Source organism: Prunus mume, linkage group LG1, assembly GCF_029339155.1.
Source record: "Prunus mume cultivar Tortuosa linkage group LG1, ASM2933915v1, whole genome shotgun sequence".
NCBI lineage: Eukaryota > Viridiplantae > Streptophyta > Magnoliopsida > Rosales > Rosaceae > Prunus > Prunus mume.
The window spans coordinates 5,797,565-5,850,180 of NC_142698.1; the positions used below are offsets into that span (position 1 = coordinate 5,797,565).

General features: G+C 37.8%; 2 protein-coding genes across 2 annotated transcripts; one reads left to right on the forward strand and one right to left on the reverse strand.

The window, feature by feature from the left end:
- Positions 1-18,344: 18,344 nt before the first annotated feature.
- Positions 18,345-41,926, forward strand: LOC103331730 (spatacsin carboxy-terminus protein). Its single transcript, XM_089045032.1, is given in 33 exon segments — positions 18,345-18,523; positions 19,389-19,572; positions 19,652-19,741; positions 19,744-20,052; positions 20,055-21,830; positions 24,060-24,135; positions 25,220-25,342; positions 25,628-25,874; positions 27,752-27,973; positions 27,975-28,238; positions 28,312-28,497; positions 28,652-28,948; positions 29,030-29,290; positions 29,292-29,675; positions 31,524-31,553; positions 31,555-31,924; positions 32,047-32,165; positions 32,384-32,554; positions 33,152-33,340; positions 33,541-34,101; positions 34,210-34,269; positions 34,370-34,698; positions 34,903-35,335; positions 35,985-36,452; positions 37,097-37,213; positions 37,291-37,412; positions 37,493-37,722; positions 37,725-38,227; positions 38,508-38,762; positions 39,544-39,726; positions 40,154-40,495; positions 40,688-41,218; positions 41,220-41,926. Coding segments are annotated over 33 exon segments (9,750 nt in total). The 5' UTR covers positions 18,345-18,424; the 3' UTR covers positions 41,439-41,926.
- A 1,479-nt stretch (positions 41,927-43,405) lies between these two features.
- SAMC1 (S-adenosylmethionine carrier 1) lies at positions 43,406-48,923 on the reverse strand. The gene is made up of 13 exons (XM_008234143.3): positions 48,812-48,923; positions 48,556-48,623; positions 47,796-47,903; positions 47,255-47,337; positions 46,821-46,897; positions 46,070-46,160; positions 45,786-45,839; positions 45,614-45,709; positions 45,133-45,222; positions 44,415-44,466; positions 44,025-44,086; positions 43,732-43,812; positions 43,406-43,648 (listed from the first exon to the last, which is right to left on the reverse strand). The coding sequence occupies exons 2-13, from the start codon at positions 48,608-48,610 to the stop codon at positions 43,523-43,525; spliced, it is 975 nt and encodes a 324-aa protein (XP_008232365.1). The 5' UTR covers positions 48,611-48,623; positions 48,812-48,923; the 3' UTR covers positions 43,406-43,522.
- Between the last annotated feature and the right edge of the window lie 3,693 nt (positions 48,924-52,616).

Sequence of the window (52,616 nt, forward strand, 5' to 3'; positions counted from 1 at the left end):
AGAAATCTCCACAACCATTTAGCTTTGAGGGCTTCATTTCTTTCTCTTAAAGAGCCAATTCCAAGACCACCTTCCTCTTTCGCTTTAGACATCCTTTCCCACTTGACCAAGTGACATTTCATCTCTTCATCTAGTCCTTCCCATAAAAAATTCCGCATAAGCTGTTCTACTTTGGCGGCCACTCCGATAGGCATCTTAAACAATGACATATAGTAAGAAGGAATGCTACTCAGCACTGCTTGGATTAGCGTTAGCCTTCCACCTTTCGATAACCAAGCCCTCTTCCATTTTTGAAGTCTTTTCTCCACCTTATCCATTACTGGATTCCAGAAATTAAGAGCTCTTGGGTTTCCCCCGAGAGGAAGACCCAAGTATACCATAGGCCAGCTACCTACCTCACATCCCCAACTTCCCGCCATGTTATTCAGTGCTTCGATACTAGAATTGATCCCAAGAATGCAACTTTTAGCCTTATTAATCTTCATTCCAGAAACATCACAAAACAACTTCAGCAGCTGCAATAGATTTAACCAATACTCTTCCTTGCCATCCAAAAGGAAAATGGTATCATCTGCAAATTGGAGATGAGAAACTTCCACTTGATCATGACCTAAAACAATTCCATGTACTAGGTTAACCTCTTGAGCCCGTTCTATTATTCTGCTTAATACATCGCTAACCAAGGTAAATAGGAATGGTGATAACGGGTCCCCTTGTCTTAATCCCCTAGAAGCCCTGAACTTTCCTCTTGTTTTTCCATTTATCAAAATGGAAAACTTGACAGATTCCAAACAACCTTTAATCCAGCTTCTCCATTTGACACCAAAGCCTTTCCTTTCCAACACATCATCTACAAAATTCCACTCCACATGGTCATATGCTTTCTCGAAGTCTATTTTGAAAACCAACCTTTTTTTTTTTTTTTTTTTTTTTTTTCTGTTTTCTCACTTCCTCTACCACTTCATTTGCCACTAACACAGATCTAGAATCATGTCTCTTTTTGACAAAGGCTCCCTGAGATTGGGAGATAGTATTTCCAAGAACCTCCCTCAATCTTGAAGCCAAAACCTTGGAAATCACTTTATAAAGGCTCGAAACAAGACTAATCGATATGTAATCAGTAACCTTCACGGAATTCGCTTTTTTAGGAATGAGACAAATGAAAGTTTCATTTGTAACCCATTTACAATTCCACTCTGAAAAAAGTCTTGCATTACCTTCATGAGATCTCCCTTGACAACCTCCTAGCAAGATTGGAAAAAACTCATAGAGAAACCATCTGGTCCCGGGGATTTATCATTGCCACAATCAAAAACTGCTTTCTGAACTTCATCCAATTCAAAAGGTCGTTCGAGCCAATCAGCCTCCACTTGGGTAATGGGACACCAATTTAGGCCATCAACACCCCATCCTACATTTTTATTGCTGCGATATACCTTTTAAAGAAGCTGGTCACATCCCTTTCAATGTTTGTGTCTCCTTCTATAACACCCACAACTTCCACTTCTAATTTTTCTATGTAATTTCTTTTCCTAGCTCAATTTGCCACTTTGTGAAAGAACTTGGTATTCCCATCACCTTCTCTTGCCCACTTTACCTTTCCTCTTTGGCGCCATTTGACTTCCTCATTTTGGGCCAAATCTCCGATCTTTTGAAGAAGATTTCCTCTCTCGGACCTCAAAAGGTGGTCCAAACCTTCAGTGCTTTCACGTTGGTCCAAAATCAGCAATCTAGCTTCGGCCTCCCGTAAATCTCACTCTACTTCCCCGAATTCCTCCTCGCTCCAAACTTTCAATTTCGATTTTAGCATCTTTAGCCTCATCATGAATTTGTATCCCTCCCATCCCGATATCTGGTCCTCACCCCACCACAGCTTAATATTCCTCTTAAAGTCCGGGTGATTCAGCAACATGTTTTCAAGCCGGAAGAAGCGAAGGACCCCACTTTACCTAGAGGTGTCCAGCTCTATCATCAATGATCGGATGTGATTCGCGGCAAAGCTTCGTGGCGATAATAAGGGAAATAATCTTCCTAATCTGCTCGACACTAGAAATCTGTCCAATCTTCTACAAACTGCATTTTCTCTTGAATAAAATCACTAAAATCCTAGCATGCTTTTAGTAACTCTTCCTTCGTTCGACTTTTCAGCTGTAAAGCGAACCACATTAAAGTCACCTCCAAGACACCACTTATCGCCACAATACCCGTCAGATCGCCAATTCTTCCCAAAAACTATTTCTTTCCCTTTGTCTGCATGGGCCATAAATCCCAGACAGCCACCAATCTATCCCTATATTCTCAATAATTCTAATAGATACAAAAAATTCACCAACCACAGAATCAATTGCTGAAACAGTTGGGAATTCCACAACACTGCTATGCCTCCAGGACTTCTGTTTGGACCAAAATTAAACGCGCCCAGCCCAACACGGAGAAAGCCCAGAATAAAAGCTACAGGACTCAAGCAGTTTGGGCTTTTGCAAAACGGAAGGCAAAGCCCAAAGTCCAGAGAGGCCCAGCTCAAGACTCATCAAAATGTGGCAAGCAAACTTGGGCCCCAAAAGAAAAGCAGTTACCTTTGGGCTCCAGACAAATCAGAATGGGCCCAGCATGATTAAAAGAAAAAGGAAGAGACTTGTTTTCAGAACCCACGTGACTACCAAAATGGAAAAGTCAACAAACTCAACTGAGTTGATTGAGAATTAATTAAAGCAGGTCAGTGGCAAAATGACTTCTCTAAATTTCTGCCACCAGAAGATCAAAATCCTTCTTATATATTCAAAAATATTGATTTCACTCCAAGAAGGCACCATCCTTTCAAGAGATACGCATGCCATATTTTCAAAAAGAAGATAAGTAGGAGGACAGAGAGTTGTTCATTTGGGAAATCAAACTAACCATCACGGTTGAAAACTTACAAGGGGCAGTTAAAGTGGGAAAAGGAATTAGGCTTCTTTTAAAAAAACAGGGAAGTGATATCAAAGATTGATTGATAAAAGCCTATTGATTGATAAAAGCCTATCTGACATAATTAAAATAAATCCTTCCCTCTCTTGTATCTCTTTGCAGATCTTTGAACGGATTTGCCGCCCATTATTAAAAGAATCACCCTACTCCAGAAAAACATTTCTTATAAATACAAGAAGGAGTAAATAGGGCAGACAACAAAAAATCCTACATTCAAATCATCAACCAAACAAACAACTCAAAATCAACTAGAAACTCACTTGAATTCCAAGTGAAACCAGCTTTAGATCAGAATTCCCAAGGTTTAGACTCAGAAAATAAGTCATTTAAAATGAGATTTCTCTCGTTACAAATGTGGTTCAGCAAAAAACAAGACAGGTAGAGCTTGAGCTTTTCCCAAACATGAAAACCTCAACAAATTTCACAGTGCAATCTCTAGCCCACTAAAGTCCTCAAGAACACCACTTCGCCTCTCGATCAAGAAGCCTATTCACCACTCAAAATCCTCACAAAAGCTTAAAGTATATTAAAGCTCACCAAAATTGACCTTTGGTATCGATTTACAGTGAAGCTTAGCAGTTGAAGTTGTTAATAGTCCAAGATAGATATTTTCAAGATGCCGGATCGAGCCTCCCATCCAAACAAATGGAGTTCCAAATGTCTTTTTATCTTTCTAGCTTGGGTATTTATTTTTATAGTTTTGTAAAAGGCAATTCTGCCTAAGACAGCTTAAATTCCATCAACCATTCTAGCCAGAACAACCTCTTTTTACTGAGATAAATTGTTAAAGTCCTCACCAATCTGAGGCAAAAAAGAACTTACTTGGGAGATATTCCTCACCCAAATTCACAATCGTTTGTTTATAGAAATTAGAGACTTGAGGCGCAAGTTATCTACTCTAGAATAAGTCTACTAGGATCTTCATTGCTAGCAGTGGCACGCTCATACACCAAAGAAAGCTGACGTGTTGACCAGTCAATGGTTTTCAAGGCAAGTGGAGAACTTTGCCCTTCCATCTCAGGAGAAATCACAAAATGGGGTGAACAATTTGGCACGCCCAATGAGACTTCTCAAGATACATACTACAATTCTTTTCAAGTTTATGAATATTAGAAGCTCTAGCGAACCCGCACCATGCTATGGAGATAAACCGGTAGCTCTTAGGGAAGGTCCGAGTCGAAGAAAGTGATGCCAGCAAATCACCAAGATCAGAAGTAGACGCGTTCCAGACCTGCTCAAGAAGGATGAATTAAACACAGGAATACAGTGCCCGATAGGAGGTTACAACATAGAGAAGCCAAGATACTCAACAACATGACACCATGATGCAATGGCAGTTAATAGGCGCTCAGAAGGACCGAGAGGTCGCCATGGCCAAGATCCCAAATCCGATGTTGTTGTCCAACAACTAGACCTTCCTATGGCCCTTCACCAGATTAGCATGGCCATACTAGGAAAACCCTCTCATTGCACAGATTGTGGAATACCAGTGGCATGAAGAGGTTCAGCAGAGAGGAGGAGCCCTTCCGCCCAAGAACTTGAGGCTCCGGCCGTAAGGCCTTGCACCGATTCAGATGCAAGATAACCAGTGAACCTCACCCTATTCCACAAGATCAACGCTTTGGCACTTCTCGCCTGAACCACAGCAGTTGTTGCCTTATAGACCCGGAGGATGGATCCCAATCCATTCCCTCCACTTGCAAGAGGCGTAAGAGGCAAGGGATAATAACCTTTTGCCAACAATGACAGAAGTGTCAGCAAACTAGAGGAATAATCCATCCGAAGAATGAAGAACACAGGAGGAAGTTCGCCTGTGCCATACAGAGCTGAGCCTAGGATTGATTGCGCCAAACAATCAGGCGAAATCACCACCACAATGTTCTCAATGACGTGGGGCATTACAAAGGATGATCAGAGAGATGATGGAGCCCAAGCCGTAAGAGGAGAGAGGCCCACCTATAGAAAGCCATATCCAGCTTACATTGATTAGATACCCTTATCCCAAGGTTTTAAAGTACCAAACTTCACTTTGTTCAACGGAGAAGATCCCCACGCTTCATCGATTGAGCACATAGGCAGATTTTCAGGTGCATAGCCATAGAGAATAACCCTCTGTTAAAGCTAAGGATTTTGGGAATTCTCTCTCGGACAAGCTTTCACTTGGTACACCAATCGCCAATTCTTTTCAAACTTGGGAGCAAATGGAAAGTGTTTTGCATGACTACAATTACAGATTCAGCGAAGTCACCATCGGTGACCTTGCGCCCTCAAGCAAAGTGAAGATGAACCCGCCAAGACTTTATAACTGTGTTGGAAGCTCAAAATGAAGTGCCGGATCCCTATGGAAGAAAGACACTTCATCTAGATGGCTCAAGCTGCCCTCAAAATCTCTATGAGAAAAAGATTTAATGAGAAGTCGCTTGAGATCCGCAGAATCGCGATAAAGCATCTATACGAGAGCTGCTCAGGAAGAACAAAGAGATGAGAAACTCTTCCAAAGGCACATATTACAACTCCCCTTCTTTTTCAATGGATATGATTGAGGTAGAGTCAGGGTAGATGCAGAAGGCTCGGAGGAGAGAGAGATTGCATGGCGTAAATGGCAAAATTGAAGCACCCCATAAGTTGTAAGGCTCTTACAAAGCCTCCAAGAGATCAGAAGCCGCCACAGTTCACAGGAGGGTTTGTCCTAAACAAACCAACACAGAACAAGGTGTATTACTTTGATCTAACCAAGGTGATGCTTTGTTTGATGAAATGTTGCTACAAAAAGCAATAGAGACACCCCACAAGATGCCCAAGTCAGAAGAACTCAAGGGCGACATAAGATATGCAGATGGCACAACTCTTGGAACCATTCTACCAATAGTTGTGTAGTTTTCAAAGATGTTGTACAGAAGGAATAATCATAGAAGGTTGAAACTCAAGTGAGAAATCTCCTTCACCACAACAGATCCTTTTCCCCAACCATAAGTCAACATGGTCAACTTAAATTGGCCGTAATGTAAGAGAAGCAGCCAACGATGGCTGGCCCAAAGAGGCGAATGGTTTCAAGGAAACTATTGAAAGCCCAAAGCAACTATCTCACCGGAGTAGTGCTCAGAACAAGTGCAAATGTGAAGTGAGCTAGAAGTGGTCTGGGACAGTGATCAGCCCATTTAGTGTTTTTGATTGGATTGGAACCTCATCCGAGATAGAGCCAAAGTGGAAGGAGTATCCCGGACCACCCGCCAAAGACAAAGCAGAGGATGACAGAGTAGCCCAAGAAGGAAATATCAATCAAGATGCAGGAATGAGAAACATCCGGCTACTATCATAGAAGGAAGGTGGTATGTCTTCGGAAAAGTGGCGGACCAACTATGGAATTAACTGAACCCGAAGAGGAGGGTTCAAAGGCAATCACGCATATTCTTCAAGAACAAAAGTGATGCACGTGTACCTTCGGAGACCACTTCGATGAAAAGGAAAGATTTGGAAATACTTTCCCGGCAAAATAAGTAATCCACCACGAGAAAATGTTGAAAGCTAGATCTCTAGTTAAGCCTTCTATCCATCGTGCTTCATCCTCGACAATCAATTTAAACCTTCACAGATACAAAGAGAATCTGAACCTATTCCAGAGAAGGGCAAGAAGACTAGACTGAGGAAAATGAAGAGGAGCGGCTAGATTATGAGCCATCATAGATGACGTAATGCACTCATCGAAACAGAGAATGTAAAGACTGGACAGAAGAATTCGGGAGGAATAGATGGAATATGATGGGAATTAGATGCAGAAATTGAAGCTTTTGGTGTAGAATTGGAAAACCTGATGCAGGGTGATTTGGGCATCAACATGGTGTTCATTCTGCCAGAAAAGTTCAGAGCTGTAGAAGGACAAGAAAGCACTCTAGAGGGAGATGTTTTCTCCCAAGAAAGTTTCAAATGCAGGTTAAGCGTAGTAGAGGAGGTACTGTATCAATGAGCATGCAGTCCCAAGACAAAGTGAACTACCAATAAACTAATGCAGAACAGCTTTGTTTCTCCAAACCAACCAAGAAGATGGCCAATCATCTCAGACCTTTGTTTATAACAACAAATTTTGGAGGTGTTCCTATTCCCAAAGTCATGGTAGATGGAGGTGCAACCATTAATCTTCTGCCTCACAGAATGTTGAGCAAAATGGGCAGAACAGAGAAGAACTTGATCCCAACACGCTTAATCGTCACCAACTTTGCAGGGGGCATCACCAAAACTCATGGGATCCTAGATGTGGATGTCATAGTTGGAAGCAAACAGTTGAAGATTGCATTCTTTGTGGTAGACACCACTTCCACCACCTATAATGCCTTTGCTTGGCGAGACCGGATTCATCAAAGTCTGCATGTGTTCCATCCACTCTTCATCAACGATTAGCTTTATGGAATGAAGGGGGTTACATAGAGATAGTAGAGGCCGATCCACGGCCATTTATGCCTTCTGCCATGTATTTTGAGGCAAGATACTATCATGATGACCTTGGTTCTTTCACCTTCCTTGGAGTCAACTAGAACGGCCGCCCTCATGGTGTCACGGCCCAGAGGCTCATTGAAGATGGTCTAATCGGTTCCTTAGAGGACTGGAATAGACCTTTTGTTCTAAACTTCCAGAACTCTGATGTTTAGCCCCAATCAACAGGAGAAGGATCGAGCTGCAACAATCCGATCCATTACAAAAAGATTGTTGATATACTGGGAGGAAATGAAGCTTTTCATGCAGAATCCAGCCATCAATATGGTAGAATTCACTCATGAAAGCACGGAAGACCAGGAGGAAGAAGAGTTACGGGATGAAGTATTAGATTTTGCGCCAAGAAGCTCGGATGACTCTCGCAGTGGAGGATCCTACAGAAATAAACTTAGGGACGAAGAGGATCCAAGGCCTACTTTTATTAGTGCACTGTTGAAAGAACCACTTAAGAGTGAGCTCATTGCCCTTTTGCAGGAGTTCAGAGATTGTTTTGCTTGCCATTATCATGAAATGCCAGGAGTTAGACGGGAAATTGGTGGAGCACAAGCTGCCAATCAAAGAGGGATACCTTCCAATCAAATAGGCCAGAAGAAGAATGTCCATGGACACAGAACTGAGGTCAAAGAAGAAATAGAAAGGTTGCTCAAGGCAGGATTCATCAGACCGACCATCTATGCTTTGATTGGCTAGCTAATATTGTACACATGCTCAAAAGAAAAAGCAATAATCTGTGTGGATTACGTAAATCTGAATGAAGCTTCTCCCAAAGATGAGTACCCTATGCCAATGGCATACATGCTAATAGATGGAGCTGCTCACAACCAGATGCTATCTTTTATGGATGGCAATGCAGGTTACAATCAGATCATGGTGGTAGAAGAAGACATCCACAAGACAGCCTTCATGTGTCCAGGACACATAGGTGCTTTTGAGTACACTGTAATGCCTTTTGGTTTAAGAAATGCAGGAGCTACTTATCAAAGGGCAATGAATTCTGTCTTCCATGATATGATAGGGCATTCTTTGGAAGTATATATCGATGATGTGGTGATTAAATCCCCAGAAGAGGGAAACCACATACCAAATCTAAGGAGGGTATTCCTAAGAATGAGGCAGCATAAACTAAAGATGAACCCAAAGAAATGTGTTTTGGAGTTCAAGCAGGAAATTTCTTAGGATTCTTAGTCCACCAGAGGGGCATAGAAATCGACAAGAACAAAGCAAAGTCCATCATAGAAGCTCTACCGCCTAGGAACAAGAAAGAGTTGCAGAGTCTCTTAGGAAAAATTAATTTTCTAAGGAGATTCATATCCAACTCTGCAGGGGAGATCCAGCCTTTCTCCTCTTTGTTAAAATTGAAACAGGAGCAGTAACTTCAAGTGGGAAGAACAGCACCAACAAGCTTTTGAGGAAATTAAGCATTACCTCTCAAATCCACCAGTTTTGTCCCCACCAAAGAGAGGCAGACCACTCAAGCTCTATGTATCTGCATCAGAGGTATCCATTGGGAGTCTGTTAGTTCAAGACAACAAGGAAGGAAAGAAACAGGCAGTCTACTACCTGAGTAGAACTCTGATAGAGGTGGAAAGAAAATATTCTGCAATTGAAAGACTTTGCTTAGCCTTGTACTTCACTGCTGTGAAACTCAGACACTACATGCTGACATATACCATCTACATTATTGCCAAGACAGATCTGATCAAGTACATGCTAACAAGACCAATGCTGAGAGGCATGATTGGAAAATGGACTCTGGCCTTGACAGAATTTGCCTTCAAATATGTTCCCCAGAAAGCTATCAAGGGACAAGCAGTGGCAGACTTCCTAGCAAACCATCTAGAAGAAGAAATTGAAAATATGGACTCTTTGGATATAGCAAGTGCAGATCTATTGACAAGAGCTCATACCTGCCTAAACAATCCTATCTATTCAGTTCATCTCACACCTTGGAAGCTATACTTTAACGGGTCAATGACTGACATCGCTCACAGGTGAATTGTTTTGGAAGAACCACTTGGAATCGACATTACATCTTTCCAATTGGATTTCCAGTGCACCAACAACAGAGCAGAATATGAGGCTCTAATCATAGGCCTAGAGATGCTGATAGAACTAGGAATCCAATATGTGGAAATTTTAGGAGATTCCATGCTTGTCTTGAAACAGATTGCTGGGGAATACAAGTGCCTAAGTCCTTATCTAGTCTCTACTTGATGGCGACTAGGAATCTTCTGACTCGAGAAGCTACTTGGAAGCATATCCCAAGGAAGAAAACTTTGCAGCCAATGAACTGGCTCAGCTTAGCAACATGCATACAAATGCCTGAAGATTGTGTACAAAGAATCATCAAGATAGGGAAGAAAAGTCTACCATCTATTCTGACCAGGGGGATGGAAATAGATGTCAATTCTGCTGTAATCATCAAGATGATTGGAGAAATCCTATCATGACTTACTTACGATATCCAACCCTGCTTTCTGAAAAGAGAGTCAGAATCATGACTTTGAACTACCTTATGTGGAATGAAGATTTGGTCCGAAAGAGTAAGGATGAGGTACTTTTAAGGTGCCTTGGAAAGAAAGAATACATGAAAGTCATGGAGAAAACTCATGAAGGAATCTGTGAAGCTCATCAAGGTGGAAGGAAAATGTGCTGGTTGATCAGAAGGTATGGCTACTCCTGGCCAACCATGATGAAAGATTGCATTGACTATTCCAAGGGATGTGAGTCTTGTCAAAGGCATGGCCCAACCCAGCAGGCTCCTTTAGTTCTCATGAATCCAGTGGTAAAGCCATGACCCTTTAGAGGATGGGCAATGGATCTCATTGGCAAGATCTATCCAGCCAGCAGCCAGCAACACTGTTTTATTATTGTTGCTACAGACTATTTCATCAAGTGGGTGGAAGCCAAGCCTATTAAATCCACTACATCTCAAGAGATCATCACCTTCATAGAAGAACAAATTATACAGAGGTTTGGCATTCCAGAATCAATCACAACTGATAGGGGATCTTCTTTCATATCTAGAGAGATGCTAGATATGGCAGAGGCATTCAAATTCAGACTGCTTCAATCCACTCCCTATTATGCTCAAGCTAATGGACAGGCAGAATCAAGCAACAAAGTAATCATCAGCATTATCAAAAAAATGATTGAGAAAAATCTGAAGCAATGGCATGAGAAGCTATCAGAAACTCTGTGGGCATATAGAACTTCAAAGAGAAAAGCAACTGGCATGACCCCTTATGCTCTAACTTATGGCCATGATGCAATTCTGCTTATGGAGATAGCTGTTCATCCCTCAGAATTGCTCACCAACATGATCTGGTTGGAGAAAATTACTCTCAAGCCATGCTGCTAGATCTAGAAGGATGGGATGCAAGCGACTGATACCCTCAATAAACTACTGACAGGAAAGCAAGCTATGTCAAGGGCCTACAACAAAAGAGTAAAGAACAAGAGTTTTGAGGAAGGAGAGATAGTCTGGAAATTAGTTCTGCCCTCTTGGAACACATGTGGCTGGTTATGGAAAGTGGTTACCTATATGGGAAGGCCCTTTCATAATCAACCAGATCCTTGGAATGGGGGCATACAGGTTGCAGGATAGAGATGGAGAAATTCATGCAGCCCCAATCAATGACAAATGGTTAAAGAAGTTTTATCCAACCATATGAGATTCACAGGCAGTACAAACAGATCCTGGGATAGAGAAGGGACAACACTAAAAAGCTTTTATTTCTGTTTAGAGTCATCTTTGTTCTAAGTTGTTTAAAGTTTGTTCCTTTTGTACTTCTGTTTATTTCATCAAAAGAAATTAAAACACCCGAAAATTGCAACAAGGAAAATAAACTTTATTTAAAATAAATAGCCATGAGGCCTTCCCCATGAAAAATTGTTCATCATGAAGAAAAAACTAAAAGGGTAAATAAATAACAGAATCAGAACCCTAATTTCTTGAGGGTTTCTTGCAAGTTGGTCTTCTTAATGGAGAGTTCCTTTTGAAGCAACACCCCCTAATGAATTGAAGGCTCTGCAATCTCCAAAGCTGGCCTGAAGCTGCAACCATGCTCGCACAAGGAAAGTAGCCTTGGTCTTGGAGCTCAGTCTAGCCCCGAGCCTGCTCGCACCTCCCTCGCATTTTGCCAATTGCTTTGCAGCTCCTCAATCTGCTTTTCCAGCTTGTCCTAGTGGACTTAGCCTCCTTGTATCCTCGCCACCATCCGTCCACTCGCCTTCTGCAAAATTAGCTAAGTTGGCTTCGTGAGTAGCCTTGCAGTGAAGTCTTGAAGTAGGGCTTGAGATCCTCATAACGATCATGGAGGTTGAGCACATCTCTTGCCGGCCAAGAGTCATCTCAAGTATGGGTTTGGGGGCCACATTCTGTCTGTGCAGCAGTCTAGATCCTTCATCACCGGTCAATGGCTTCACTATCCTCATCCAACTCCGATTTATTACACTGCGATCTTCACCTCTCCATAGCCTCCTTCACTGCCTTGGATTTTGCCTTACCTACAGGAGAGCTAAGCATCTTCAATCTGTCTAGTTGGGCATCTAACTCCATGGCTTGAAACTCTGCCAGTTCTAGATCAGCAAAGGAGGCCGTGGCAGATGAACCTGGAAGGGAATGAATAGGCATATGCAAAAGGAAGCATAAGTCAAAATCAGCCAGAAATAGAAAAGAAAAACCCCAAAAATATAATGAACACTTACAGCAACAATTGGGGGCTTCAAGGCTAGTCACCACCGACAGGGCACCAACAGATCTGGGCACTTCTACCTAGAAAGACTATAGTGATTAAAGAAGCGAAAACAAAATAGAATTGCAGAAAATGTGAGCAGACTGGAAAAAATTACTAACTTCGGAGCAGAGGCATCCACTTGCTCCAGCCTGGAACCACCACACTGTCTATAGGTTCGATCATGATTGTCCCGCTGTTCTCACCACCGGAACAGAAAGAGAGTGTTCTGCCTCTAGATCCTCAAACAGGCCAACTCGAGCTAGTCACCCCGCCTTGTATCTTCTTGTTGTTTCTAAGCCGGGCAATACTCTCTGCTATCACCTCAGCAGAATTTCCTCCTACAGATGGACAAGTCGATGTAAGGAATAAAAGACAAAGAAACTGATACAACCAGAAAAACAAGACTCACCTCTTCTTCCATTATCTTGGCCTTCTCCTAAGGCCCCTCTCCTACTTCTTCCAACTCTTCCAGCTCCTTCTCTTGCTCCACAGCCTCAAAAGCCTCTCTCAGCTCTTCATCCGTGTCTGAAGTGGCGTTGGGAGCCTGCAGTTCCTTCTGTGGCCACATATTCCACCACCGTCCTCTTTCTAAGCCTTTTTGACTTAGAAGGAGGAGGAGAAGGACCTTCAGCTGAAATAAGAAGAAAATAGGCCATTAGAACATAAGCCAGAACATAATGAAGTAAGAAAATTGCCAAAATTCACCTGAAGTCGCAGAGTTGAGCTTTCCTTTCTTTTCCTTCTCGATGTAGGAGTGGCCTCAACGGAGTCTATTCCGCTTGATCTTCTTCTTCTTCTTCTTCTTCTTCTCTCCGTAAGGAAGCTCCAAGTCCCAACAGCTTATGACAGTAAGTAACTACACAAGAAATGACAATTTCAGTAAATCAATCCAGCAGGAAAAGGTAGAAGGAACAAAAGGATAGAAAATTTACCAAACACTTTTCCAAATGGGCAGACTGACCACCAACATTCTGTGTCAAAAAGGATCTGGCAGACAGAACAAAGTGTTAGATATCACCATTATGAAAAGAATAAACAGAACAAAACAGATAGAATTGAGACACTACCTTCGGAAGTTGGGCATTAATGTCCTTTATGATCTGCACCATAAACTTGTGAGTCTCCTCTCCTGTGACGAACAACCCAACCATCCCAAACCATCAAAAGCACCGCCAAGGTAAGATCTTGAAGCGCGACTTAAATCGAGCCTTCCACCAGCGCCAAAATCGCGAATCTGCAGGAATTGGGTTCCCGTGATGGATATAGGGCATCTGCTGATTGTTGTTTATCTTGTTCATCGCATACCGCATCCTTATGCACCTCCAGTCATCTAGGTTCCTCCAAGAAGAAGCCCGATTACAGCTCCTATAGGATTTGAGTGGAATAAGTCGTGGTAGCCAAGCCGCCTTGCACAAAAGTTAGGGTGATACACTTCGCCCCAGATGATAATTGAGAGGCTTCCCACCTCCATGGGGCAGTCTCTTGGGAGGGTCACACTCACGAACTTCTTCCCAAATCAATTCTAGCCGCTTCTTCTTCCGGCTCTTTCTCAAATAAACGGTATCCAAGCTGGAACCAAGGATAGGTTCTCCCGATCACCACTTGCCACCGAAGGTCGATCTTTCGCGGCACTCAAGAACATCGTACTCTTCAATAGAACGCTGGCACTTCACGACATCAATGGTCGAGCGAACTCCAATCTTCGCGAACTATATCCGGGAATCTCGATTACGGGAAATAGACACGCAACGATCCGGATCATCCAAAATGCACCAGAGCGACAGATTCGGCCGGATTCGCAGGTGGCGATGCGTGTTCTTGAATAGATAAGCCGAATCAGGCCCAAGTCCAACATCGATAGTTGTGCAAGGCTTCGCAGATATACGTACTCAGCGAATCGCCAAGAGTGGTTAAGCGTAATAAACTGTTCACCTAATACAAAAGGAACAACATGTGCTTTGTTGGTCCTTGTCTTTCTCGTATTGAATTTTCTCGTAATTGGAGAAGGAGCATTCTGGTTGATGTGGGTGGAGAGATGGTGAATGGCTTGGCTAGTTCTCTGGTTCTTCCTCTGTGATAATCATGAACAAGATCAACGTGTCTTCCATGGAGCCTAAACCCAAAAATCGAGCCATGTCCAGTGAGTTGGAGCCATGGGGCCTATCACGAAAGTCAAAAGTATTCTTGGCGAATTCCGTAAACACAAGGCAAGCAAGCGTGTTTTATCTCTGTTGATGATCGCTTGGATGTAAGTATGGCATCGTAGATACCAGCCCGCTTCTAATGAGATCCATATCTTGGAAGAAACCTGTCAATCCAATCTACCCATTTCACTGAACTATTTCTCACTTTGTTGGACGGGAAGGACCGGCTCGATTCTTGCTAACCTAGGAATGAGAAGCCGAGCAGAAGTGCTCTCAAAACATAAGGGAGCCTCAAAGATCCTTCTTCATCAGTTCTGCCATCTCGGGAGGAACATGACCAAACCAGTGAGGCCCCAACACCAAGGTATTCTCGAACAGATGAAGGACATTCTCATCTAGGTTCTTTTGGGCAAAAGGATGGAGCTTGCTCCTAACCTCTATCACATGTTTGTCAATCCCAGTCCCAGTAATGTAATCGGGAGGAACTGAAACAGAGGAAGACTAAGCACGGGATTTTGGGAAGACATTTCTCAGGCCTGTTTTGTTAAAAAACAAAAGAAGTTGAGAAAAGGTAGTTTCTAGCAAGGAAGGGATGGAGTTTCGAAGAGAAGCTCAAAGGAGCAAGGTCAGAAATACTAGGTTTTCGGATGAACAGGAGCAGTGGGTTTCAAATTTCTTTTATGGAAGCTCGAAAATGTGGGAAAGAGAAGACAGGAACGTGGAAAAGACAAGGCATCATTTGATAAATGACTAGCTAGTAAAGAGCTAGTAACTGAACAGTTTCCCACGAACTCTAGCTCGGTGGGAAGACGTGGCGACGTGGGATAACGAAAGAAATTGGCACGCGCCAATTTAATGGGCAATTCATTTAAGTCTGAAACCGTTCCAAAAACAATTCAAACTTAGGGGCATTGTTTGGGCCTAAATTAAACGTGCCCAGCCCAACACGGAGAAAGCCCAATAAAAGCTACAGGACTCAAGCGGTTTGGGCTTTTGCAAAACGGAAGGCAAAGCCCAAAGTCCAGAGAGGCCCAGCCCAAGACTCATCAAAATGTGGCAAGCAAACTTGGGCCCCAAAAGAAAAGCGATTACCTTTGGGCTCGGACAAATCCGAATGGGCCCAAAGATGATTAAAAGAAAAGGAAGAGACCCGTTTTGAACCCACATGACTACCAAAATGGAAAAGTCAACAAACTCAACTGAGTTGATTGAGAATTAATTAAAGCAGGTCAGTGGCAAAATGACTTCTCTAAATTTCTGCCACCAGAAGATCAAAATCCTTCTTATATATTCAAAAATATTGATTTCACTCCAAGGAGGCACCATCCTTTCAAGAGATACGCATGCCATATTTTCAAAAAGAAGATAAGTAGGAGGACAGAGAGTTGTTCATCTGGGAAATCAAACTAACCATTACGGTTGAAAACTCACAAGGGGCACTTCAAGTGGGAAAAGGAATTAGGCTTCTTTTAAAAAAAATAGGGAAGTGATCTCAAAGATTGATTGATAAAAGCCTATCTGACATAATTAAAACAAATCATTCCCTCTCTTGTATCTCTTTGCAGATCTTTGAAAGGATTTGCCGCCCATTATTAAAAGAATCACCCTACTCCAGAAAAACATTTCTTATAAATACAAGAAGGAGTAAACAGGGCAGACAACAAAAAAATCCTACATTCAAATCATCAACCAAATAAACAACTCAAAATCAACTAGAAGCTCACTTGAATTCCAAGTGAAACCAGCTTTAGATCAGAATTCCCAAGGTTCATACTTAAAAAATAAGTCATTTAAAACGAGATTTCTCTCGTTACAAATTTGGTTCAGCAAACAACCAAGACAGTAGAGCTTGAGCTTTTCCCAAACATGAAAACCTCAATAAATTTCACATCTCTCTAGCCCAAAGTCCTCAAGAATACCACTTCGCCCTCTCACCTTGAAGTATATTAAAGCTCTACCAAAATTGACCTTTGGTATCGATTTACATGAAGCTTAGTAGTTAAAGTTGTTAATAGCTTAGTCCAAATTTTATATTTTCAGTCCGGCCGGATCGAGCCTCCCATCTAGACAAAAATGGAGTTCCAACTGTCTTTTTATCTTTCTAGCTTGGGTATTTATTTTTATAGTTTTGTAAAAGGCGATTCGCCTAAGACACTTAAATTCCATCAACCGTTCGGCGAACAACCTCTTTTATTGAGATAAATTGTTAAAGTCCTCACCAGTCTGAGGTAAGAAAAGAACTTACTTGGGGGATATTCCTCACCCAAATTCACAATCGTTTGTTTATAGAAATCAATGACTTGAGGCGCAAGTTATCTACTCTAGAATAAGTCTGCTAGGATCTTCATTGCTAGCAGTGGCACGCTCATACACCAAAGAAAACTGACTTGTTGACCAGTCAATGGTTTTTAAGGCAATGGGGAACTTTGCCCTTCTATCTCAAGAGAAATCACAAAACGGGGTGAACACCTTCCCAAAGAAGGAGAGAAGACCCACTCCTTGAATCTTGACCCCCAAACACCTGCCACCAGTTGTTTATCCACTATCTCCCTTTGTATTCTTCTTATTGCTCTGCCTATTCAATAGATTTGGTATCCTAATTCTATCCCTGCTTTTTCTCTGTTCATAATTGCAGCTACGAACTTACGGCAATAGTATTATCATACATTTCTTAATACTTATTTTCTGATTTTTTGTTTACTTAGAGGATTGCAATGGATTTGTCTTTGGGTGATAAAGGACTGCTATCTGCAATTGCACAAATGGAGCTCTTCTCAAGCCCACTAAACTTGTCGTAATTTCATGAAGCTTTTATTTCTCCGACAAGATAGCTATTATTATTGCTTTCATATCGTGTGAAGCTTTGTTGATTCCTCTAATTACAGGTGAATTTTCATAACTTTATTGTGTTGCCATAGTTTTGTTTAATTTGTATTATCACATTTTTTTTGTTTGTTTTTGCAAGGGACTCTATAGCTAGTAATAATTTGGAGAGTAACTCGATGAAAGTCTTCGAGTCCAGTTCATCCTTCGCTCACAAGACTTGATAGCTGGTCGATTGTGAAGGGATGATATGCCATGTACCTCTGGATCAACATGAGATTTTGATAATGATTTCACTTTTCAAAGAGAAATTTCAAAATCCAAAACTTACCCCTTTGTTGGTGATGTTAAGTCTCTGACTTGGGGTATCTGTGAGGATACTTATAATCAGCACAAGGATGCTTTGTTTAGTGAAATTTTGTTTGTATCCGGCAGGCAAGGTGTGATGGTCCATGCTTTTGTTGAATCCACTAGAAACACTACATGTACCAAAACACACCGGAAGGCGGTGGACTAAATCCGGGATCTTAGATTAGCTCGGAATTGGACTAAGCTAGATTAAGTACTCGACCTACGTTTGGTGCTGCGTCAGACTAAGAAGTTGAATTATAAAAATAGTGAAGACCTATATTTGGTGCTGTGTCGGACTAAAAAATAATTCATGTAATATTTAAATTTAATTGAATATTTTGACTTAAAAAATATTTAAATTTAATTAGGGATATTTAATTGGGGTTGATGTGTGAATTTTTTTTATAAAAATTAATTTTTTAAAATAATTTTTTATTAAAAAAAAAACCATTATCTCGTCCTTTCCTCTTCCTTCCTCTCTCTCTCCTGGCTCTGTCTTTCTCCTTCTTCTCTTCTCTCTTTTCCTTTTCTTTTTTTACAAATTTATAAATAAACTCAATCTTAGACGTATATTTATAAAAAAAACCCAAACACTATTTAAACATAAAAACACATCCAAAATCAACTCCAAAATCAACAATTATATATTTTTTGGGTGTGTTTATAAATAAGTTTTGAGTGTATATAATGATGAATTTTAGGTGTATTTATAAAGTATTTTGAGTGTTAAATTTTTTTATAATTTCACCCATTTTGAGGTGTTTTAGTGAAACACTCTTCTTTTTTCCCCCTTTTCTTCTTCTAAGTTCACTTTTCTCTCCCTCTCTCTTCCCATTCCTTTTTCATATTTTATTTCTTTCGTGCCATTTCCCTCATCTCCCTCTCTGTCTCTTTAGATATACTTGAGAAGGCATGAGAAGCAGAACAAGGTCACTGGAGCCCAACAAAGCTTGGGACCAAAAACAGCCTGAGCCGCAAGATACAAAAGAAGGAGCAAACAAAGTTGGAAAGGTGGTAGGGATTCATCAACAAAATCATCTTAATTTTCTTCCTTTTCTCTCTTCTTCTTCCTATCTCTTGGCTTTCTCTTGTTTTTTTCCCTTCGTTTCTCCAAGTTTTTTTTCTTTCGTTTCTCTCTTTTTCTCTGGTTTGGATCTACTAGGAATTGAGTTTTTGTGTTTATGGTTCCATCTTCATATGAAAACAAATAATTTATTTTTTTAGGGGAGACCGCCACTGTGTGGTTCCATTGGGTTTGAATTGATGGTGGTGGTTAGTCAAATTGATGGTGGTGGTTAGTCGAATTGGTGGTGGTTGATTTTCTCCCAGACGGTGCTGGTTTCAGCCTCGCTGTTCTGCGAGCTCGCTATTTTGCGAGCCATATTTCAGCATCGTTGTATTGGGCCAGCGAGTGAGGGTTTTTTGGTACTGTTGGGTATATAATCTCATTTAAGTTGTCCCCCTTTGTTACCAAACATGGGTTTCAGGTGTTATTTAACCTACTCCCATCTAGTGAGGCCTACCAAACACACCCTATATTCTCAACACCCTAAACCCTAATGCATACAGAAAATTCACCAACCATAGAATCAATTACTGAAACGGATTGGGAATTCCACAACACTGCTATGCCTCCAGACCTTCCCAAAGAAGGAGAGAAGACCCACTCCTTGAATCTTGACCCCCAAACACCTGCCACCAGTTGTTTATCCACTATCTCACTTTGTATTCTTCTTATTGCTCTGCCTATTCAATAGATTTGGTATCCTAATTCTGTCCCTGCTTTTTCTCTGTTCATAATTGCAGCTACGAACTTACGGCAACAGTATTATCATACATTTCTTAATACTTATTTTCTGATTTTTTGTTTACTTAGAGGATTGCAATGGATTTGTCTTTGGGTGATAAAGGACCTGCTATACTGCAGCTGCACAAATGGGGCTCTTCTCAGGCCCAGCTAAACCTGTCAGAATTTCGTGAAGCTTTTATTTCTCCGACAAGACAGCTATTATTATTGCTTTCGTATCAGTGTGAAGCTTTGTTGATTCCTCTAATTACGGGTGAATTTTCATAACTTTATTGTGTTGCCATAGTTTTGTTTAATTTGTATTATCACACTTTTTTTGTTTGTTTTTGCAGGGGACTCTACAGCTAGTAATAATTTGGAGAGTAACTCTGATGAAAGTCTTCAGAGTCCAGGTTCATCTGCTTTCTGCTCACAAGACTTGACAGCGCTGGTGGGTCAGATTCAGGAAGGGGTGATATGCCATGTACCTCTGGATCAACACGAGATTTTGATAATGATTTCACTTTTCAAAGAGAAATTTCAAAATCCAAAACTTACCCCTTTGTTGGTGATGTTAACTCTCTGGCTTGGGGTATCTGTGAGGATACTTATAATCAGCACAAGGATGCTTTGTTCAGTGAAATTTTGTTTGTATCTGGCAAGCAAGGTGTGATGGTCCATGCTTTTGTTGAATCCACTGGAAACACTGCAGGTACCAGAAACGCACTGGAAGGCAGGTGGGTGGAGTGGGGCCCTCTGTCTCTTTAGTTGATAATATGGGGATTGAGGAACCTAGCAGCTTGAGTTGTGAAGCCACTGGAAATATTGATTTAAACAGAGCCAATGGAAACAGTGTTGCTTCTAAGAGATGGTTGCAATCTTTTCTGACAAAAGTTGAAAATGTTGAAAATAATGGTAGCATGTTGACCAGGTTCCCGGAAAAGTCATTGTTTCCTTGCTCTGCAAAGGTTGTTTCATTTGCTTTATTTAATAGTAATTTACCGATTCTGGACTTCCTTTCTAACACTGGTTCCGTACCGAGTATGGAGTGCTGGCAGGAAAGAGGTCACACGTCAGAGAGTGATAAATCTGTAAACTTGCATTTGACTTCATCTGGTCAACATTTCAAGTCTGAGATTTTGTCTAATATTTTTGGTGTTGGAATGAACACTTCATACAAATGCTCCAGAGTGTTCTCAAGCAATTCACATTACTTTATTGGATTCATTTTCACACAGACTGATCCTGCTAGTGATGAAAGTGAAAGAAGCAACAAAAAAAATGTACTTCTTGTTGCTAGGTTAGACCGTTGGGGAATTCAGTGGGTTTCCTCCGTGAAGCTTGACGAAGGTCCAAAAATTCGCTCAGTGGAAGAATGGACAGACTTTCACTTTTCTGACAACCTTCTTGTTTGTCTAAATGCATCTGGCTTAATTGTTTTTTATGCAGTAATGTCAGGTGAGTATGTTGCACATCTAGATATTTTAGAGACTCTAGGACTCTACCCTCAGCTGGATTTTCAGAAGCAAGAAACATTGTCTGTGGGTTCTGAGAAACATAGTTTGCAAGTTGATGGAGTTGATTACAAACCAGTTTTGCAACATGGTGATTATTCTGGTAGGAGAATATTTAAGAGGTTAATTGCTGCTTCACATACCTCCCTAATAGCTGCCGTTGATGATTATGGTGTAATATATGTGATTTCTGCTGGTGACTATATACCGGACAAGTATTATACAAATGAGAAATTACTTCCACATGGTCAACATCTAGGACTAGGCATGTTGGCTGGTTGGGAGGTCGGTGGTTCTGATATAGGCCACCAAAGAGTATATTCTAACATATCTGCTTCACAGAAATCTATTATTCCATCCATGAAGAATGAGAGATCTTCTTTCCTGGATGATTGTGAAAATAATGTGCTTAAACAAGAAGGGAAGGGCAGCTCATGCTTGAGTGGTTTTTCTGCTTCATCAAAAGTAACTGATCAGAAGTGCTATGACTCTGAAAAGAAATCACACCTGATGCGCAAGATCTTTCTTCCCACTTATAGATTTAGTGAGGATGATTCTATCTGTTTTTCTCCATTTGGAATTACTCGGCTTACTAAGAACCACAATCTGAAGGACCCGAGGGGTTCTCAGATTGTTCATCTCAATTTGCATGCTGAGCCTGCAGTTCACGATGACAACTTTTTGAATAGTGGGTGTGAAATGGTTCATCTCCAAGGGAAGGAAGAATCCTTTATTGGAGAGGCAGTGGGATGCACATTCCAGGGATGTTTTTATTTGGTGACAGAAGGTGGTCTTTCAGTGGTGCTTCCTTCTGTATCAGTCTCATCAAATTTTCTTCCTGTTGAAGTTATTGGATGTCGGCAGTTGTGTATCGATTCAGGCATTGGATATCCAGTCAAAAATGCAAGGGAAATAAAGGAATCTAAGCAGCCTTGGTCACCTTGGAATGTTGAAATTTTGGACAGAGTCCTTCTGTATGAAAGTGCTGAAGAGGCAGATCGCTTATGTTTGGAAAATGGTAAGAATTTAGTGCTCTGTATTGTTTTAGCATCCCATTGAATAGTATATACTTAATATCAATATTTGGTTAAGAGAATTTTTTTTTCTTAACTTCATATCCTTAATGATTTGGTGTCCATAAGACTCTGCTGGAACTACATTTCATGTTATAGATAGAATCTGTTGCTCGGGCCAGCTGATAAATGGTTAAATACAATTACAATGCAGTACATTTTCCCTTATTTCATTTATTTTTGCATGACTCTTAACTAGGCCTGAAGTCATTAAGAATCCTCATGCTCCTCGTCGCCCATCCTCCACTAAAATTTTCTGTGGTAAATGTCATTACGTTAAAATCCCCTCCAATGAACCATTTTGGCCCGCACAGCACATATATCCCGGCTAATTCTCCCCACAACCTCCTTCTCTCCCTTGGCTTATTAGGTATGGTTTATTTGAAAATATGTGGCTTGGAACATCATTCGTTCAGAAGATGCTTTAAAGAATGGTGGGCTAGTGAGAAGACTTAAGGTTGGGAAGGTTACAATGTTATGAGGAATTTGAAATGGATAACAGAAAAAGAAAAGAATGACAAGGAGTTTTTTGGAGATGTGAAAAAAGGAAATGAAGGACATGGCGGTAAAAGTAGAAGTGTTGGATTTGTTGGAGGAAGGGAGAGATTGCAGGAAAAGGGAAGCAGGGAGAGTTCTAACTAATCTAGTTCCTTCTCTCCCTCGCCTTATCAGGTATGTTTGTTTGAAAAGAAAGGATTTGGGTTTGATAATAATCCTAGATTAGTTAGAAGAAAGTTAAAATACTAAGATATAATTTATTTGAAATAATCAAATACAATATATTTGAAATTACTATATGCAATACAAACCAAGGATCTGATGAGTTTTATTCTTTTTTGTTTCATACAAATCTAAAAATTTATGTATTGTGATAGTCCAACCGAGAAATTTACCTATATAATATTTTATTAGATCCCTAGGTTTGAAATTACGCCTCCCAAATGGACTTAGGGGTATTTGAATTTTAAGTTCAATGATAATATAGGGATTTGAAGATTTTGAGGGATTGTATTTATCTCAACTGAGGTATCCATACTAATTACAGGAAAATATAAAGGTCTGATCGAATGGTAGTGGAAAATTTAAACGGCCTAATAAATAGTTCAAACCGTAAGGCCTAAGGAATAGCTTACAAAGAAGTGGAAAAGGAAAGTACAAGAACTGAATGAAAAACACATTAAGAGACAACTGGAGAAGCTACTTAATACTCCCCAACAGACTCAACGTCTAGGGAAGATGAGGTTGGAACAACAAAGCATATATCAGTGCTTGTGAAGTGCTTTAGTGAAGAAATACACAATCTAAGCTGTGGAAGGAACAAACTGAATGAACATGATAACTTCCAGAGCATACATGCTCATGACTGATGTGATAATCAAGCTCAATGTGTTTGGTGCAAGCATGGAAAACAGGATTGGAAGCCATCTGTAATGCTGAGCGGCATCGAAGTAGGCATATGAAGCTGGGGAAGAAGGTGCACAATCCAAACAGTCTCAACAAACTTGAGAATTGAGAAAGCGAGTGATATTGAGACTCAACACTCCAATCAGAGACAATGAATTGTTTCTTTGAACTCTGAGAAATTAGGTTGGGGCCCAATAGAGCACATGAAACCAGAAGTTGAATGGTGAGTGTCAGGACAACTAACCCAATAACCATGAAAGAGTGCATGAAGAGCTAAAGTTACAGAAAATAGGCAAAAGGCTAATCCCAGATCTGAATTTCCTTTGAGATAAAGTGCTTAATGTAAAAAAGATGTGGGGTCAGACTTGCACTTATAAGTTGAGCAACATGGTGAATCACTAAGGCAGTGTGTGTGCCAATTCCAGTAAGGCTGGAATGAGCCACTTGAACAAGGTTCTCAATAGTTTTGAAAAATGGAGCACCCGCAAGTGGGGAAAGCTGTCTTATCACTTGAGGGATGGTTCTACTTTTTATGTGTCTTTACTAGGGAGCAGTTATTAAATATATGCTTTTAATAGGACGCGCTAAACATGCATTAATAGTAGAAAGACCAAAATACAAATATGGTCATTGAAACACTTTATAAAAAAAATATTAGTTCTGTTTTTTTTTTCTTTTTGTATAGAAATATGTTGGATGCTTGAATTTTGTAAAGTTTCTGCATCTCAAGGCATGTTGACATAAATTCTGATCAATGAATGCAATGTCAGGGTGGAACCTGAAAATATCTCGTATGCGTCGGCTTCAGTTAGCATTGGACTACTTGAAATTTGATGAGATAGAGCGGTATGATTCTATATTTTTTTGTTGCTACATTGTTGTTGCCTAGTATCGGAACTGATCTTCTGCAGTGTGGTTGGCGCTTGCATGTAGACACTCTGTCCATTGTTTTGTACTATTTCATCTCTTTAATGAATTTTTGTTTCCTATAAGAAAAAAGTTTCTACTGGTCTGTTATGTTGTTGGTAATGAATCCTTATAATTCAAATTGTCTGTACAGCTCTATTAATTAACTGGAGTGCATTTTGGAATCATGCTTTTGAAGTAGAAAAACTTTGTTAATATCATCTTTACAGAACTTTTTTCTCTTGTAGAGGATAACGATATATGTTAACTAATCTGAAATTTTCCAATTAAGGAAACTAGGATGGTATTCTCTGGATGTATATAAAAGTTGTCTTTTGAACATTGTGCTTATTTTTGTCTTTTGAGCTCTGGCATTTCTCTAAACGCGTGCACCTCTGCTTGATGTTCTGTTTGTCCATGCTTTTTGGCAATAAAATTCTGTTTCTTTTTATATATATATAAAGAATATTGGAATGATCTGAGCCTGCCTCAAACGCATCCAAACTTGCCAAAGAACCCAAAGAGAAAACCTAAACTAACAGACAGAACAGCATCCCAGGAATCCCTTGGTACAAAAGTTCCCTCCAATAAGCAAAATATCTTGTTTTTCAGGCAGTTAAACGCTTATAAGTGAACACAACTATAATTTTATGATATAGTGGGGGTATTAAAACTAAGATAGGTTAATTATGCTGATGCCTGTTAAAGACACATGAAAAAGTAGAACCATCCAAAACTGAGACCTGCTAAAGGGGGAAAAGTTTTGAGCATGCCCCATTACAATTGACTTTTAAAAAATTGTATTAAAAGCTCTAGTAATCTCCTTGGCTGACAACTGAAGTGATAACCAATACATATATTGAATCTAATTTGTGTTTTCTTCCTTTTTTTTTTTTTTCAATATATGCTGGTTGTATGAAAAATATCAGAACTAATGCATCTCTCATTCTTTAACCAAATAAAAAAAGTATCTCTTATTCCTTTATCTTGGATGTATTTCTCATTCATTTTTGTGGTTGAACAGATCATTAGAAATGCTTGTGGGTGTCAATTTCGCCGAAGAAGGTGTGTTAAGATTGCTCTTTGCTGCTGTTTATCTGATGATTCATAAAGTTGGCAATGATAATGAGATTTCTGCTGCATCAAGGTAAATTCATTTACCAAATTGCATTGAATGTAATGGATGTTCTTGTGGATGCACCAAGATTGCTCTGTGGACTTTGGTCGTTAACTGGAAGAATGGTTTATGCTTTGTATTATTTGTGCACCTTTTGCACTGGTTGTTGTTATTTTTATTTTTATTTTTTATTATTAGATAACAATTTGTGCTTTCCGCATAGGGCTATTGGGAGCAAGAGCACTATACATGTATCGTCTACGGTTCTTTTTATACTTAAGATTGCAGAACTTACTTTGTTCATTCTTTTTTCAGGCTTCTTGCATTGGCCTCTTGCTTTTCAACCAAAATGATTCGTAAGTATTGGTTGCTAGAACATAAGACAGATGCATATGAATATGCTAGAACCCAGATGCTTTTGCTTCCACCAGTTGTACCACAAAAGGTACAAGATGAAATCTCAAACTCAAGAAGGCTTCATGAGATGGCGCACTTTTTGGAGATAATTCGAAATCTGCAGTCTCGACTTGGTTCAAAGTACAAGAGGCCAGGCCAAGAATTCGTAAGCTGTTTCATTCATCTATCTAGATTCTTTGTTGCTACCACTTTTCTTTTTCAAGGCATGTTATGTTGCCAGTGAAGTTGGACCACACATTTTAACAGTAGTCTACCTAATCAATGGTCCAGACTCGCAGTCTTCCAATATAACATGTCAGACAATCTGGACAAAGAAAATTTATATATATATATATATATGTGTGTATATACACATGTAGAACACATGTAGAGTTTTGATCTCTTGGTCACTGTCGACCATGAATATACTTGGTCACTAACCATTGGATCAAAATTCAATAATTGACATTCAAACTTAGTTAAAATCCCAACCAAGTATTTTACTTTTGGGAATTAAAGTCCATGGGTTTTTGATCCAGCCGTAGTTGACCACCAAATTCCTTGGTCAATTGTGAGCATGAGATTATGGACCCCAGGATGGCTGGGAGGAGACTCCCCACTCTTGTGGACATTCATTTTAGATCCTATATGTACATATACATACATATATGTATAAATTCAATATATATATATATATATATATATATATAGGGGGCGGATCCGTGGCACTATGTTTTTGACAAAAGTTTTGACACAAGCTTTCAACCATTAGATTAGAATGGATTGAATGGTTGAGATTATGTTTCATTAATTACTTAAAATTAAATTAAATCTCTAATGCCAAGTAAATTTCATTTTTATTTATTAGTTATGATAATCCCGAAAATCACTTAATTATCTTTCCTCCTTTTGTTTTCTTATCATTTTCTCTCCTCTCAATTAATATCCTGCAAAACCTCACCATTACCTTCCCCTTGCCATTGTCATCTACACCAACCGAGCATTCTCCCAGGACATAGAAAATCTGTCTCAAGCTACCAATATTGAAGAGAAAATAGGATATTAATATTTAAGCAGAAAGGAAAAAGCCCAGATCTGTTGCAATATTTCTTCTCTACAGTTTGGTTGGTCTAACTCTGTGTTGCTCTCTCTCTCTCTCTCTCTCTATGCTTTTTCTAACATCTTAATGGCTTACAAGATTTAGCTTCTATTCATTATGATTAATAATACTTTAAAAAAATATGGCAAAAGACAGTTTGCTTACAGTTCATTATGTTGGTGGGTGGGGTGTTATCCCCAAGCCTTTTCTTTGAGAGTCATAATCGATGTATAACTGTAACAACCCAAAAAATAAGCAGTAAAAAAAAAAAAAAAGAGCAAAAAACAAAGTTAGGGATGGAGAAGAAAAAGAATCAGAAACCTGTAAAGCTTTAGAAGAAAGAGGAGGAGGATGGGCAGGTCATTAACTGAAGAATTGTAGAGGATAGAGAATGACAAAATAGGGAGATTTGATAAAACATTGATTGAGGATAGAAAATAAGAAAGAGAAAGTCAATTAGTAATTATTTTCAATATTTTTTTTTCTTAAAAATTGTAAAATTAGTTGAGTTAATCTTAGCCATTCAATCCATTCTAATCTAATGGTTGAAATCTTGTGTCAAAAACATAGTGCCACGGATATATATATATATATATATATATATATCTAAGAAACAAAATGGGGTACAAGGAAAGGACAAATTGTCCTCCTTAGAAAAGAGAATAAGTAAAAAGTATCTGCATGAGCAGAACAATCAAAACATTACTACATCACTTCCCCCCTTCCTGGTGAAGATAGAATCAGACTATGTTTCTAAAATGTTTTGACAAAAAAGCCCACAAGGATGCCAAATGTCTACTTTACTCCCAGAATAAATGCTCCTCCTCTGTCTTATACTTAAAATTCCTGGTTTTTCCTTTACTGCACCAATAACAATTCTTGAATGAGTTATTGAACTCCAGAGATAAATCGATATAGTTAATGTAAGTGTTATCATATTGCAGGTGGAAAGTGGGGAAGCATCAACGTTAGTGGACAATGATTTATCACAGGATGAGTCTCAGTTATCAATTATTTCCGTAGACCCCAAATCTTTGGAGACATCAAAACAGCATGAAGCTTATTTTCCTGTATCTACGTCTGGCTTTAATTATTCTGAGAAGCTTGCTTTGACACCTGTAGATCCTTCAGTCCATTTGGACTCAGAGGACTTAAGTGAAGTATCTGCTCTTTTTGCCACAAGGGGGCTTCTTGGAGAAAAAAGTTCTTCCCTTGGAAAATCCCAAAGAGATGATAGCGCGTTGGAAGATAGATAATTTAGACCTTAAGGCAGTAGTCAATGATGCTTTACTCTCTGGTCGTCTCCCCTTAGCAGTTCTGCAGCTACATCTTCATCGTTCAAGGGATTCATTTTCTGGAAAAGAGCCTCATGATACTTTCACTGAAGTCCGTGATATTGGAAGAGCTATTGCTTATGACCTATTTTTGAAGGTAACTTATTAACAGTTAGCTACATGAAGATATTGTCTTTTATGTTGAAGCAAGTATATTACTTGACCTACAGGGTGAATCTGGACTTGCTGTGGCCACGTTGCAAAGGCTTGGAGAGGATGTAGAAGCTAGCCTCAAGCAGTTATTATTTGGCACAGTGAGAAGATCTCTTCGAATGCAAATCACTGAGGAGATGAGTAGATATGGTTACCTGGGGCCATATGAGTGGAAGATATTGGATCGGATATCCCTAATTGAGGTACAGAAATTTGTACTTACGTCTTTCTTATGTTATGATCATATTTGGTATGATTTCAAGTGCCACCCAGATGTTATGATTGTATGTGGTATGATTTCTTTTGGATTTGATAAAATTGCCTTACCATTGTTTATTCAAACTTTTCTTGGAATAGAGGCTTTACCCTAGCAGTAGTTTCTGGAAAACGCTTCATGGACGGCAGAAAGAATTAATGCGATTTCCAGCAAGTTCAAGTTTGCCCAAGAGATATTATTTGCCCCTGCTTGATTCACATGCATTCAACAGTTTTTCCATTGAGTGTGATGACATTGATGGAGTTGTTTTTGGTTCATGGACAAATGTCAATGAAAATCCCTCTGTTCCTATGGTGGATGAAGATAATGCTTATGCTGGATACTGGGCTGCTGCTGCTGTATGGTTTAGCTTCTATGACCAAAGAATCATTGACCGTGTAAGTCACTTTTCATACCTTTCTGCTTTCTGTAACTGGAAAGAGGTTGATTCATAAGCTTATAAACTTATTTCAATACAGATAGTTTTGGATCAGTCATCTTTTATGGGTGTGCATGTACTGTGGGAATCACAGCTTGAGTACCATGTATGTCACAATGATTGGGAGGAAGTCTCTAGACTCCTGGACCTTATTCCCCCACATATTTTAGTAGTTGGAAGCCTCCAAGTCAGCTTGGATGGGTCACAGCCTGCTTCAAATTTTGGATGCAGTAGGGGACCTGACTATGGCGATTACTTATGCTCTCTTGAAGAATTGGATGCTGTCTGCATGGATGTTCCAGGAAATCAAAGTTTTCAGGTTTTCGTGTAATATTATGTGCTCCATGTGGTTAAGGATGCTGATGGAAGAGAAACTTGCTAGAAAACTAATTTTCTTAAAGGAATATTGGGAAGGCACCTTAGATATATTACCTCTGCTTGCCCGTTCTGGCTTTATTACTAGCAAGTATGAAATGCCTTCCGAAGATGATAAGATTGAGAGTTTATCAGAGCCACAATTTCCAGATGATTCTGGAACATTTAATGTCAGTACCATGCAGGCCTTACATAAACTACTGATACATCATTGTGCACGGTATAACTTGCCATACCTTCTGGACCTTTACCTTGACCAGCATGAGTTGGTACTGGATAATGATTCACTTTCTTCACTACAGGAAGCTGCAGTAAGTTTTAAGATTTCTAGAGCTTCACAAATTGTTCTATTCTATCTCTGATTTCCATTTATCTAGTTTAATGGCTGTTTATATTTGTTTATGCTCTTAGGTTGATTTGGTTTGCCTCTTGCTCCCTTTAGAACTTGTTTCGTGTTTTTATTTATTTATTTATTTATAATTATTTAAAATATGAATCTGTCTCCTAACATTTGCAGCTGATGTTTATTTATAAAATGCAATTAACATTTGCATCTGTCTCTAACATTTAAAGCCTATAAATAAAAGCATCTCTTTTAATGTAAAATTGGATTCTGGTTTAATAAAAACATAGGTTTTCTTAAAAGGTTAGGCACCCTCATATCCTCCTTTTCTATTCCTCTCTATCTCTTTGATTTTTTTAACAATACAGTGATCCTATATTGTTTCTTCTCTAAAGCCCTTCCTGTTTACTAAAAGCTCTACCATCTAATGCTCATAATTGCACACAGCAATCATCTCTGTTGTCCTATATCAACACCACCAACCTTTGATATAATATGATATTTGATTTTTGGATGAGCTGATAACACTAGACTAATGCTTATCCCTTTCAAAAGAGTTCCTAGATAGAAACCCGTATTCAACCTTTTTCAATCTTCCTAAATAACCATTGGTTGTTTACAGAAAGCTAGGATTCCCACATTATTCCATATTTCAAGAAGTCATAATTTGATTCGCATAGTTTAATAGCTATGACTAGTAATTATTTAATGCTTGTGGCTCTTCCTTAAACCATAGTTAGTGAGCACATAAAACTTATTAAGCTCTTCCTTAAATCACTATTAGTGAGAAAATAAAACTTAACAGGCAGTTTTTAAATCCAATGATTCAATTATTTTGAAAGTTTAATTTCTTCAACTTCTAAAGCATAAGTGTGCATTCACCTGTTGACTGATCCACCAAATACTGCTTGAACGCCGCATTGCAAACTGCAGTTCAATAAAATCAAACTGCCGCGCCTCAAGACCACACAGAGAGAGAGAGAGAGAGAGAGAGAGAGACTTCATTTACCTGCTTAACTTAACCGTGCCCTTTTTGCCTGGGCCTTTCTATGGATATAAACTAATGGCCATTAATGATAGGTGTCTCGTAAATATGTTTTTCTACCTTGTGATAGTAATCACAATAGTTGGTTTACCAACTTTCAGAATTTATTACCCTAAACCCTATTTCAAGAAGAAAACAAAGGTTTAAGGTAGGAGGATGTTGTGATAAATCACAATATATTACCCTAAACTATAATTGGTTTAGGGTAATATATTGTGATTACCACATCAAGGAGGATGTTTTGACTTGGGGATAATTAAATAAATATAAAAAAAGCCACTAAAAAACTACATTAAAATAGCAGACAACAATAACAAGATTCTGAGACACTACAGCTTTCCAATAAGACAGTGTAATAGAAAGAATAGTGTCTAAACTCTGGAGATGCCGAAGCCCACAAGGATGCCGAAATCAAACTTCCTGTGGTTCTCTCAGTTTTTGCTTCTGAACTCACTTTCTGGGGCTGCTTCTGAACCTTGCTTATGAATAACCTAAAAAATTATTGAACACCTGAATTATTTTGCTAAGAAATTCACTGTGTAATTTCAGAATATATTTTGCAAAGCTTGATGAGTGCTATGTTTAATCTTTGTTCCAATTTTCATGTCTAATTCAACATTGAGTGTTGTGCCTTGTCACTCTTCTACATTGCTTTATGACCTCTATTCAGTTACGGCAATATATGTCGGTCCTGTGACTAAACCCTTACCATCTTATTCTTGCCAAAAGATCATGCTTGTCTCATCCATTTTCTGCAATGCATTCATACAGGGAGATTGTGAATGGGCAAGATGGTTGCTTCCTCTCTAGGGTTAAGGGGTGTGAGTACAAAGCATCATTTTCCAATGCTCGTGCGATCATGTCGTGTAATCTAGTTCCTGGAAGTAACCTCAGTGTTCCAGAGATGGATGAAATAATTCGTACTGTTGATGACATTGCAGAAGGAGGGGGGGAATTGGCAGCTTTGGCAACACTGATGTATGCCTCTGTCCCAATTCAAAGTTGCCTGAGTAGTGGTAGTGTAAAAAGGAATAGCAGCACATCAGCCCAGTGCACACTAGAGAATCTCAGGCCCACTCTTCAGCGTTTCCCTACATTGTGGCAAGCATTTGTATCAGCATGTTTTGGGCAAGATGCAACTTCCAATTTTTTGGGGCCTAAAGCAAAGAACGGTTAGCTTTTAGCCACCCTGCTTCGTGAACATATTTTTGTAGCCATAAATCACTTATACTTCTAGAATCTTTTGTTTCGTTTTGCCTTTCAATTTACAATTTTCTCAATTCAGCTCTATCAGATTATTTAAATTGGCGTGACAACATATTCTTCTCTTCTGTACGTGATACTTCACTTCTACAAATGCTGCCGTGCTGGTTTCCTAAGGCCGTACGGAGGTTGATTCAGCTTTATGCCCAGGTCTCTTATTGTTATTTGTCATCTATCACTGAGCTTCTTTCATGGGGTACAGGCATGGCTTATGCACACGGGCACAAATGTGTCTGGAAATGGCATGCTACTTGCTTCATACAGAGGCCCCGTCCTCCCTCTTCCCCTGTGCTCTTCTCTTGTTAGTGGTTTTGATGTGCTTTATTTGGATTGGGTTATTGTATCATGTGCTTCATATGATATTGCAGGGTCCTCTTGGATGGCAATCAGTATCAAGTCTGCCAGTGGGAGAAGGTTTGCTACATAGAGATATAGATTTTGTCATGAACGTCGATGAGGATGCTGAGATCAGTGCAATCTCCTTGGAAGCAACCATCCAAAAACACATTGAGGAAGAACTCTACAATTCTGCACTTGAGGTATATGTTTACATTTCTCTTGAAATAATTATTCATATCAGACAATTTAGCTTGAATCATAAAATGAACCATTAAAGAGAGCTGTGCACTGTGTTCGATCCTGTCACAGTAGCTTTGTTGCTGAACTGCAATGTTTCTGTCCTCTAGTTGAGGGGACAAGAAATGGGTTTTTAACCTTTTTTTTCCTGAATTTGAATGGTATATTATGTATATATATACATACATACATATATCTCACTGAGTGAGACTTTAAAATCTATTTCTCAGAATGTGAGGCAGTTAATAATGTTTGACTTAGTTTATTTTTATTTATTTGGTATTTGGTTTTATGTTGAATTGGATATCCATTCTATTGCTTTGACTGTTCTTGCTCTTTATGGCCATTGGTCCGTATAATTTCGGACAATTATTGTTTAACTGAATTGTTCTATTACAATTCTTCTTTCCCTAGTTAACATATTGGGTTATTAGATTTCAATTTGATGGCATTGATTTTAAATAAAATAGAATAAAATCTCAAATAGTTACCTGTTTTTTGCTTCTCTGGTATGACTACAATGTTCCTACCTCTCATCTTAGTAATATTTTTTACTTCAGGAGAATTCACTTGGCCTGGAGCACCATTTGCATCGTGGACGTGCACTAGCTGCTTTTAACCATTTACTTACTGTTAGAGTTCAAAAATTGAAGTCAGAGGCACAAACACATGGACAAACAAATGTTCAAGCTGATGTTCAAACACTTCTTGGACCTATAACAGAAAGTGAAAAGTCTCTTCTTTCTTCTGTAAGTTTAAGTTTTCTTTTAATTTGTTATACTTTTGGTGAATGAGATTTACTGGTATAAACACTTTTTTTTATCTTGGATGATTTTCTTCTGTGTTACATATTGATTTATTGCTGAAACCCCTTGCATTAGTAGAAACATTGAAGTCAAAGACTTACTTTGAATTGTGCTTTGAAGTTTCGTGTTCCACTTTATTCTAGGTCATGCCACTTGCAATTATTAATTTTGAGGATTCTGTGTTGGTGGCTTCATGTGCTCTTTTCCTGGAGCTTTGTGGCTTTTCTGCGAGCATGCTACGCATAGACATTGCTGCCTTGAGACGGATGTCTTCTTTCTACAAATCTAGTGAAAATATTGAGAGCTTAAAGCAGCTTTCAACCAAGGGTTCTGCATTTCATGCAGTTAGCCATGGAAGTGATATAACAGAATCTCTAGCTCGAGCTCTAGCAGATGAACATCAGCACCAGGATAATTCAAGTACTGCTAAGCAAAAGGGTGCTTCAAATTTAGCTGCTGGTAAACAACCTTCACGAGCTCTCATGCTTGTCTTACAGCACTTGGAAAAGGCTAGTCTTCCTCCAATGGTGGATGGAAAGACATGTGGTTCTTGGCTTTTGAGTGGCAATGGTGATGGAATTGAGTTAAGATCTCAACAGAAAGCTGCAAGCCATCACTGGAATTTAGTCACAATTTTTTGTCAGATGCATCACCTTCCCTTGAGCACAAAATACCTTTCTGTATTGGCAAGAGACAATGATTGGGTTTGTATTCATCATTCTATTATAGTTGTCATTAATTATAAAATGAATCTAGCTTGTGACTAGAAAATTTCTTAAACTATGAATCTACTCTCTTTTTGTCTCTTTAAGGTTGGATTTTTGTCGGAAGCTCAGATTGGAGGATATCCGTTTGACACAGTAGTCCAAGTGGTACTTATTGTTCCTATTTTAATATGTATTACACTATTTTTTATGCGAACCAGACATATATTTAATACATTGCATTTTATCTCATCATATCATTTTTCAGGCATCAAAGGAGTTTAGTGATCCACGTCTCAGAATTCATATTTCAACAGTTTTGAAAGGCATGCAGTTAAGAAGAAAAGCTAGCTCTTCTTCGTATTCAGATACTACAGAAAAAAAGAATGAAGCTTCCTTTCCGGATGAAAATTTTTGTGTCCCAGTTGAACTCTTTAGAATATTAGCAGAATGTGAAAAGCAGAAATTTCCTGGAGAGGCCATTTTGATGAAAGCAAAGGAGTTGTCCTGGTCGATTTTGGCAATGATTGCATCGTGCTTTTCAGATGTGTCTCCAATATCTTGCCTAACAGTTTGGCTGGAAATCACTGCAGCAAGGTAACTGCTCATATTCCATTTATGAGAAATGCTTCCCAGATTGTGTATTCAAATCACACTATATATGTTTGAACTTTTTTATGTCATTACTCGCTAACTCCACACTTGTTTTATGTATTTTTGTTACATAAATTTCTCCAGTCCTCTTCTAATACATCACTTCGCAAACTTCAAAGCATCTGACTGCAACTTTATTTTCCATAGGGAAACTTCGTCCATTAAGGTGAATGATATTGCTTCCAGAATTGCAAATAATGTTGGAGCAGCTGTGGAAGCTACTAATTCCCTGCCATCAGGGACTAAAGCCCTTACTTTTCATTACAATAGGCAGAATTCAAAACGAAGGCGGCTTCTGGAGCCCATCTCAAGAGATCCGTCAGCTGTAGCAATTTCTGATATTTCAAATTCTCCTCTGGGTGCACAAATATTTGATTCCCAGGACCCTAGTTCTAAAGGGGAAAGGAATGTAGAACTTGGTGAAAGTATCAATGTTTCAAGTGATTCTGATGAAGGGCCTGCTTTGCTGTCAAAGATGGTTGCAGTGCTTTGTGAGCAACACTTGTTCCTGCCTTTGTTGAGGGCATTTGAAATGTTCCTTCCCTCATGTTCTCTTTTACCTTTCATACGTGCTCTCCAGGTTTGTGAATAAAATTAAAACCCACCTTCCTTTCATCATTGATTCTTATATATGAATTTCAAGAGAATTCCTTTTTTACTATGTCAGAGGACTGTTTATCATTTTTCTTTGCTTCTAAGGAATCTAACTGCTGTTTATCATTGACCCAATAAAAAAACAAGGAATCTAACTGCTGGTATGTGAGTCTTTTTTATGTCGGATACAATGTCCTGTTGCTACAGCTGGCAGTTTGTGTGGACAGTTCATATCTGTCTCCAATGTGCAGCAAGCAAGAATTGGCATATGTTTTTGGGATTTTGTGTGTGAAAACTAGGTGGTTTACCACTGTTAAAGTTGAGCTGTTAAGCTGTGGGCTAACATTGTCCTATATTCTAATGCTCTTCCTCACAAATGGGGTTCCCTTTACCACTCAAGAATGAAATTGTCGATATTGGTGTTGGAAAGATCGGTGGTCTAGATTTACGTAAATATTGATATCGGGGGAAGTGTTAGTAAAAATCAACAAAAGGGTTGAAACATTTTGAGGAATAGTAAATTTAATTATAATGCATAGTATTCAATTTCATTTCCCACGAGCTGTGGAAATGAATAAATGTGATCAACACTTGTACATGTTTCATATTTTTACCCTTTCTTTCTCCCACCTCAGGCATTTTCACAAATGCGCCTATCTGAAGCATCAGCTCATTTGGGTTCGTTTTCTGCCCGGTTTAAAGAAGAATCAACCCGCTTACAGTCAAATGTAGGAAGAGAAGTGCAGATTGGTACATCATGGATAAGCTCCACCGCCATTAAAGCTGCGGATGCAATGCTTTTGACGTGTCCATCTCCTTATGAAAAAAGATGCTTGCTACAACTCCTTGCTGCAACTGATTTTGGTGATGGAGGATCTGCAGCAGCATACTACCGACGGCTTTTTTGGAAAATTAATTTAGCTGAGCCATTATTACGCAAGGATGACATTTTACACCTTGGAAGCGAGACCTTAGATGATGTTTCACTTGCAACAGCATTGGAGGATAATAGGCATTGGGAGCAAGCACGCAACTGGGCCAGACAATTGGAGGCCAGTGGTGGACCTTGGAAATCTGCTGTTCATCATGTAACTGAAACTCAGGTACTGTTTGAACTGATTGGGTTAGATATGGTTAAAGTTTCCTTATATCCTTCATCAAAGACAGTTGAGAGGAAATGGAAATAAGAGGCTTGGCACCTTATAAATCTGATTTACCTATTTTTAATTTCCAAATTTAGATAATCCCTTGACAATATTTTACTTTCCAACCCATCTACTGAGAGACATTGCTTTTAAAAATAAATAAAAAAGGTTAAGAGAGCATATGAAGATACCTCATGGAGATGTTGCATTTACTAGTTTGTAGGAATTGTGATAAGTAGAGGTAGGTTTTATTGGCTCACAAAAGTTAGTGTTCTACTTCTATCTTTAGTTCTCCTGAGCACTTATAGTTCATAGAAGAGAAGTTTTGACTAAGATATTAGTCAGTTGATAGACGCTAATTGATTATTGTTGCTGACTGGAGTGGAGTGCTTTGGGGAAGGTTGGTCGAGGTACATCCTTAGTTAATAATTTCTATAAAATCTTTAATGTAACTGTTGATTCCCTGGGTCAAAATGTTAACCTCCATGAGATAAAGTGAGCATGGTAATATTGCATCACTTGTACTGTCATAACTCTCTCTCTCTCTCTCTCTCTCTCTCTCTCTTATTATTATTATTTTTTTCTACTGTTAACCACTTTAGGCTGAGTCGATGGTAGCTGAGTGGAAGGAGTTTCTTTGGGACGTTCCAGAAGAGAGAATTGCTTTATGGGGCCATTGCCAAACTTTGTTCATCAGATATTCCTTCCCTGCTTTACAGGTAGTTTCTCATTGTATTTGAAACATTTGTTAACTAAAATTCATTTATGGTGTCTTGTTTCTATAATTGGTTTCCAGGCTGGGTTATTTTTCCTCAAACATGCAGAAGCTTTGGAAAAGGATCTTCCAGCTAGGGAGCTTCATGAGCTATTGCTGCTTTCTCTACAATGGTTAAGTGGGATGATAACCCTGGCCAGTCCGTAAGTATATACAAAGGTTTTAATTTCATTGTTAAATCTTTGTTTTAAATCTTTATTGATTGGGGTAATCAATTCACCAGAATGTATCCGCTTCATCTTATTCGGGAAATTGAGACTAAAGTGTGGCTCTTGGCGGTAGAATCAGAAGCACATGTTAAGAGTGAAGGAGACTTCAATTTAAGCAGTTCCAGTCGTGACCCTGCTCTTAAAAATAGCTCCAGTATTATTGACCGAACTGCAAGTATAATAACAAAAATGGACAATCATATTGGTACATTTAAGAACAGAACTGTTGAGAAACATGATCCAAGGGAACACAGCCTGGCATATCACAAAACCAAGTATTAGATGCTAGCTTTCCAACCACCACAGGGGGGAGTACAAAGAACAAACGGAGGGCAAAAGGTTACATGCCATTGAGACGGCCACCATTGGACTCCGCAGAAAAAAACACTGATCTTGATAATGGTTCCAATTCTCTTAGTACTATAAATGAGTTGCAGTCTCAGGACGAAAACTTAAAAATGGAACTGTCTTTTTCACGGTGGGAAGAAAGGGTTGGACCTGCAGAGCTGGAAAGGGCTGTTCTTTCTTTATTGGAATTTGGACAAATAGCAGCTGCAAAACAACTCCAGCATAAGCTATCTCCAGTGAAAGTACCATCTGAATTTGTACTTGTGGATGCTGCATTGAAGCTTGCAGCTATGTCAACTCCAAGTAAGAAAGTATCCATATTAATGCTTGACGAAGAGGTGCATTCAATAATTCAGTCATACAATATACTGACTGACCAGCATCAAGTTGACCCAATTCAGGTTATTGTTTGAATCCACCCTTCTGTCTTCCTCCTCTCTCTCTCTCTCTTGCTCACACATGCGATGTTTCTTCGTTATGTTCATATTCTCTTCATGTGTATAAAGTATATACTAGGTTTTCAACTGGGAAATTTTAATTCATGCTCAATGGTCTTCTTAGTGGCTACTGGTGGTCTACCGACTCTACCCCTTTCTTTTCTAACAGTTATCCCATCTTGTCTCTGTTACTTGTCTAATGCACTTATGTCCTTATATTTACGTGATATTTTGAATATGAAAGGTTTTGGAGAGTCTGGCAACAAATTTTACTGAAGGTTGTGGGCGTGGACTATGCAAGAGGATAATAGCAGTCGCCAAAGCAGCAGCCATCTTAGGTATTTCATTTTCAGAGGCATTTGATAAGCAGCCAATTGAATTGCTACAGCTGCTTTCCCTTAAAGCACAAGAATCATTTGAGGAGGCACATCTCCTTGTGAGAACTCATTCAATGCCAGCAGCCAGTATTGCTCAAATTCTTTCAGAATCCTTTCTAAAGGTTTGTTTATAAATATAACTTCTTTGGCTTGTGACTGTATAAAATGTGTATATGTGATACATATTATACATGTATGAATGATGACTTGCCATATATCTGTTATGTTATGTTACCAGGTAGTAAATCAAGACTGCACATTCTCCTTTAATTTCCTTGAATAAGCACGTTGTTACAATTTTCATGTTTTAGATTCTTATAAACTTCTCTTCCTAAGGTGGTATTTGTTTCTTTTTCATTTTCTTTTCCTCAAGTTTGATTGGGTTTTTACTAGGCCGTTATCCAATTGTTTTGGTAATGAATTGATTTAAAAGAAAACCAAAGACAAGCTATCTGTCCCATTTCTTTCTGTCGATTCAGTTGTTTTTTGTTTTTTGTTTACACAATAGTTCAAGTTAGGAATATCTGCAATTGTAATTGATATGTAATATGTGTAGATTTTCAAATCCAGTCAGTAAATAATCGTTGACCGTAAAGGTTTTAAATTTTCTAGTTAGGACTGTCTCCAGAGTTGTAATAGTTGTAGGACGTCCTCTCCCCTTTAGATTCACACTTTTTTTACTTGAGGCATGGTTAAACTTGGTATTTTGCATTTAAAATTTCTGTATATTTTTTAATGTATAACAAAATAGCTTAAATATTTGAACTTGTGTATGTCTTTAGTCTTGACCTGTACTTTAACCTGTACGCGATTCAATTAGGGAATATTGTTCCATTTTTGGATCTTGATTTGCATATGGACAACAAAAATGCTAGTTTAAAGTAAGTTAAAATTACATTCCAGGGCTTATTGGCTGCTCATCGGGGAGGATATATGGATTCTCAAAAGGAAGAAGGACCTGCTCCCTTATTGTGGAGATTTTCAGACTTCTTGAAGTGGGCAGAGCTTTGCCCTTCAGAACAAGAAATTGGACATTCATTAATGCGTTTGGTTATTACTGGACAAGAAGTACCGCATGCCTGCGAGGTACTAATATACTAGAGATAAGTTTCACATTATTATCTGTGTAACCAAGCATATTCAAACTTTTTATGAACAATAACAAATTAATATAACTTTTTCATGAACATTGTATCTTTATGTGAAAGTTGTATCTTTATGTTATTGTTAAGTCTAAAAATGGTTTAGCAATGTATATCAAGCTAATAGTTTCAGTCAACCCTGGTTGCTGGGATTTATTGTATTTGAAGTTTTTTTTTATTTGTAGCGTCCTGTCATAACTAGGTTCTCTGCTGCGGTTGGTCAAATTATTAAAATAGTTAAAGTGAGAAGAGGAAACTAAAAGAGCATATGCAGGAAAAGAATTTGAAAGATCAAATGTTGATACGGTTGATTAGACCATTTTTCATTTTCCTGAGCTAATGCTTTTTTGGGCTTTCAAAAATGTTTCCAGGTTGAGCTACTAATTTTGTCTCACCACTTCTACAAATTATCATCTTGCCTGGATGGAGTTGATGTTCTTGTAGCCCTTGCCGCTACTAGGGTTGAGGCTTATGTGTCTGAGGGTGACTTTTCATGTTTGGCCCGTCTCATAACTGGAGTAGGAAACTTCCATGCCCTCAATTTCATTCTTGGAATTCTTATTGAAAATGGTCAGCTTGATCTTCTTCTTCAGAAGTATTCAGCTGCTGCAGATGCAAATGCTGGCACTGCTGAGGCTGTCAGAGGATTTCGAATGGCGGTTCTCACATCACTGAAGCATTTTAATCCAAATGACCTTGATGCGTTTGCTATGGTTAGTATATGCAGTCATGATTTTTTATAACCTTTACAACCTATAAAGTACTGTCAAGTTTATGTGGAGATTTCAGATTGAACTATTAGGTCAATGTAATACTGGACCAATTAGCCATTTTACCTTAATCCAGGCTATAAAATATATTTATAACTTACGTTTATTCTTATCTTTACACTTCATTTTTCACAGGTCTACAATCATTTCGACATGAAACATGAAACGGCTGCTCTTTTGGAGTCACGAGCAGAGCAGTCATCGGAGCAGTGGTTCAGCCATTATGACAAGGATCAGAATGAAGACCTTTTAGACTCCATGCGCTATTACATTGAAGCTGCTGAAGTTCACAAATCCATTGATGCTGGAAACAAAACACGCAGAGCGTGTGCTCAGGCTTCCCTTGTGTCTCTTCAAATTCGAATGCCTGATTTTCAGTGGCTGTACCGATCTGAAACCAATGCCAGGCGGGCCCTTGTTGAGCAGTCTCGTTTCCAAGAGGCCCTAATTGTTGCTGAAGCCTATGGTCTTAACCAGCCGAGTGAGTGGGCTTTGGTACTTTGGAACCAGATGCTCAAACCGGAAGTACTGGAAGAGTTTGTAGCTGAATTTGTGGCTGTGCTTCCTCTCCAACCTTCTATGCTTGCTGATCTAGCAAGATTTTATAGGGCTGAGGTGGCGGCTAGAGGAGACCAGTCTCAATTCTCAGTTTGGCTAACTGGGGGAAGGGTTGCCAGCTGAATGGGCTAAGTATCTGGGGAGGTCATTTAGATGCTTGTTGAAAAGGACTAGAGATTTGAAGCTGCGGTTGCAGCTGGCTACTGTGGCTACTGGCTTTGGGGATGTCATGGATGCATGCATGAAGTCATTAGATAGGGTCCCCGACAATGTTGGACCACTTGTACTGAGGAAAGGCCATGGTGGTGCTTATCTCCCACTGATGTGATACTAATATTAATTCCAAGATTATAACTAGTGCTGATTTTCACGATGATGGTGGCGATGATACACAAGCCAAGATGGCTCGATGTTACAATGATGCAAACCTACAACTGGATTTGTCTGAAGGAGGAAACGGGATAGGGATGGAGGAAGAAAAGAAGAAAGATATGAATGGAAATAGAAGTAGCAGCAGCAGGTTGTAAATTCGGGACAGTTTGTAAATTAGTTAACAGGTTTGAGTTGAGGGATTGTTATATTCTTTTTCAGCTTAGTCCAACAAGCAAGAAGCAGCAACGAGTTTTGATTGAAGTGAAGCATTTAGATTAGATCATTAGTTTATTCTAGCAAAGTTGTGCAGTGTGATTTTGCTTCATCCTTTATTATCACCTATTCTTTTATTCACAGTAGGCAGTTGTATCTACGAAACAAAAAAAACAAAACTTGGCAGTTGTATTTCTCGCCAATATCAATGAATGAGCCTTTCTTCTTGTATTCCATATATGTTTACTGTTCACTATATGGTTATTGTTTTGTTATGCAAAGCACTAGCTTCTGTTAAAAAAGAACTTATCAGATCTTTTTTCTGTCACAGGGGTGTTTCAAATGCCATCCCATCCGTGTTGGAATTTGAAATTGAAGAAAGATTTTTTTATCACAAATGACCCCTGAGGTTAATAAAATCACCACCTCTCATCCTTGAGGTTTTTTTTTTTTTTTTTTTTTTTCCCTGGTTGACATTATTGGTCCTTAAGGTTACTCTTTGTACATCAATTTGGTTCTTGCAGTCAGTCTCTTAAATTGATGATGTTACACATATGTGGAGCTCACACATCTAATGATATAGAGCCGCGTGACTTTAAATAAAAAATATAATATATTTTTATTTTTTTTTATGGATAAGCTTTAAAATAGGGAGTTGATTTTCTCACTCCATTTTCTCCACTTACACTTTCTTTTGCTTTTTAATACTTTTTAATAAATTTTGTTCTCTCTTTCCTCTTCTATGCTTACCCTACATTAATTTATTTTTTACTTTAACTTTTATATTATTTCTTTTTCTTTATACTTAATTTTCTAACTTACAATTCATTTTCAGTATTAAAGGGGGAAAAAAAAATACAAATTTATAAATAAACCCAATTCTTATTTATAAAAAAACCCAAGCACTATTTAAACTAGGAACACACCCAAAATCAACCCCAAAGTAAAGGGTTTTGAGTGTGTGTAAATGGATTTTGGGTGTGTTTAATGTTTAAAACTGGGTTTTTTTAAAAGACCCCATTTTGGGTGTTTTAGAAACTCCCTTAAAAAAAACTTAATTTCTTACTCTATTAAAGGGAAAAAAAACTGAAAATAGAGTGCAAGTTAAAAAATTAAGTATAAAAAAATATATATAAAAGTGAAAGTAAAAAGAAATTTAATGTAGAGTAAGGGTAGAATAGGAAAGAGAATGAACAAAATTGATTAAAAAGTATTAGAAAGAAAAATGGAGTTTAAGTGAAGAAAAGGGGAGTGGAAAAATCATCTCTCTTAAAATATTGTCACGCGGCTCCATATCATTAAATGTGTGGGCTCCATATGTATCACGTCATCAATTAAACAGAAGTTGATGGTAGGTACAAAAGTGATGTACAAAAAGTAACCTTAAAGACCAATAATATCACAAAAAAAAATTAATGATGAAATATGATAATTTTGCAGGACTATTTGTGACTTGAAAAAAAACCTTGAATAAACTATAATAATTGAGGTCACATTATGCAATTATAGTTAGAACATTATAAAACTGAAACACATTTTTCCTCCATCCCTATCCCGTTTTCCAATGTTAATTGGATTGGACTGTAAAGTCCCCAATCTAAAATGGATTAAATGCGGAATTGCTAAATAGCAACTGACAGGCTCCATTTTGAGCTAGTAGCACCAACATTTCAATCTACGAACATGAAGCTTAATGCAAAAAACAAAACAAAACACAAAAACATGAAGCTTAATTTGTTTATCATAAAAATTTTACATTTGAAACAAAATAGAAAAAAACTGTTCAAGTGCCGATAAATAAGCCTCTTAGTTTATCTAAATGCTAATTTAATCCTGCTTTGAGTCTTCAGGAAGTGTTGGTCGCCTCTGAGAAAGAAACCGCTTTGTACGCTCAAGGACACCAAAAAAAATCGATCCACCTATGCCTATCCACAGAACTCTTGGCCCAATGCCCTGAGGTAAACACAACAATAAACAGCATAAGTCAATAACCAACTAATATGATCATATCATGACCCATGCTTCTCACTACTTACCTTCAAAAGAGCAGGAGGTCCTTCTTCCCTCACAATAGTTTGAACACAATCAATGATTCCTTTGTACTGGTTTGCAGATCCCTTAGAACAAGCAAGCAAATAAACCACATAACTGTTAAACTACGGTGCATACGTACACATGGTACATAATATGGTATGAGTTTCTTTTTTTATAATTAAAGCCCCTCAAATGTATGCCTGACAAAATTTTCAGGCTCTGCGATGGGGAACACATTTGTACAAACATCAAGAGGAGAAGAATAACAGGAAGCAGGATAGCGGATTGCTGTTACCTGAACCATTAGCCTGGTTTTAATCACATCAAGAGGAGTGGTTGCAGCTCCAGTTAGTGCGCCTACAAGAGTGACAATCAATGTATGAGATTTCATATGACCAACAGAGAGTATGACGACTTTAATTTGTAAAAACCAAGGGAGAATGAGGTGCCATCTACAGGTGTCCCAAAATTACACAGAATGAGGTTGTTTCTGTTCATGATAACAGAGAAAGAACAACATTCTTCCATGAATGAAGTCAAGGCTGCTCATCCCAAAAGCAAAAAATAAATAAACATAAAAGAATACATAGTATGTCAAAATGAAAACTGAAAGTGAGAAGACAAATTAACCATATTTGGGATCATATGCAGCTGAATGGAAACTGAAGAGTCAAAAGCTGTATACCAGCAAAAGCTCCAATTATAGCATTCTCAGGATCGTTGAGCTCTCTTTTTGCCTGACAAAAAGAAAACAGATAAAAAACTGATAACAGATAACAAAACAAAGAAATTGAAAATACAGATATAAAACATTCATATACATATACAGACAGTGACACACACATACATATTACATACACTGCACACATATGTCAAAGAACGACTGCCTCATAATCATGGATTATTGCTCATGGTAGGGCTAATGCTTAGGATCTGGTTCAGAGAAGAAGAATGACCTAACAATTATCCTTCTCCCCATTGGTGCGTTATGCCTAAAGAAAGAAAAAGAATCAGATTTTGGGTCCTGTATATGGAAAGAAAAAGAAGCATTCTTTACCGCTATAAAAGGGAGGCAGTTGAGCCTTTGTGTGATAGAATCAGATTTTGGTCTTCTGAGTTTAAAGGCATTCCACTTTTCTCTAATTATGCATAATTGGAGAGCTGTAGTAGTTCAATGGGGGACAGATTTCTAGTTATAATATATTTATTGTTTGTTAATTGATAATGTCAATATTCAAAATGGTGAACATGGTTACACAAATCCTCACTATTGAAATTTGAAACATCACCATCATCTTATGAAGTCAAGGCATTAAATGGAAAACGTTAGAAAGCATTCATTAATTCCATCAATTGCTCACTCTAGTCTGCAAGCATAATATGAGAGATGGTGAGAAGCTTACCGCCGCTTTGTAACCTAGCCGAAGCTGCTCGTATAGGCAAAATTGAATTGCATCAAATGGCAAATCTCTCAATAACAACGATCCGTATCCCTACTATATAAAAAATGATGGTGAAAGTTAATAAATTGAAAATAACTTTAGAAGTGCAATAAAAATTGTCATCGAGGTTGCATTTCCTAATAGGAAATTGAAGACAGTACAGAAAGAGAGAATACAAAGTACAAAAACGAGATGGACAAGAAGTCCATCTGAACTAAGCCACCTAAAGAACGCAAACAAGGTCACACTAAAATGAATCCAGGTTGCATATAAATGTCACATCTATCATACTAACAGAAACAGACAACAAAACAGCAACAGAAACCTTCTCATAAAGGAAGCCATTTAATTCAACCCTTTGACTAAAGAGCAAGTTAAGGAACTTGAAATCCATTTTCTAGAAAAATGGAGACTTGATTTTTCCCTGGGTGGGAATACACACCGCATAGAATCCTTTGAAACCCTCTTTCGAAGCAATAAGGCGGACAGCATCAGAGGCTGATGTAAACTGCCCAGTTTGCATCCTTTGCTTAACAACCTGAGAAATGTTGAAGAGAAATATGGTCAACTAAAGCAAATATTAAACATGGAAGTGCACAAGTAAATTACTCTACCTCTGTCGGAACACGAACGAGTGAAGCAGCAACGCCTCCAAAAGCTCCTGCTGTCTACATAAAGTTATAAAAAATAAAAACAAAAAGGGATTTCGATCAACCAACCAAATAGGTACAAAGGATTATTGGACCATATCATCAAGGAAAATATATATTCTAAAAAAATATGTTGATAGCTGATTCCATAGAATATGTAGATCACAAGCACACCACGTAATGTAAAGTATACTAGACTATTGATAGAAGGCATACATCAAAACAAAAGGAACAGACAGTTCTCTTACAAAATGAGCTAAAGCACTTAAATTTTCAGGAAACATCTTCAACAATTTCTGCTTCGTAGGTTCATACACTCCAACAAAAATTGCAGAAGCCCTGTACACAAGTAAATAATTATCAATCACAAATTACATTGCTCAAACATATTCAAATAAATAACTTATAGGGTGATCCAGAATACATGATGAGCTTATATAACTATAGCCAAATAAAAGTAGAATCCCAGCAGCTGAAATTTTGGATTGGAGGGTAGTGCCAGAGAGGATGATCGCACATATCTTAAAATGCAAACATCCGCATATATAAAAGAAACTAATTTAGAAAAAGATCTCCATCAGTCTAATTTAGATTTCCCAATCCATAAAGTTTATTTGTTTCAAGACCCACAACATTAATACTAATAGAATTAACTAAAATAAGTGAAAGGAAAATGAAAGGAAAAGAAAAAAAAATTGTGATATTGAAAGCATGCTGCAATAGCCTGTGTAAATTGGCATGGTAAGCCAAAATTTGGAACTCAACTTAATCCAGAAAAATATGACAACAAATTATTATAGCCCCATATATTGACAATACCTAGACCAGGAGATATGTGTTCATGAAAGTCCCAAACAATCATAAACTAATAAAATTATCTGAAACATTAATTGCTCTCCACTACCGATGTTCATGGCATACAAATGGAGCCATTACAATAAACATGCATGATTCCAATTGATGTTAAATCACTTAACCCCATATTCAGAGGGTACTTACGGTAAGACACCAGCGAGATTTCCAGCTAACCCAGAATAAAGGCCCTTCAAGACTATTTTCCCTCCACCACGAGCAGCCTGTCCCAAAGTTCAACAGTATTCATAAATAACATGATCGACAAAAGAAAGATGAAAAGTATACAAAGAAGCTAGTACAGGATGCACCCTTCATGGCTTCTAGACAAACAACTTCTGCAAATGCAGATACTAAACAAATGCGAACAAGGATAAATAAATAAAACAACTTCAAGACCTAAAAACTGGATACCAGAATAAACTAACAAGAAATCTAGTAAATGATTTCCTGAGCTATTGTAGCTGTTTCTATCACATAAAAAGATTTAACCATAATCAACAGGCCAGAGAACCAGAGGTGCATCCTATCAAATTTTAAACACATGAATAAACTAGAATGCATTTGCATAGTTAACCTGCCTGCAGTCTTGTCTTTATAGTATCAATGGGGTATAGAGCTGTTTCAACAACAACACCAGCTGTACCTCCTGCTATAACACCCTCTGCAAAATCCATCCATATTAGTTAAAGCAGGAATGCAGTATTTAATGATCCTGGGCCTAACATAATCCAAGAGATAGATGATATTGCTCTCGCCCCTGCCTCCATCTAACCAAAAGCTTGTAACAAAGCCTATAAGCTCTACTCCACATTTTTGTAAGTAAAATGTACATGATAAAGCTAAAGGGAGTATTGCATATCCAATGATGATTAGAGAGAGAGAGAGAGAGAGAGAGAGAGAGAGAGAGAGAGAGAGAGAGAGAGAGAGAGAGCGAATAACCTACTTTCAAAACTTATCTTTACCCTACATTAAATCTTCAAAGATTAGCAGTCCCTCAATGCATTCATCAACTCAAAGAACTGGACTTAATTATGATGCTTAATGAACTGCAGCCTAGAATTTAATAAACAAGTAACTTCCACATTAATCAATATATTCAATTGTAACTATTAAACGTACCAAATAAAGTGCGTAAGAAATCAAATGGCTTATCTTCATGCAAGCTGACTGATGCAAAAGACTTCCGTGTTCCTATAGGAGCATACTGCGTTCTCTTGCTATATTCATCTGCAAAACCATATCCTTTATTTTATTTTATTTTATAAATAAAAAGCAATAAAATATAAATATAAAATTCCAAGGCAACATAAATAAAATTCTGCATCATCAAGACAAAGAGCCTAGGTAGATTACTGTCTAAAATTCTGGAGAACTTATACACAATTGAGAAAAATGATTTATGAAATGTGATGCTCAATCCATGTTGACTTGAAAAGAGGTTACAGAAACTGTTTTATAGGAGTTCCTAATTATAATTGCAGAGAAATTTTAAATAAATAAAAAAAGGCTACTTCCTACTGAAAAAATGGACTTTACAAATCCAATATTAGAGGGCTTTGAACGTTTCAGACTTACGAAATAAACCTCTAAGTAATTTATTTCACACGTAGTGAGTAGTAAAGCTTAAACATTCAACAATTTCAAGAAGATATCACACCCAGAAATGGGTAACATCAACCGTAAATACAAGTGCAAATTGGGGTCTTTGTAGAAACACCACAATTTATCTCAAGCTATGTATTGTTGAATAACGTGTTGCTTCACAAATACTGAAGGTAAGAGTGATATATTATGCTATAAAAACATCAATAAATACCAAATTTAAGATATATTTGTACATATTGTTCATATATAAGCAGAAATTGAGAAAATTGTTTACTTGATGAAGTTCCTGAACAGCTTTTTGAATCCACTGCTAGCGTCAGAGGACCCATTGGCGTCCAATACCTTGCCCAAACCAACCAATAAATTACACAATTACTCAAATTGCGAACAATATTTCGCACCAAAATTAAAAATTCAAGAAAAACAGTTTCATATTTTCAAAAGAAACAAAGCTCTCTTTTTTTTTTCTACCCAAATTATTATTGTATAAACATTGCTGAAAGGAAGAAGAGATAGGGAGAGTAGAGTACGAATGAGCAGAGCCGTAGTTGTGGTCTTCTGGTTAGAAGTGGGTGAGGGAGGGAAAAAAAAATAACAGCAAGCCGCAGCGTGAATGAAGAAGATAAAATCGCGTGAATTTTTTTATAATAGGTTTTCTTCAAAACAACGTCGTTTTGAGGTTTTGGTTTCTTTGAACATTGGTTTTAAGTTAAACGCACGTTTTAACTTTTAACATTCCTTTTTTATTTTTTATTTTTTTGAAAATGTGTTTTTTCACTCCCCCACTGAACAGCCTTTAACGCCCCAAATGTTGTGCTTACCTTTTTTTTTTTTTTACAAATTTATAAATAAATCCAATTCTAGACATGTATTTATAAAAAAATCCAAGCACTATTTAAACATAGAAACACACCCAAAATCAACAATTGTATATTTTTTGGGTGTGTTTATAAATGAGTTTTGAGTGTGTGTAATGATGGGTTTTGGGTGTGTTTATAAAGTATTTTGGGTGTTAGGTTTTTTTATAATTTTAGCCCCCATTTTGGGTGTTTTAGTGAAACTCCATTTTTTTTTTTTGGAGATTCACTATTATACCCAATATAAGAGCTCAAATTATTAAAAAAAATCCTATATAAAATAGGACTTTAGAAACACACACAAAACTCCATTTACAATATAACAAAAAGGTTTTTAACTTCTTTTAAATTACAAAACTGCCATTGATTTCTTAAAACAAACTCAACCCCAAAACCTCATAAAAAAGCCTAAAACACTCAACAGAGCATCAAAGTAATTTAATAATAAAAATTAAATTTAATAGAGCCAGTTTTCATTTTTTGAGTTTGTTTATATAAATTAAATGGTGTATGGTTTATTTATAGTTTTAGTGCTAAGAATGAGTATATTACTAAATATCTCTTCTTCTTTTTTATTTTTTATTTTTTATTTTTTAAAAAAATTATAAATATTTTAACATGGACCTATATATATACTATAACCTAATATTATGTTTGGGGATTAATTATTATGCTTAAATGTACTTATAATTTATAGATTATTATGGCTCAATATGAATTAGTACTACAATTTAGTTGTATTGTATTATTTATAAATTTTTGTTATCAAAATAAATTAACGTTCAAAAGACTTACGCCTCAATGCTTCAATGCTTACACCTTGCAAAACGAGACTGAAAACGCATTGCCTCTACGCCTCACTTTTGAAAACATTGCTTCTAATACAAGCGATAACCACTCTAATCTAATTTATGATAAGGAAATTCAAACTTGGGTGTACTGGGACTGGCTCACTACCCTAGTCAATTGACCTAATTCACGTTTGCTCTTCCATCCAAATGGTTTTAATTGTATGCTCACAATTTAATTGGATTACTTTTGTTTTGAGAATGATGTGTCAACTCTGAATCATTTGGATGAAATTTTAATGAAATAAAATGCATAGAGAAAAAGTCAACCAGATCCTAGTACAGAAAATCCAAATAGATGATCCGGATTTGTTCAGAAAGTATTAAAAAAAAATGCAGTCCTTAATTCCCAGCCCCAGTTTCTCCTTTTTTTCTTTTTTTCTTTTAAAAAAAGATTTCATTAACACATCAAGAAAATAGTACAACGTGTATACAAATGGCCTCATTAAAACCTTTCTGAAGAAAACTCTAATGGATAAAATTTCAAAGGAGGAAAAAATACCGCACACGCTACAAACTATAGAAGAGTCTGAAGAAAACTCTAATGGATAAAACCTCAGAGGAGGAAAAAGTACCACACACGCCATAGACTACCAAACATTACTAGGGATAGTGTAACCAAAGCTCATCAGACCGAAAAAATAGATCATCCTAACTAAGACCAAAAACGTGCAATGCGATCTGTAAAACCGTTACAACTTTCTCCTAGTTGTTTTCTTCCTTTTCAGTCGCAACTTTCTCCTACTTTGACTCCACCTCATATCACACCAAATATGTGCACACTAATTCAGTGCACACACATCCTTCATGTATTGGCAGGTATGGAAGGCAGCATATGATGAACGTGAGAATGATATCTTGTTTCGAAATAAGCGGCAAAAACCCCTTTCTCAATCATTCATTCATTCAGCTCATATGCCTCTTACTTCCTACACAATAAAGAAAGCTATGAAAATGATCTTACAACAAAAATGTTTGTTGAGAACTCTCAAGAGGAGTTCCTATGGTGCTTTGGTGTATATCCCCCTTGTAATTGTTCGTTAAACTAAATTTTGACGGCCTTTCTTGATTTGAAATAGTTTTGCGGGGTAAAGATTTCTATCTAATTAACTTTTGTTTTACCTCGTTGATTTTGGGGCTTGCTATTTTTCTATTTAATTGGAATATACCTTAATTTTGAATTATTTTTTGGGAGTTTCACTAAAACACCCAAAATGGGGGTTGAAATTATAAAAAAATTCAAGCACTATTTAAACATATAAACACACCCAAAACTCATCACTACACACACTTAAAACTCATTTATAAACACACCCAAAAAGTTGACTTTGGGGTTGATTTTGGGTGTGTTTTTATGTTTAAATAGTGCTTGGGTTTTTTTATAAATACATGTCTAAGATTGGGTTTATTTATAAATTTGTATTATTTTTTATGGGTTTACAGTATGTGGTTTTTGGTTTTTCCAGGGTGTTTAGGGTGTAGGTTATACTCGATTAACCTTTTTTTTAATAGGTTATTATGTTGTTAAATTAAATTTAATGTTTTTATGATATGAGAGAGCATTAGCCATTCGATTGGCGGACTTTCCGTTCATGAGAGATTCGTTTTGATCTTTGTGAATTGATGGAACATCAATAGAAAGTTTAGCCTTTTATGCATGACAGCACTTGCCACGGTTAAAAAACCTATAAAAGAGAGATGGCAACGATTGTGGACATCTTAACCATGGTCTGAGTACTATCATGAATTAAAAGCTTTACTTTCCACCGGTGTTCATCCATTCACAAAAATCAAAATGCATTTCTGACTCACATAAACCACACCATCCGATGACTTATGTTCTTGCATCTTAACACTATCCTTGGCTTGGAGGTTTTGTCTTATAATTTCAAAGACGTTGTATTAGGATTCAAGGACAGTGTGTGACACATTTGGTTTGTTTTGAATAGATATGAGTTAATTGTGAATCGTGTTATTATTGGGTATAAATTTGATGGTAGAAGTGATGTCCTTGACATAGAGGTGTCGAACGGATTGAACCGGTCTGGCGCGACATGACAATGACCTGCTTAAATAAGGTATGGCACAACACAGTCCATATCTTTGGGTCGTGCTAGGACAAGATAATTAGACCCAATAGGTTGGGCTGAGCAAGTCCGTTTAAAGCACATTTATTAAATTATATTTATTTTAGAAAAAATAATAAATAATATTATTACATTTATATCTTAAATTCAAGTTTACTTATTTTCTCTAATAATATGTATTAAATTTTAATGTTTTCTTTATATATAAAATAATGATTTTGTTTTTCAAGTTTCAGTTTTTAAAATCCAAACAATACTGTAGTCATTTTCTATTTAAATGTACTTTAAAGAAAGTTATTGCCCACTTTATTCAAAAAATAACTAATCTTTTTTTATATACATAATTGTAAAAATATTTAAATGAAGTTGTAAAAAAAAATTACCAAAAAAAAAAATTACAACACATAAGTCAAATTTGGCTTGCGCCTATCTCGGCCCGTTTAGTAGCCTGACACGAACACGACTCGAGTCCATATGGGCTTGGGTAGTAAACTCGGGCCATAATTGATGGTTTTGATAAATGTGCAAGTCCGGCATAAGCAC

Bases quoted from the DNA above. Each gene is read 5' to 3' on its own strand.
- SAMC1 (XM_008234143.3), bottom strand. From the start codon at position 48,610: ATGGGTCCTCTGACGCTAGCAGTGGATTCAAAAAGCTGTTCAGGAACT. The intron at 44,087-44,414 runs GTATACAGCTTT...TCACTCTTGTAG, and splicing joins TATAATTGGAGCTTTTGCTG to GCGCACTAACTGGAGCTGCA. The intron at 43,649-43,731 runs GTAAGTAGTGAG...TGTTTACCTCAG, and splicing joins GACCTCCTGCTCTTTTGAAG to GGCATTGGGCCAAGAGTTCT.